The 59,369-nt window shown below is 37.4% G+C and overlaps 1 protein-coding gene and 1 long non-coding RNA gene across 5 annotated transcripts; one reads left to right on the forward strand and one right to left on the reverse strand.

Annotated features, from left to right (window-relative positions):
• Positions 1-1,526: 1,526 nt before the first annotated feature.
• TMEM41B (transmembrane protein 41B) lies at positions 1,527-38,556 on the reverse strand. Of its 4 annotated transcripts, none has more exons than XM_019728857.3 (8): positions 26,228-26,373; positions 25,984-26,106; positions 16,644-16,761; positions 13,652-13,780; positions 7,029-7,122; positions 6,280-6,384; positions 4,841-4,979; positions 1,527-3,378 (listed from the first exon to the last, which is right to left on the reverse strand). In XM_019728857.3, exons 2-8 carry the CDS (start codon positions 26,102-26,104, stop codon positions 3,209-3,211), a joined length of 876 nt encoding a protein of 291 aa, XP_019584416.2. In that variant the 5' UTR covers positions 26,105-26,106; positions 26,228-26,373; the 3' UTR covers positions 1,527-3,208. The 4 variants fall into 4 exon arrangements, with proteins under 4 accessions (XP_019584416.2, XP_019584396.2, XP_019584407.2 ...); XM_019728837.3 differs by having other exon boundaries at positions 25,984-26,109; XM_019728848.3 differs by lacking the exon at positions 26,228-26,373 and having other exon boundaries at positions 25,984-26,221.
• A 1,987-nt stretch (positions 38,557-40,543) lies between these two features.
• On the forward strand, positions 40,544-57,185 carry LOC148755865 (uncharacterized). Its single transcript, XR_016018490.1, has 3 exons — positions 40,544-40,792; positions 54,824-54,974; positions 56,053-57,185. It is a non-coding gene; the product is annotated as an uncharacterized LOC148755865 (long non-coding RNA).
• Positions 57,186-59,369: the final 2,184 nt, after the last annotated feature.

Below are 59,369 nucleotides of genomic sequence, written 5' to 3' on the forward strand. Positions count from 1 at the left end.
ATATTCATGTGGGTCTCTTTCTAATGTTTCTATCCTATTTCATTGATCTATATATTGATCCGTCTGCCAATACCACTGTCTTGATTACTGTATCTATATAACAAGTTTTGAAATCTAGAAGTGATTCCTCTCACTGTATTCTACTTTTTTGAGATTATTTTAGCTATCCCAGTTCCTTTGCATTTCCATATAAACATAATCTTGTCTTTATCTACAAAAATATCTTGCTGGGATATTGATGGGAATTGCATTAAACCTATAGATCTAATTGCATAAACCTATAAACCTACAAAGTATTTGGTAAGGTGGATAATTGACAGAATTTCTATGTATAGCTTCTGGCTAGACAAAAATAGGGGGGAAAATTTCAACCTATATGTAAGGCTTAAGAGATTTTGTATCCCAGGTAAGAAAGGAAAAAAAAATCAGAATATTGAAACTGCCATAAAGTCTACCTTCTATACAACTACAATCAGTGAATGATAACTTACACACCAGAAAAGCTTTGGCCCTTTTGATTGAGTTTACCCATCTTCAAAAAGCCAAAGAGAATTTTAAAGATTCCTTTATAGAGAAATTACTATATATTAAAAACTTAGGTGTTTATCAGTACTTACTTACCTCTACAATTTAAATTGCTTTAAGGTTCTCAAAAGCCAACTATATAAATTAAAGGTTTTAAAATTTTTCTTTGTTCTTAGAGGTGAAAATGTACATCAGAATTTCAAGAGAATATATTTTTATTCAATGAAAGGTTTTAGTATTAGTACAAATACTATATACCATGAAATAAATCCCAAGGACTACATTTAAGTTTTTTTATTCTTATTACATTTTAGTTTGTATTTATTGTCTTAGAAATATTACATTCAAGGTAACAGAGCTCCAGAGAGGGTCCATTAACTGAGAAGTGAACAGTCCCACTTAGTGTGTGACCTTCCTAGCCTACAAGCGTCCCCACTCACTACACATACTTCCTCTCTTGTGGTTATTATAATATTATGTAACTGTCTTAAAGATGTGGCTAAACCTTGACTCTATATCTGGCATCAGGCCAAGTCTGTGAATCCATGAATATAGATAGGCTACCAATTGCATTTAGGGTACAGCCCACTGAACGGTTCTTTCTTGACAGTCGATGATGAATTTGGAAAGATTGGCCATCCTCTTGGGAAAAGAAAATATAACCCACCTTGACTGACAGTTACAGTTTTCTAACAGAAAAAAATAACCAGTAAAGGGAAAGAATCAATGATAAGGATAGGGAAAATACCTGAGAATAGAGTTAAGTACAATATATACACACTGGAGTAAATAGTGAGGCTTCTCGGGGCGGCCAGTTAGCTCAGTTGGTTAGAGCAAGGTGTTCATAACACCAAGGTTTGTCGGTTCAATCCCCGTATGGGCCACTGTGAGCTGCGCCCTCCACAATTAGACTGAAACAACTACTTGACTTGGAGCTGATGGGTCCTGGAAAAACACTCTTAAAATAAAGTTAAAAAAAAAAAAAATAGTGAGGCTTCTCCTGAGTCCAAACTCTTACTTTTATTTTTAAAAGTCTGGTAAAAATTTATTCAATTACATTTTATACAGTAATAGTTAGTGAACTTTGTCCAAAAGGTTATGTTTTAAGTTCATTTGTAAAAATAACAAAAGCTTTATCACTCAGTCTCTGGTCAATAAGAAAGGAAGGAAACCCTGCTAGAAATAACAATAAATAATTTCACACAAAAGGCCAGATGACATAAGAATAGTATATTACTCAATATATTTTCTTTGTATTTACAGTAAATCCATTTGTTAATACTGTGATAGAAAAAATAATAAATCAGTCCACATTATGTAGTAGAAACAGGCTTTGAGGATGATCATACCTCTCACAATAAAAACATACAAGGATTTTCCCCACAGCTGAAGTACTTTTCAACATAACAGTCTTGGGTAAAGGTAAAACTGACAGAGTACTTTACGTGTAAGTTATGTCCAAGAATCAAGCATATACCATTAAGTAGCAGCAAAATGCTGTTTCGTTTTTCCAGGACTATTTAAATAGAGTAGTTATCATGTGAGAAGTTAATTATACTTTGAGTTATAAAAAGTGAAAACACTAAATTGGGAAACTGCATTAATCAAAAACAGCTCCAAACAAAAAAGCCATCAACAGAAATGAAACAAGGCATTCTTGTAAGTGTATCATGCAAAGGATAATTACATAATACATACTTTAATGACCAGACTAATAAATAAATGAGGTAAATTTTACAGTCATTGAACAAATAAACTATACCTTAAATGTTGCGCTGTCACTATTTCTGTTTCAAAATATAAAGTAATATTAAATCTAACATCTAAAAACTACATACTTTGAATGTTTGCTTTTTTGATCCCCTTTTAAGATAGTAGAGGGGAACTGTGTAACAAAATATTTCTGAATATAAATTATCACCAATATGATACAATTATCATGTAATCACCATTTTGTATATGCACAGTGGAAATACTGTGAAAACTAGAAAAAAAGATGAAAATAGACTGGTCAGAATTTTAAATTTCAGACTAATCCATGATATAATCTAGAACAGCAAAAAACAATTAACAAAATTCACTAAATAAATATAACTTGATATCCTTCCCAAAGTCAGTAGTCCACTAAGATGCAACTTCTGAACAAATCTATTACCGCAAAGAGAAAAAGAGGAAAAAGATGTAAATATCTTTTGAGCTTTAGTTTTAAGTTTATGCTCTGAAAGAAGGCTAGTATTAGCCAGAACTACAATATTATTTATAAAAATCTAGAATCTTTCCTTTTATATATCTATTTTAGTTATTAGTAAGAGATGAGAGAGAAAACTATTAAAATATCAAGTCAAGGGTAAGTATCTATAGCCAGTTCATGAATATATTAAATTGAATGAATCAACTAGGTCAAGAATTTCTTACCATGCCATTACTAATTATCTATAGCTACCCTTGGAATAGTAATTTACAAGATGGCTACCATAACTACTGACAGCATTTTCCATAGTATATCAATTTTCATTCTCATTTTCTTCTGTCCCTTGACACTTAAATGCGTTATTTTAACTGTCTTATAGGAAATTTTATTTTACAAATCCCTTGTTTCAGTTACTAAAGAGGTGATTTTAACACATAAACCTGCCAATCCTGAGATGATGATGATAGGAAAACTAAAAGCCAGATGATTTTTTCACACAAATTTCTGCTTTAGTTTTTTTTGGAAGATGGCTGGGAGGATAGAGAGAAGAGCCAAAATCATTAGAACAAATACTGAGTTCCAGGAAACAGCTTCCCCTGCTGTTGTAAGCTGGTACAGTGTTGTTCCTGCCTTGATCGCTACAAAAGAGGGAGGTGCGACACCTAAAAACAAAAACAGTAAGAATCATCAATTGTTTTTTATAATTAAAATTTTCTGCATGTAAAAAATTTATTTTAAGAATACAGTAATCTCCATTTTGGAAATTTTTAATTTCATTTAAAGCCCCCCAAGTTAATATTTCCATATAAAGAATTACATATTTCATAATCACGTCTTAAGGATAATAGATTTAAAAACCCAAGAAAAGTTCCCAGGAAATTATTTTATTTGTTGGTGCAAAAGTAATTGCGGTTTAAAAGGTTAAACGTAATTGCAAAAACCGCAATTATTTTTGCACCAACTTAATATAACATTTATCAAGAGCCTTTAAAAAAAAAAAGAATATGCTCTGATCCAGAAATTTCAACTTTAGGAAATAACAGTACGTATGAGCAAAGATCTAGTCTCAAGAACGTTCATCAAATCATTATAGTAATAAAAATCTGGAAATAATCCAAATGTGCAAAAATAAGACTGAGTAAATTGTCTTCATCCCTGGTAGAATATACTTAAAAATGAAGTGGTAGGTGATACTCAGAAATGGAAAGATACTCCAAATATGAGTAAAAGAATATTTTAAACAAGAGCACATGCAAAATGATCACATTTCATTAAAAACCAGAACAAACTGAAAAAAAATGCTTTACCCCAAACTGAAATTAACTAAATCTCTAGGTATTTCATCTGTAAAATTTGGACAAAAAATCTCTTCTCATTCCATGAATGCTAACATTATTTTATAAAATCCAAAATTACCCCAATGAGATTTTTAAGTTTGTCAATGAATTTTTCAAAAAGTAACAATAAAAAAATTGATTTTGATTCTTTTCAAAAAGATCTATTCTCATAAGTATTAAATTTTAATTTAACACTCACTGTATGAAAAATCTGCTAAACAATTCAACTTAAATCTGAAAGAGCAGAATACTCTTACTTAAGAACCATCAGAATTAATAAAATATATAAATGAATCTTTATGTCCACTGATTAATTTCAAAATTAAATGTCAGCTCCTTGAAAGCAAGAACATTTGTTAATCCTTGTTTCCCCCATACTTTTGGTACTGCCCATAATAAATAATGGTTTTAATAAAGTGAAAAATAGGATCAACTCTCTACTGAAAATTAAAGTTCAATATTTCAGTACTTGATTAGAAAACAAAGGAGAAAATTATTCAAAAACAGCACCTTGATTTTTCCCCCCCTCTCCACTGAAGGAGAGAATGGAGTTTTAAAATGCTGCTTAATACTTCATGATTGAAAAAATATCCAGTAGAGTGCTCTTCTTTAAAAGAAGTATCACAAAAATCAACATAGTCCAACAAACATATCTGAGCATCTATTTATGAAGGCCAGGCTGTGTCATGGTCCTGGCACGTCTGTGAAGAGGTGAATTCTAGCCTAGCTGGACATTGGTAGTTATGTACACAATGAGTTCTAACACAGCATAAACTAGGGGCCTTACCTAGAAAAGTGCCAATAAAAAAAACTTTCAAAGGTACATTTATTACAGGAGATGTAATGTTAATAAACCAATTAGGCAGAAATGGTGTTATTCTCAAAAATATAATGTAGTTAATAAGATGTTCTCTATGACGTTCAACCTGTCATAAGAAAGAAAAGAATTAGGATCAAGATGTAGTCAATCTTGAAAATAAATGCTTAATATAAAATACTTTATTTCAAATTCTCCTCTTTGATAGTTCAGAGTTTATCCATTAGAAATGATCAAAAGAGGAGTTTGAAATTATAATGAACTACTTATCAAATGCTCATTACCAGAACTAAATAATATGGAATGAGAGGTTTTTTTAAATTGTGCTTCTAGCTTAACATTACACTACTAAAGATGGTTCTCCATCAGCCTATGAGTACATAATGATGGCTCAACAATGACATTTTAAACATAAAATGGCAAATTTAAACTTATGACTAGATATAAAATATACATCAAGTAACCAACATTTTAAGGCCTTTAACTTCCTACAATGTAAAGGACTAGGATAACACATCAATATACCTAGCCTCCAATTTTTTAAAAATTCAGATAATCTTTATTTCATGTTATTATAATATCACATGAGTGAATTCATTCATTATTGATAAATGAGATTAAACAAGTATATGGAAATATTTAATCAATTAAATATAAGCAGTGGTTACAGTTAACATTTCTTTGAATAACTAATAAGTTCAATTACAGAAAACAGCAATTCAAAAGAAAACTTACATGTAAAATGATTTTAATATTCATTACATATGTGGTAAAGGAGAAGAGCATTAACCTACAAGTCTAGATCTTGCTTTACATGGAAATGTGATTTGGGGCCAAATGTTTAATTTCCGTTAAAGTCCTAGTCAGTAAAACAAAGGGGTAAGGCTAAGATCTCTAAAATTCCCCCAAGATTTAACAGTGTTTCTTTTGATTCTTTATTAAAATAGGATTTTCTAAGCAATATATGTTGGACTTTTCTGTGTAACAGTGCTTATTTTTATTATTGCTAGTCTTTACAGTAATCCTAAATGAAGATAACGTTGTTCCCTCTGATGAAATGCTTTATTAAAGGAGCGGGCTGATACAAGTTCTTCAGTGACCCGCTGACAGCATAACTGCATCAACACAGAACAGGTGAGGCATCTACATATGTGGATTCCTTTACATCGACATTTTGACTTCTGCTCTAATTGAACTTACTAGGAATGAAGATTTATAATTACTGTTATAGGTACAAAAACTTTGTATTTGAAATTATTAACCTTCATTATTTACCTACCGCTTGATTTTGTTTTGGCCAAAAGATCATTTTTATTAAAGCCCTGAGTCTGTTAATTTATGTAGAACTATACATTAACCTCCCAATTAGCCAAAGAATTACATTAAATAATTAAAAACTACATGTTTACCTGCTGTGACCATTTTACTGCTTTCTCTGTTAGGTATTTGTACACAACTGGCCTCCCAACTAAATACGAGAGCATGTAGCAGAATGAGGCACCGAGTCCAGAACACTAGAAAATAATAAGAAACCATAAGCATTTTGTATTTTTCCATCTTATTCACATGAATGTATTCATTGAAGGAAAAGCTCGACTAGTTTACTTCTCTTGGGGCGTGGGAAGAACACTCTGCATGGCATCCCTTGCAGAGAACAGGAACCCATTGGATCTAGTCCTTTCTCAAACCAAATTATAACTAAAATGAGACCAGCTACAACAAACTGGCATTTGTGATTAAATTTAGTGACTATATCCAAATAGTTAATGTTAGCCTTTAGCCTAAGAATAAAACTTCAAGAGCCGATTTTGTTTTCAATTGCAATGCTTGAAAATACCACCCCCAGCCCTGGGCCTTAACTCATTTTGCCCACCGACACTCTTGGACTATTTTTATAAAACACATAAGAAAAGGTAAAAACAGAGCCTATGAATGCAATTAAGGCTGATACCCCAGTCCGAGGGAAAAAAAACCAAACCAAACTATAACACCTCCTTATGAAGGGTCTTAGATATTACTTTAACATTAAACACCTCTTAAAACTAATGAGTTTATGCTTATATTAACTAGCGGGATTAGTAATGCCATCCTCCTCCTCATTCTATTTAAAGTATGATTTTTTTTTTTCTAGTCTCCCAATTTTACTTTATATACTTACCAAACAAACAAGAAATAAGGCCAGTGGAAAGGGATAAAGAAACCCTGAGAGTATACTGAGGAATATGGAGCCTGGAATAGCAAATGTTTGCAAGCTGTTAACTTTTAAGTTAAGGATTAAAACATAATTAAGTGGAATTTTTAAAAGACAAATCCAACATTTCAGGAAAAAAGTATCAGTACATAAATTAGCATGTTAAGATTATATCCATATTGCAGTATTAAAAAATAAAATTATAGTCAAAAATTTAAAAATATGACTCCTTGGTTGTAATGCCTTTAACTCGAAATTGAACATTTACTAACACGTACCAGATACAGAGGAATTCGGCCAAAAAAACAGGAATTAGGAATTGGAAGGAAATAAAAAAAGACACAGAAGAAAAAGTTCTTCAGTAACCTGTTAAATAATATGCTTCTCAAATGCATTGCATTTACTCCCCAATGTTTTCAGGAAACATGATTTCCGTGGAAATCTAGGTACATATAAAGTATAATAATTACTTATTTCTAATTTAACTTATTGATATTTGCCTCAATTCACTAATTTAAAGAATGGGTGAAAATTATAGTAAAAATCACAAATCTTATTTTGAAAACAATTGTTTTCAACTTTCCTCTAGTTGCTAGTTTTGTCTTGGAGCCAAAACTAAGCCACATGATTTACTTACAAGGCAGACTGAGTGAACTCCTTCAACATCTCTCCTTCCTACTTTAAAATTTCTATCTTCATCCATTAAATCTCCTTTTTTCTCTAGTTTCCATTTTACTCATGTTTTCATTTCAGTTTTCTTCCTTCTGGGTTCTTTCTCAAATTCTTGCTCTTTCATGGGATCTGTCCTGTATAAAACCACTCAGATGTCCATAAACCAAAGAATATCTAGGCTTTCCCTGACAGAGGTGTATCTGTCTCCTTGCTACCCACTTACCGGTCCACCTCCTTACTGAAATATCCTCGCAGCCTAAGTTAACGACTTTTTCTCAGGTCATTTTTTAGTGACCCCTGCATAGGATTAAACATCCTCTCTCATGAAACTTCCTTTTCTTCCACATTACAGATCATTCCTTCTCTAGTTTTTTCCTTCTCCTCATCCTCAAATCTGGGGCCTCTCTAATGCTGTTAGCCACACTCTCCCTTTCCTTTAACAAAGACAGCAATTTCCATGGCTTCAAGTATATGGCCATATATACCGATAACTGAATTCTCTATCTCCCATTCAACCTTTCCAGTCAAATAACCATCTCAAATAACCGTCTTTCCAGTCTTAAATTTTCCGTCTACTGCATATCTCCATTAAAAAATAATTAAAAATAAGCTTTATTACTTTATTACAGAGCTCTTCAGAACTTGATGGAAAGTTTGAAACACATATGAAAGTAGAAAAACTAGTATTATAATGTCCTATAAAGCCATACACAGCTTCAACAATTAACACACAATCTTGGTTTGTCTGTATCTCTTACATTGGATTATTTTGAAGAAAACCCCACATATATCATTAAAAATACGCAACTACTTTAATACCTTTAAAAGAATTCCTTTTCTTTTTAACATAAGTATAATACCACAGTCAGAATTCAAGAAATTAACTATAATACCTTACTATCCTAAATATCTACTGGGGATGCCAGAAAAATGTATCCACATGACTTGTATTCATCTTTTGTTATTGGTATATATTTTTACAATTTTAATAGTTTTTCCTTTTTCTTTTATCAGTATATATTTTTACAATTTTAAAAGTTTTTCCTTTTCAAAAATGTGCACACATTTTTTTGATACCCTCTGTATTTAGTCTGTGTTCAGATTTCCCAAAATTTTTCTTTTACAGCTAGTTTGTTCAAATCAGGATTAAAAAAAAAAGCCCACACATGGCATTTGCTCACTGTAGCACTTAAGTGTAGTTTCCTTTTTTTTTTTCCTTTCAATTTATTTGTTGAAGAAACCAGGTCATTTGTGGAATTTACCACTGTTTGAATTCTGCCTATTGTATCCCTTAGAACGGTTTAATACATTCCTCTTTTATTTTTTAGTATTAACAAAGCCATTTTTCTCTCTGCATGAAAATGTAACTTGAGCTTAACTTTCTAGTTTTATTTAGATCTGTATTTCTTTTCTCTTACATGAAAAAAACTTCGTTCTTAATGTCACAAATACCTATTTGCTTTACATACTATTAAATATGTCTTATATAAAATATATACAGTAGTATAGTTCTGAGACTTTTTATATATTTAAGAATTTCAGAACAATATTACCAACAATATAATAACTGAGAATAGTTTGATTTCTTTTGTATTTATCCCAGAAGGGATATACAGTCACATTATTGTTTTCAAGGTTATTTGAAATAATTCCTCTAGATAGTCACATCCCCAACAACTGAATATACTGTTAAATTCATCATTTAATTTTGCTTTAGATTTTAAAAAATTTTGGTAAAATTTACCATCTGAACCATTTTCAAGGGTACAGTTTGGTATTAGTTAAGTACTATCACATTGTTGTGCAACCCATCTCCAGAACTCTTTCCATTGTGCAAAACTGAAACTCTATACTCTTAAACAACACTCCCCATTTCCTCCTCATCATAGCCCCTGATAACTATTCATTGACTTTCAGTCTCTATGAATTGGACTACTCTAGGTACCTCATACACACAGAATTATATGGCATGTCTTTTTGCAACTGGCTTATTTCACTTAACATGATGTCCTTAAGGTTCATCCATGTTGTAGCATGCATTAGAATTTCCTTTTTTTTTAAGGCTGAATAACATTCCATGGTATGTACATACCACATTTTATTTATTCATCCATTAAAAAACACTTGGGTTGCTTCCACCTTTTGGGTATTGTAACACTGCTATGAACATGGGTATCTCTTCAAGACGCTGCTTTCAATTCTTTTGGTTATATACCCAGAAATGGGATTGCCGAATCATATGGGAATTCTGTTTTTCATTTTTTGCAAAGACATTATCTGTTTTCCACAGTCGCCGCACCATTTTACATTTCCATCAAGCATGCATAGGGGTTTCAATTTCTCCATATCCTCACCAAAACTCGTTATTTTCTAGTTTTTTATAGTACCCATCATAATGGGTATGAGGTTGCTTTAGTTTTCAGATTCCTGTTTCTCTTTTCATTTTAATTGGTTTTATAATGATGTGAAATATAAAGTCAAACTTTAAAATAATTTTGACACAATAAAATAATTTAGAGAAGTTTCACTTTGATCCCTGTTTCATCTCTATCACTTAATAATATATCCTCGATATAACGCCTTAAGAGCACATATACTTCTCACCCTTTTTAACAGCTACATAGTACTCGTGTTTACATTTACCATGGTTTCTTCAACCAGTCCCCTACTGACTGACATTTGGGTATAGATACTTCTATTTGAATATTTAAAACTCAGTATATCTTTTTTTTTTCTTTTTTTTTGCTCAAGGTGCCGTGTTCAATCTTAGTTGCAGGGCGCTGCCTACCATTACTTGCGTGACTCCAGAAATTGAACTGGCAACCTTGTGGTTGAGAGTCCACTGGCCCATGTGGGAATCAAACCGGCAGCCTTTGGAGTTAGGAGCACGGAGCTCTAACCGCCTGAGCCACCGGGCCGGCCCCAAAACTCAGTATATCTTAAATCAAAGTAAATGTTAATCTCCTTTCCCAACCACAAACAGGGCCCTTTACCTATTTCACTTTTTTCTAATAGGTCAAAAATACAAATTCAAAGAACTTCCAAAAATAAGACCGGCATAATATTAATAATTGCTGAAAATGGGTGATGGACACATAGGAGTTCATTATATGATTTTCTTCACTTTTGTGTATGTTTTAAACTTCCCATAAGAAATTTTTAAGTTACTCTTTTAGCCTCAGGGAAACAAACAGGAATGAGATGTTGGTGACACTTTTACTGTCAAAAGTTCTCAATGACTACTCAATACCAAATGGATATTCTAAATTCCTTAGCGTGGTACTCGAAGATCTCCATAATCTGAGTACAGTGCCTAGACAATCTTCCTAAAATTAATTCTAAATAAATAAATAAATAATAAAATTAATTCTTAACCCTCCCCTGCCCGCACCTTATACCCTACCTAAACTGGATTACTGATCACTTCCTAATCATGCCTGGTGCTCGTAAGCGCTGCTCTAGACTTGCTCTGTCTAGAATGCGCCATATCTCTACCCATAACTACCTATTATTCCAGATGGAAATAGTTCTGCTTTTGAATGCTCAAAACTAGATTTGTACTTAGCATATAATTAGTATTTTTAAAAGCTGGTTAAATGAATACGTGCTAGGGATGAAGTAATTGTAATGTAAAAAGTGATTTCTATACAAGAGTTTGAAGCTAGGTATTATAAATGAAGGTCCTAGGACTGCACTGTTGAGTAGAGCCCACTAGCCACATGCACCTGTGGAGACGATGAAATGTGTCTAGTCTGAACTGAGATGTGCTGTAAGTATAAAATACACACATTTCAAAGACTTACTATCAAAAAATAATGTAAATTACCTCAGTAATAATTTTTATGTTGATTACATGTTGAAGCAATATTTTTGATATATTGGTTCAAGTAAAATGTATCATTAAAATGCATTTCAGGTGTTTTCTTTTTACTTTTTCAAATGTGCCAGCTAGAAAATTTTTAAATTACATGTGGTTCATATTAAATTTCTATTAACCAGTGCTGTACTAGTTATATGCCCTAAGATAAAGTTTTTCTCATTCTAAAAAAGTATCTTTTTAATACTCAACTTAAGATTCAAAAGTGTAAATAAAAAAAAATTCATAAAACATTAACAAATTATCTTATAAAAACTCTAAAACGTGATGCAAAATCATTACAATTATTTAATTATTAAACAAACAGTAATATGCAATAAAACCTTATAAATGGACATTAACCAATAATTTAAAATTTACAACCAAGTGTATTTTGTAATAATAAACCCATTCCTACACTTCTAACTCACTTTCTACAGGGCACTTTATTCTCTTCTACTAATTTGCATGCAGATATTAAGACAATCAGGCTACAACATTACCTGATAGGTGGTCAATATTCATTTATACTATCTGGCTGATTGACCCAATGGGTGGGCATTGCCTTTATTCCTCAGCCATATATCCCTCCCTAAATGGGGCAAAAATGATGATTTTCTAAAGTAAATAGAAACTATATGCCATGTTCATAAAATGTTCATAAAAACTTTACAAAGCCAAATAAAAGAGATAAACCAAGTTTTTTTCTTATTTGGGGAAAATATTTTAATTTATGGTTAAAGAATATAGACGGAAAATAACCTGTGAGCCTAATACTAAAGATTTCAGATGGGTGACAAAATGGAATAGGAAAAGGCAGCAGTTATGGATTTCTTAAACCAGTTTATATACAATTAAAACAGTTTATATACAAATAACTGCCCCAAGTGACCTGTCAAAAGACAGGTGTGTAATAATTATTCTCCAAATTTTCCCCAAATTCGAATTTTTCTAATAATACATAGGGAAGATAATGACAAAGCATATATCTACATAAAGTATGCTACCTAAGTAAAACTGTATGTCACCAGCTGAGTAAAAGAGCAATGTTTGTATTAACAGCAAAAGCTTTCATAAATGTATTTGTCACTAAGATATATATATATATATATATATATATATATATATATATATATTCCAAAAGAAATCCAAGAAAAGAAAATGCTATTGAATTTTATGAGAAAAGGTTTTAGTTGAAAAGTCCAACAAACCAAAAGAAATTCTGGACACAAAAAAGAGAAGCAAGCATAAAAATAGTATGAGAGAATAACAAAGCAACTTGCCTTTTTAAAACAAAAGCTGGTTTTAAAAGGACAATGATTACTGTTACAACATCAAAGATGTTTTTCATTAACTGAGATTTGGAAAATAGAATAAAAGATACAAAAAATCAGAAATTAAAGTCCACAAATTGCAAGATTTAATCACTAGTAGCATAAGCAGCTTGAAAATATTTAGAAAGAATAAAGTTATTTTCCTGACTAGTTAAAATACAACACATACATTTATAAAACAAAGAAATAAGTACTTACATACTATGAAAAAAAAAAATCCTTACTCTTTAAATGACTAAGTATCCTCTTAGGATTTTTTTTTTTACAGAAAAAACGATTAAATGGAAGAAAAAAAATCATGAGGAAAAATGCATAATATAACATGTAGAAAAGCAAAAATATTAAATACAAATTATATCGTCAAACCTAAGGAAATTTTTAAAAATTATGGTATGATGACTATTAATTCAAAATAATTATTTAAATTAAGACAATCAATTAACTAATAATAGTAAATAAAATAATTATCTCAAATACAAAGGAAAGGAAAATGTTTATAAGTAGAATGAGCAGAATACAACAAAACTGGTAATAAATATCCAGAAATAATAACTGAGTTGAAGATATAGGATTAAAGAATTTTTTACAATTTTTCAATATTCTATTTAATATCACTATACTGCATTAACAATTTGTTAAAGGAAAAAGTTACGCATAACTGAACAAATCTTTTACAAAAATCTTTTTCTTGAACAAAAGTAGAAAACATTTTTCAATTAAAAGGATACAAAATATATGTAGCAAAATATGCTACAAGTACTTGTACATAAAAGGTGTCCTTATATTTGGATAAAACTTTTCCTAGAGCCTTGGCATCATCCATATCTCTGGGAACCTTCATATTCACTCTTTCTTCTCTACAGAAATAAAAGTGAAAAATTTTAGATCAGAAATTTGCCAAGATAATTAACATTACAGTCAGTCAACTTCAAAACATGAAGTTTTATCCAAAATGATGGTGCCTTGATCTGTAACATGTTAAGTATAAATTCACAATTTTTAAGTTCAAAAGTCTAAAATTATTTGTTTTTCAGTGCTTTAATATAATTAATATAGTGAAACATGTACTCTATATATGAAAGCTCAGGATGACCCAAATTAAGAAGATTAAAAGCATCTGCTTCAAAGTTAGTGTAAATTTTGAATTAAGAAATGAACCACTGATGTTAGCAATATTTAAAACATTTTTAACATTATTTTGGGTAATTCTCATGATAAGCTTAAGTCAATAATCAATTACAACTGAAATTAAGTAAAAATTTTATTGAATTTATAATTTACACCTTTTCTGCAATATTCCACTCGAAGTTCAGATAAAAACTTAAACATTGTCTATGTTGTACATCTGAAACTAATATAATATTATATGTCAACTATAATTGAATAATAAATTTAAAAAAAACTTAAAACATTTCCCTTTCTATTAATTTTACTTTATATTTGGTTTCTTGTTTGGAATGGAATGATTTCTTGCTCATAAAAACCTCAAATAATTATCTTTGCATTTAATGTATATTGTGCCAATTTATTTACATGATAAAATTTAACTGACCTTGGACAATAATGACAGAATGCTGTTTAAGTCCTATAAAAATAGCAGGTAAATGGGTTTTCCCATCACAAATTTAAAAACTGAGAAAACTCTTTATAGGGGTGTACATGCACACACATACAACACAAACACAGAAAGAAATAAGAATAAAAGGTTTATAATAGCATATTATACATGTGATGTTATTTTCAGAACAGACTGGGAACAAAGACAATCTTAATCTACACTCTACATTCTTTCCCTCTTTCAAGTCAGCTTTTTATTTCTTACTGTTTGATCAAAACCAGAAAGGATCTAAAATTCAATCATACTAATATTAACACAATACAACATGCCATCCTCCCAAAGGCATTTACATTGATGCAGAAATCAAAGTATTAAAATATAAACAGGTTTAACTATAAATTTTCAAGCATAAGAAATTGTTAATGAAAGGAATTTAGAGGAACAGGAACTTCCTGATACCTTGAAATGACATTTCAGTTATACATTACCCCACCAGGCTGGCCCTGGTTGAAAGTCTAACTACATTTTAGTAGTCCCATACGTAATCCATGATTACACAAGGGTCGTATTATTGTGGTTAAATAGCCATGGGATATTTTGCCCTATTAAAGTATGTTTCAGGTCCATAATCTCTTCCCTAAAATTCAAGAAACTCTGAAAACCAACAGTTCTTTATAATTTGTCAGCAAAACTTAACCCACACTTACATGAAGTTCTTTATAGTCTTTTATGATGCAGGTTTCTCTGCAAAACTATTAATGTATTTGATTATGGGTTGCTGCCCCAGATTCCTGCTGGAGGTACTACATAAAGTTATTTTTCAAAAATGAAAAAACTGTAATTCTGAAACTCATGTCACCCCGAACGTTTTCGCTAATTGGGGATGTGTATTAGATATGCAAGTCTTTTATAAGGTCCATTTTACTGTGAAAAGTACCTATTCAACACTATATCATTTCCATAAAACATGGAAGAGAAAAAGAGCTAAGTGACACAGATGTGGTAAGTGAGGAAATGAATAGAAGCAAGACAAAAATTGGTCACAAGGAAAAGCAGGAAGAGTGAACACAGGTATAGAAAAGGCGGAAAGCAGAGACCATCAGTGTTTTTCAAACTGCAGGTCAATACCTTTATGGACTGTAAAATAAATTTACTTGGTCACTACTAGCATTAAAAAATAAAATGAGCTCTTCCCTTAAGCAGCCTGAGGTAACTCAGAAAATGGTTCGTTATTCGCTTGACCCAGAGAACCCCACAAAAGCATGTAAATCAAGAGGCTCAAATCTTCATGTTCATTTTAAGAACACTCGTGAAACTGCCATCAAGGGTATACATATCTGACAAGCCACCAAGTATCTAAAGGATGTCACGTCACAAAAGCAACGTGTGCCGTTCCGTCATTACAATGGTGGAGTTGGGAGACATGCCCAGGCCAAACAGTAGGATTGGACACAGGGTCAGTGGCCCAAAAAGCGCGCAGAATTTTTACTGCACATGCTTAAAAATGCAGCAAGTAATGCTGAACTTAAGGGTTTAGATGTGGACTCTCTGGTCATTGAGCACATCCAGGTGAGAAAAGCTCCCAAGATGCAGCACAGAATTTACAGAGTTCATGGGTGGAAGAGGAGGTTGCACAGAAGAAAAAGGTCACCCAGAAAAAAATTGAAGAAATAAAAACGTATGGCCCAGGAGTAAATTTAACATCAAATAAATGCTAATAAAACTATAAATAAATAAATTAATAAAATAAGATAAAATAAAAGATATAATAAAAGTAAAAATAAAATAATAGTTTAGAAAATATCAGAAACCACCATCCATTTCACAAAACTTGAACTTAGTTTTGTATGTATATATACATGCAAGTGAAGGGGGAAGAGGAGGAAGGCATAGGCACATGTATGTAGGATCATCAGAAAGATGAGGCCTTAACTAGGGGAGCAGAGCTAGGAAAACCCTGCATAGAAAATCAAGAGGCAGACCTGGAGAAAAGTATTTAAATAACAGTGTCAACATGGACTCCTACAAGCCATAAGAGCTGATATACTACAATCAGCTCTGTTGCTTACAACAGTTCTATTGCTTAAAATTTAGTTTAAGTTTTAATCCACTTTCAGCTCTATAGATGTCTAGACTTTTGCAGTTTCTTTCAGTATACTTACTCACTAAGCTGAGGAAAATTTTTATATACCAAAAACATAACAAAAGCTGCAGATAAGAAAATGGACACCAATATAAGAAGCGACATTCTTGCTGACCCAGCTTCTACACAGGCTTTTTCTGAAAAGGAAAAACAAAAAAAGCTATAATTAAGATAAATATAAAGGACGACAGTATTCCAAGCCAGCAAATAATTTCCTTAAAGGCTTTCCTCCCAAAAAAGTGTTCACACTCTGGCCAAAACACTGTGTCATTAAATTTTAAGTACAACTGTATTTGATGTTTATTAACTGGGCATAGTACTTTTCAGGGCTCTGTCCATTTTAGAAGCACGAAAAAGCAGAACACCAGAATCTATAGCTTTGGTTTGTTGAGAAGCCAAATGGGGGGAAAAGGCATTACTCTAACTGTTGCTATCACTGACTTGCAGTTGTATATATCTATGTTGGGAGCTGACAGCACAAACAGAATGGTCTCTTAGGAAAAATGAGGCATCTGGCATGACTTCAACTGTCATAAGAACCCAAAGATTCGCTAATGCAACTGGTGAATGTTATACTTTCTCTTTACACCAAAGGCTTCAGCATATAGTTGAACCTCAAATGTTCTGGGTGGCTCTGTCTGTAATTCCAGGAATGGGAGAATTTGTTTGCCTTCCCTCACAAGGTAATTCTTAGTGTCATCTCAAAAATTACATGCGAAATAAAAGAAATGAGATCCAGGAAACAGCAAGCAGAAGAATGAGCAGGGCTGTTTCTCCCAGAAGCAAGTCAATAGTGGGGAGGCCAGGACACCTTAATACCTAGTACTGATTGCGAAAGAGGAAGAAGTGGGCGGTTCAATTTGTGTTGCCTACATTTACCATTACCCCATGTATATAATACTGATAACACTCAGGGAATTTTAAAAATATATGTATACTATAATTAGGATTTATCATTTTTAGTTCTCTGAGAATGTTCTCTACCACTGTGCCCCAAACTACTGCCTATGTAACTTTTATATATGCTTTTATGAAGTATCCTAAACAAAACTATAGGGCTGTTCGTACTCTACTAATTTAGCAAATCATTCTTCATAAACATTCATAAAGGTGTATTAGACAGGTGTCCTTGCCTGCTCTACTTACCGCTCCCCTTCTCTGGAAACTAGCACCTTTTCCATGCCCACACATCACCCTCCCCCAAAAAGGCACCAATCTCACTGGCCCTATTCTTACCATGAGATTCCAACACTACCTCCCAAACATAGTAGGCTGACTCGCCCAAGGTTGGACATCTGATCCAAGTAGAAACATTCATTATTGGCTGACCAAATTTTCTCTTCAGAATTTAAAGAAAAAGAGATACTGTTTTCAAAGAATAGTAAATCTCGAGGCTGAGGGTCAAGCAGTGAAGGTCACAGTCAATAACATGGCAAGCCAAAGACACGTGCCAGAAAATGTAAGAGGGGAGGTTGGAACAGGAACCCAGAGAGCAGAAATGGGAGAGATAGCTAACTTGCTCAATTTTTTAAATTTTCCACTTCCCTTGAAGCCTAGTTAGATTTCATTTCTTGTTCATGGATACCAGCGAAACAGTCTCTTATGTTCCTAGAACTTCCCTTCTTTCTTTGTGCTGGTTTAAACTGATTTCTGTTCCTTTTCAACCAAAAAGCCTTAACTTTCATTTTATCCCTTCTCTCACTATGGCAGTTTTATATACGTTACAACTGAATTAGTAAGATTTTGCTAAATTTTATGTTGAACATAGAGCAGCAGCAACCATCCAGCCCCTTCCTACTCAAAGTGTGTTCTGCGAACTACGTGAATCAGCAAGCATCACCAGTGAGCTTGTTAGAAATGCAGACACTAAGCCAGCATCCCAGACTTACTAAATCAGAACCTGCATTTTAATAAGATACCCAGGTGATTTACATGCACAGTAAAGCATAAGAAACAACAATCTGGTTCACCCTACCTATTTTACCCGATGAAAATTTACATCCGCTGACGGCGGTGTTCAAGTTTACCCTATGGGCTCAAAAAAATTTTTCCCTCTACTGTGGAGTTCAAGTACACAGGCATAAAATAGTCAAAATATCAACTTTTTTGTGTGTGGATTTTGGACACATTTAAAAAAAAAACAACACAAAACTTGAAATCAATTAAAGCAGCGAAAGGGTTAAAGTAAACAGAGGCCCAAAGGAGGTTGCACTATCTGTTAAAAAACAAACCCTAAGCAACTGAATAGTGTTAAGTATATCTCCAAAGCATTTTACTATCCATTTATAACACATTCAATTTCTGCTGAAACACCAACTGCTAAATATATTAAATATAAATTATTCTTATCTGTTCATTGAAGCAGGTTTCTGAGACACAATATTAGGTTTATCGAGTTCTAGTGTATGAACAGTAAGGTTAAAAAATAGTCTTTTCCAATTTTCTGTAACCTAAACATATTAGTTAATCAGCCTGCTCTCCCAACTAGTCCCTATCATTTTATCTTTATGTTTCATCTTAATCTCAAAAACGACTTTTACTTCAAAAACCAAGTCACAAATAGAAACTTATTTGCTGATATCATAGTTCTAAAATTTACTGCAGGAAGAAATGGGATCATAAAATAATACAAAAGATGCCTTCAATGGAATAATAAGCCAGGCATCCCTGCCTCCTAATACTCTAGTTCATTAATTCACTAATGTATTTATATTCATGCTTTTTTGCAGAACAGAGAATTAAACAGAGACTTTAAACATCTGAGGTGGGTCAAATATGAAAAGATCTCTGCAGAATCTTATGACAAATGTCGAATTGTCCACTACATTTTGCCCTGATTATATCTAATTCAATGCCTGTCTTGAAGACTGTTATCTACTCACCCTAAAAAGAAAAAGAGTAATCAGCCAAAAGTTAACAAAAATTACAAGTGTGCACCAAAACCAATTCAACCAAAAAACTCCTATTTAAACACAAACTGTTCTCACAAGGCTAAATGGTTATTTTCCTACTTTACTAAATAAAGAGGCACTCTACTAGAAAAGGAATTAAGAGTAATACATAAATAGTGAGTATTTAGCACAGGTGTCTATGGGTTGACATCAAAGCAAAGACATGTTAACACTGTGTGATTTTTCTGGAGGCCTATTAATTCTTAAAGGTATGCTTTTTTAAAATCTATCTGGAATTAATTAGCCCAGCCCTCACTTTTCATTTGCCTGTTAGAATCAGGTTGAGCACAAAAAGTACTGATACAAATAATTTAATATTATGGATATCTTTCAAACTCTTCAAAACCATTAACAACTTTGTTTTTTGTTTGTTTTTCAGCCTGTAAATATTTATAGACACTGAATTTACCTGTAAGAATAAATGGCTGATTTTTTCTCCCTTTCTTGGAACTTCTCTTTAGGGTTTCTACTACGCAAGGTATGCACTCAAATGTAGAGTTGCTTAGGACTATCTGCTGAGCAACTGTTATGTACAAAATATTTTGCTTAATGTCGTTCCCAAGAAGCTATATCCTCAAGACATGGTACAAAGGGGCTTCAAGTTGATAGGAAAGCAAGATTATTGGTCTAGAGTGACCAAAGCAAGATTCAGGGGACGGGGAAATTTAGTTGAAGACGACAAGACGAGAAAAGAGTTTACATCCTTCTAACCTGTATTGCAGCTAAACATATTTTTGACACTTCAACAGGTAACACAGTTCTCAAATTAAAAATTAAATAAGACATTTAGCATGCTGGCTCCAAAATTAAACGATAATATTTTTCTTCCCACTATGAATTCACCAGTCCTAAATAAGGGATCAGAGGGGAGAATGGTATCAAACATTTAACTGGACTATATAGAACACTGTCTACCCTGAGAATTCTCTGAGTACACAATCACTCTGAGTGCTACTTGTCGTCTCACAGTCAGATGATGGAATATATATACACTTAAACAAAATTAATCCAGGTTAATTTTCTTCACTTTCTAAAATAAGGCAAACTTTTGTAAGCACTGTGTAACACAAAAAAAACAACTGATAAGAATGCAATAAAACTACGTGACGTTCAATTATGAAGCTCTCTCACACAAACTGGTAAATAGGGAGTGTTGGCTATTATGATTCAAAAATCCTTCTTGAGTATAATTCTAATAAACCCAGCGGCTAGCATGTAATTCATTTAGTTCTAAACAGAGAGAAAAGGTAAAGATCTTGTTCTAACTATAACTCTACATCTAAGTGTGTAGCATACAAATTTATAATATGCCCTTTTCCAGCTGCATTAGACACGTGTGTTATTTAGCATTTAGAGCTACCTACACCAGTACTTAATACATTCATTAACCTCTAAATCTTCCATCATACTAACTCCCAATCTGAATTATCCCATTATCTACTTTTCCAACCCCCTCCCAGGCCAAAGGTACTATTAGAGAAAGTCAGATCATCATGCTCCCTTGGCCTACAACTAGTTCACATGTTTTTCCATCTTCAATTAAGGTTATCACTGGCAAACAATAATCCTTTTACAACACTCTCCAAAAGGGCTATTTCAAGCCTCTTCAAGCTTTTAATTCTACCTTTCCCTACTTTCAACCAATGATACTGCCTCCATACTTTATGAGCTCCCCAATCTATAACTCAAGGTCTGCTCACAAAATTATCTTCCGTTGTCCCTTTCCCTTATCTTTGCATTAAATGCAAGCGCACTTCTGTCCAGATCTTGCTCTCAAAATTCTCCATTCACCCTGTATCTTCAATTCTTTCCTCTTACAAGCGCCTTTTCTCTAACTTCTATCCTGAAAAATCATAACCTTAATGCCCCTGCAGTAGTTCCGTTTCTCTTATTACTTTCATATCAAAATTTTTTGAAAAGCAAAATCTTCCTCTGCCTGCAAGATCTTAGGAATGACTTTTAATGGTCGTCTAGTCCACTAGTTTTCAACATTCAGTATTTCCTAAACCTATACTTGATCCCACCATGAAGGAAGCAAAGACCCATTTCTCCTGAGGACATAACTTCACAGGGACTCACAAGTTTCTTAAGGTCTCAAAAATCGATTGCTGTACTGCTGGAAGTAAATTTTATTTCAAGGGCTTTCAAATTTTTAAATTATTTCAATAAAAAGTGGCCGTATCGAGTATAAATTTAAACAGCTAAAAATAACTATAAAATACAAAGAATTAACCATTACACACACACACAGAGCATGTTTGTAGGTAGCAGAAGAAATAGCACTACCAATTTGATATAAAAGCTCATTCATTTTCTAAGGTTTATGCCCTGCAACTCTGTTACCATTCAACCCACACACCCTCACTCATTATCATCTGACCACTTTCAGGCACCTCCCCCAGTTTGCTGAAGACAGTCCAAGCTTACAGTAAACTTCTTAATAATCTTAAAAGATTCATCATCCATTTAGATGATCCACCCAGCCTCAAAGTTCTTATTGCTATTTCTATTCAACTTTAGCCACCCCCTTCCAGGGGTATCCTAAGTTCTCTCATCACCAGAGACTGCTCTACCGTGGACATTTTAAATCCCAATATGCCATTCCTTGATCACCTGTATTCTTTGATGAGCTTATTCCTTCCATTTCCTCCCCTCTGTTGGACTCCTCATTTCTCTTCCTTCCATGCCCTGCCTGGACTCCACGGTGTATCATCTGAAGCAGCACCTTTGTTTGGAATCCTTATTCTTTCCTTATATCTAATCTAACCCAAAATCGGTGCTTACAAGTTCACTTTCTTCAGTCCTACACCAAGATGGTTAAACACAAATAGAGAAACATCATGAGAGATCCATCACAGAGATCCATGTCTTTGGGAAAACTGACTTAGCCTAATTCCTACTCCCTTTTCTAGGTGTAGGACACGAATCAGGCTGAGCCAATCAGGTTACTCACACCCTCTGACAACAGTGATAGGTTCAGGGACAAGCATTTGATCTGAGGCAGTATCATCAGAGTGACTAGACTTTTATTGGTAATGCTAGGAAAAAGCTTCTCAAAATTAACAAGGAAGCATTTACCTGGACCTTCAGGAGGAAACAACTTTAAGGTAAAGCCGACATCAAGTAAGCAAACCAAACAAAGAAATATGATCCTGATGAGATCACTGAGCCCCTGGTTCCAGACTAAAGCCAGTGAGTCCCACTTAAGCTCTCGACTATTTAGTTCTACGAACCAATAAACTTCCTTTCAGCAAGGGTTTCAATTGTGTTTTCTATTGATTATAAGCAAAAGAATCCTGACACCTAATATTTGGGTTGAGACTGGCATCAACCAATAGGCTGATACCTTGATGTCCAGTTGCCAATTTTAACCTTAGTTCCCAGTTATCAGTAATCAGAGCTTCTTTCTTCTTCTTAGCCAGTGTCTTGCTCATAGCAGATCTTCAAAGAGTATTTGTTGAACCTAATTAGCAAGGCAGGATCTAGAATAGGCATCTGAGAGGGATTAATTATCCAAGTTCGAACAATATTGTATTCTAAAAATAATAAAACCAACTTCAAGACAGTGTTTCTCACACTTTTTTTTTTTTTTTTTAACTGCATTCCACAAGAAGCAATATATCATGATCTGGTACACACAAAATCTATATAACTGGGAAAAAAAAATTCAAAGAACAATACCCCCTACTACATGCAAAGCTATTTTCTCTTCCATTTAAAAAAAGGGGGGGGGGGGCTCATCATTACTAACCAAATTCATTTCACATTGCTCACAAGGGTAATGACATATATGTTGAAAAATATAGTCCTAGGAGTTCTCTTAAATCAAAATGGGGAATTTCTATGACTTGCCAGGAAACATATCAGCCAGGGCAAACAACACAAAAGAAAATAAAATACCCTGGTTCAGGCACCCTTGCACACAGATTAGGGGAAGAGCCTTTTAGGTGGTTCTACCTGTTGTCTGGTCTCACCCTTCCTTGTCATGCAAGAATTAGACTTTCAGTGTTATGTTATTGCCTTGCTCAAGTCTTCAAAGTGGTCCTCAGTCTATAAGGCTCAGTCAGACGTTAGACTAGAGATCAAAGTAATGGCAAAGAACCCAGTAAATGTACCAAACACTGCATCAAGCACGGAAAATACTTCAAACATACACAGAATTATTTGTCAAAGTTTGTAGATATCTCAGTGAACAAAAATACAAATTCATTTAAAGTGTCATTACTATGTATTTCTCAATCAAGAGTTACTTAAATTTTTACCTAGTCTCCAAAATCTTTCCTTTTTGAATGCCAAGTTAACATCTGCAATTATCGAAAACTGTTTTTCATAACCTGAAAAAAAGGTGGCTAAGTAGTTACTAATGACATCACATCCCCAGCTAACTAATACCAGCAAGCAAATCAAACCCTCTTATGTAAAAGGTCCACAAAATCTTTTGTCTAAAGAGAGAATTTCTAACACTAATTAGAGAGAGAGAGGGAAAGGAAGAGAAGAAAAAGAATAAACTGGGAATTACTAATAAAAAGGAAGGATCAAAAAACTTCCTTTGCTTAGCACTTTAAAGCCCTCTATACTACGTAGCACACCATTTTGACCAACTTTATCTCTTACTACGCACCACCCAACAAAAATCCTTCACTCCTGACGAGTTACTCTTTATTCACACATAAAAGATTCATTCTAACCCTCAAGCCTACTGATTACCCTGCCCGGAATCCCATTCCCTTCTCTTATTTAAAACCTATTTATCCAAACCCTGCTTGTCTATGAAGGCATGCCTTCACATCTACTCCCCTCTACCTTCCTATAGATTTGTTGTCCACAGAAGTCATTTGACAACATCATAAAAATAATTGTTGAATGTGTTGTGCATATGATAAAATAAGATAAACAGTTTAAAAGCACTTTGGAGATTTCAAGGTTTTATTTTCTGAACAGCATTAGATTTAAAAAACAAAAACAAGTAATAAGTCAACTGACTGTTATCACAAATCAAATGACAATCTTTAGGGATACCCTACCTGGTAAACACTTTTTCAGGAAACCCCTGGATTATTGTTACTCTCATCAGTACCATCTTTAAAACAACGTTCCTTTAATTTAGAGTGCATTTATATACATTGAGAACAATTCATTTCTGAGCTATTGAAGTTATTTGGCTCTACTGTCTATACGGTGGGAAAATACCCACATACATAAAGCTTAAAAAACCAAGTAAACTGAGACATTTTAAATTAATTGAAAATTAAATATCATTTTCAGTTAGACATTCTTTTTGCATTTAATGTTTTAAATGATTTGAAAAGTACTTCAGCTGAATGTTAAACATATTATGTTTATACATATAAATGTTAAGTGCACAGTATTTTATTGTTGAATGTAGTGACAATGTTGCTTGACATTCTTAAAAGACCTTCTCTTTACCCGTCACTAGTGGTGGATCATACTAGTGTCAGTAAGCTGCAAACAACATAACGGCCATTTGTTAGGATCTCCTCAAGTTAATGGGCTTTAACAGCATCTACAGAGCTTGATCATTTCAACTGCTGAAAAGCAATGAAAACTCTATGCCAAGATGGAATCAAAGTATTTAATTTCTAGATACACTTTTTTTCTTAAAATAATACTTAAAGCCCTGAGAAATGCCAGGATGATGTAGTGTGGAAAACGCTTTTAGAATAAGAGATCTTAGCTATAATAGTAATTGCTAACATTTATTTAGTTTTCGCTTCATGTAAGCCAAGCATTACACTAAAACCTTTACATGAATTATTTCACGTAATCCACGCACCAAACTAAGTTGATACTATTACTATCATCATCCCCACTATACAGTTTAGACATTGAGCTTTAAAAGATAACAAGTCCAAAGTCATAAGTAAATGGTAAAGCAGGGACTCAAACCCAAGTGTTCCTGCCTCCTGGAAGTTGCACTTGGACGTAATTAAGTCTCTGCTCTTTACCTACTACTCGATTAATGTGGTTTTGTCACTTTGTGCAAGTCACATATCCATTCTGGGCCTCAGTTTCCTCATCCACAAAAATAAAGCGAATGCTAAAGTTCCTCACAGCTCTGCCTAGCCTCGATATTATCAACTTTACAATCTCCCTGGGTGTCCACATGCCAGTGTCATTCCTTTTAACTGAATTCAACTGAAAAAACATTTACGACGCACTTACTTGGTGTCCGGCCTTGCGGTGGGCAGCGGCCCAAGCCCAGGTGCTCCACTCTCTCTGCTCCCTCCGCTGGGTGCCAACGGACGCCTTCCACCCTCCCCACTCTCCCCCACCCACCCCCACCCCCGCAAACCCCGGGACCTGCTGGGGTCCTTCCCCCTCCGGAGCCCCTACCGACACACTCCCGCCTCTGGGCCAGGCCCAGGTCTGGTCCCTAAATCCACTCACCCTTCAGGTGGTCTCCGCTGCCTGGCGCCGTGGGACTCTGCGTCCCCACTGCCCGGTCCCCCGCTGGGGTCGTACGGAGTGCCCCAGTCTGCGATCGTTCGGTAAGTCTACTTTTCGCCATGGCTGCTGGGGGGAATGGACAGGGAGAAAGGGGTGATGCTGCGCCACCTTAACAATTCCGCCCCAGTTCCTTATAACACACTGGGGGCCACAGCTACAGCCACTTCCGGAGTGACCACCTCACCTGAGACGACCTCAGCCCCGCGATAACACCGACGCTCGACTGAGCCCTGCTGTGCCCACTAGCACTAGGCGCCGCCCCGCACCGCCCCGCACCGCCCCGGAGCCTCGCGCGCTCGCGCCTGCGGAGTAAACAGCAGACAAGTCAGGGTGCTGGCCCTCCCCATTCAGTGCCCTGCCCCGCCTCGCGACTGAGAGGAGCATGCGCAGTCGCCGCTCTGGAGTCACCTGGTGTGACTCGCGGACCCAGACGTCTAATGCGCAGCTTTAATTATCCGGAAGTGAAGTTTCAGCGACTCAAACCCTCTCTCCCGGTCGCCGGAAGTGCTCGCGAGTGATTAGTGGCGTTTGTCGGTGGGTGCTGATTCAGTCGACTCGTTTCTCCACCAATTCCACAAGCTACTGTCCTGAAATTGGAGGGGCTAGAGAATGCTGGGTCTGAAGATGTTGGAAAACCTAAAACCTGAGCCGAGTCTCCACCGAGTTTTCGGAAACAAAAGCTCAAGAAGGCGCTATAACCCGTCAAGGTCATAGGGTGGCAGAAATGGGTTTAGAATCTGGTTTTCTTGTTCCCAAGCAAAAGCTTTCCTTTGTCATCACCCTGCAGCCCCTCACGAGTAAACCCAGATCTGCTCATTAGATTTGTCTTTGCTTTTTGCTAAGCCCAAACCTGCCCTTTTTTGACAATTAACTTTTTCCATTCCTATCTCAGAGCAGTATTCCGTCTACATCATTGGAGAGTTTACTGGAATTCCCTCTTGAAAGCAACTTGGCAGTGTGTGTGAAAATACTGTTCCTGTCCAGTAATTACATTCCTTGGAAACTATTCCTTGGAAATAACAGAGAGAGTTGCTCTGCATTAATAAATATAATGGTAAATGTGGAAGCAATCTATAAACCCAACACTAAAGAAAAATGTTTAAGTAAGTTATGGGAGATCCACTTAATGGAACTGTATTATGTGTGCGTCCTCTGCCTACTTCTAGTGGCCTTTGGGTGACCAGTGTAAGAGGTAGTTCTGTTGTGGGAAGCTCGGTTCTTGCCAATGCAGTGAAGAATCAAAAGTCAGCAAGCTGATGAGTTTGCAAGCAGGGTTTATTAATGATTATCTTCTCAGGAAAGAGAACCAGCCTAGACACAAGGTAGGGGAGAGAGGCCTAGGCCTCTGGTCCCCTAGTACCAACAACTTACAGTTTGCTGGGTGGGGTGAGGGAGTTACATATTGATTTGACAGGAAACAGTGATGCGACCTCCTAAGATTTGTGGAGGTCTGTTGACTCATCCTTACCTTGCCCCAGACCACCTCTTCTCATGTGCTGTAAAAACATATGCTGGGGCTGGAGGCAGTTAAAGCTATTTATGAGCTTATTCTTTAGGACCCCCTCACTCTTCCTCCTCCTCCATTTTCTGACTTCTACCTAACAGTTCTTCATTTTATTTCCTTCATAGTGGTTATTAAAAGCAATAATTATTTGGGCCGGCCCGGTGGATCAGGCGGTTGGAGCTCCATGCTCCTAACTCCAAAGGCTGCTGGTTCGATTCCCACGAGTCAGTGGGCTCTCAACCACAAGGTTGCCAGTTCAATTCCTCCAGTCCCGCAAGGGATGGTGGGCTGCGCCCCTCTGCAACTCGCAACGGCAACTGGACCTGGAGCTGTGCTGCGCCCTCCACAACTAAGACTGAAAGGACAACAACTTAAAGCTGAATGGCACCCTCCACAACTAAGATTGAAAAGACAACAACTTGACTTGGTAAAAAGTCCTGAAAGTACACACTGTTCCTCAATAAAGTCCTGTTCCCCTTCCCCAATAAAAAATCTTAAAAAAAAAAAAAAAAAAAAAAAATTTGTCATGGTAGAATAAAGATAGTTTAGATATAAAAAAAGGAAAAAAAATAAAAGCAATAATTATTTGGATTATTTACTTGTTTATTCTCTACCTCTACCTCTAGAATGTAGGCTCTATTAAGGTAAGCGCCTTGTCTCTGTGTTCATCATTGTATCTGCCAGCAGTTAAGTGGGCATTCTATAAATTAGTTGAATAAATTTTCAACCATAGAAAATGATGTTTATGGGGATACAAACATTGTGGACAATGCATATTCAAAAACAATTCCAAGAGATAATTATAAAAAACAAAAATATTGGAAGAAATAGACTCATATAAGCAAATAAATTTATATATTTAGTGTAGAGGTGTTCCAGAGCAAGATATTACAATTTTACTACACAGAAAAATTAAAAATGAAGTATGACAAAAACACCAGAAAATAAACTCTAACACTAAGAACAGACTGAGAAAAAATATTAAAAATATTTGCTACACAAATAAGAATTATGACAAATCAATAAGAAAAGCAAAACGCGAAACAAAAGTGGACAAAAACTATTAATAGTCAATTCACAGAAGAAAAAAATTAAATAGTCAACAAATTTTACCGCATTAATACAGTGTGATAACACTGAGAGGTGTGTGGATTGCAATGGCAAAAGAGAGGGGTATCTAAATTAGAATGGGGATGCAGTGAAGTTCTCCTAGGAAGAATGATTTTTAAACGGATTTAAAGGATGAGTGAGAATTAACAAAGAAAGGAAGAAAGCTTTTCTAAGGCTGGAAGCTACTGTTTATTTTTGAACAAGCTGCAAGCAAAGAGAAGGACAATGGAAAGAAATGAGATGAAACAGATAAAACAAAGACCTTATGACAAAGTGCTAGAAGTTTGAACTTAACCCTCAAAGATACCCGAAACCATTGAAGAACTTTTAACTAGAGAGGGACATATTAAGATTTGTATTTACAAAGCTTATTCTGACTGCCCACTGACAGAATTGGAGGAGTGCCACACTAACAGCAGAAAGAGAAGCTAAGAGGTTATTGTAATAATCCTGGCTTGAGCCAGGGTAGTAGACTGGAAGCAAAGAGATGACATCAGATACAAGATAATGTATGAGAAAAACTATTTAAACATTTATTACTTTAATTACATAAGTACATACATTGTCATTCCAGAAAAGTATTGAAAAAGCAAATTATAAGACAGAAAAACGTAAAAATCATCTTTAATACCACCATCCATAGATAATCATCATATTTGGGATTTACCCTTCTGGAATATTTGAAATGTTAAGGAAGTAGAATCTAGAGGACTAATACCCTAATTAGACAAAGATACTAGTGAAAGCGAAGAGGCTAGGTGCTTAGAGAGTTCCTGGTTTAGGAGGCTGAAGGGAATACTTGCTGTGAGGACAGAGCCAGGAGAGCAGTTTCCAGGCTCTAGACCTCATGTGGAAAGGTGCTGGCTCGGGTAGTAGATGGCCATCAGCTGTAACCATTTAGCCATTAGCCACTAATATAACTGCCATGGCTACGCTAGGGGATGGGTTGGTTGGCAGAGAAGTGGTTGGTGGATTGCACATCGTGTGGAGCCTACTTCCTGTATCTCCAACCCAGCCACCAGAGAAACTATAGTGGCATGAACCCCCCCATCCATGGCTCTGTTGGTGTTCCTCTTTGGCCTCACCATATCCTGCGTTCTTATGCGGGGAGTGGGACCAGAGATCCCGCATGATACTTGCATTTAAGAGATTACAGGAAGAGGAGTTAGATTGGAGGGAAAGACACTGAATTTCATTTTGGATATTCTCTAACTATATGTACTTAATTCCTGACTACCACCTTTTCTCAGCTGAAACTGCTCTCATTAAGATTACCAGTGAACTTCTTTTCATTGGATTTAGTGGTCAGTTTTTAATCATTGCTACCTCTCTGCATTGCTTAATACATTAACTATTCCCTCCTTCATGGTTTCTGTGCTAATTCTGACCAGTTAATAAACCCTTTTGAAGAACACTCTTCTTTTCCCCACCCCTTAAATGCTGGTATTCCTTCCAGAGATCCACTCTCTTCTCAGACAAACTTTTTCTAGGCAATCTTGGCCATGACTTCAATAATCACTTACACATACATAGATGACAAATGTTTACCTCAAATACCAGAACGACACATAAAACTCAGTAGATGTTTCCTCCAGGGTGTACCACAAGCACCTTTTTAAACTAAAAATCTTTAATTCCCATAACTGAAGTCTTTTTTAAGTAAGGTTTTATTGAGCCAAAAATGCTAACCAAAAAGAAGACCGGTCTTGGGGCATGGATTTAAACCACCAGCATCATGACTAGGTAGAAAAGACAACATGTCCACTATCCCAGTTTTGCAAGCATTTTTATACATCCAGTAGGGGGAAGGGGGAAAAGGTACTCTGAAAGAATTTACATGAGCTATAGGCAAAGGGGTGGGAGAAGGTGAAGCTGGGCCAGCTCTGGGATAGCAGAATCCCATCAAGAAATGTCCTCTTCTGTGGATTGGCTATGGGCAGTAGTTCGGAATGTCCACGTGTAATCTATAAGTGGTGGCTCCTGGAGTTACGTGGTGCCTGGATACAGTAATATTTGGGAATAGCCACCTGGACATTAATCTGATGTTCCAACAGGCAAGACAGGGATGTGAGAAGCCTTTTGTTAGCTGGTCAGCAGCTATTAACTGAGCTATTAAAAGAGTAGCAGTTCTGCCTCTTTCTGTCACTCTCCACCACTCTAATTTAGAACATCTCAGGATTATTTTTCTTATCAACCTCAAACTCAGGACATCCAAATCTGAAAGCAATATCTTACCTCCTAAATTTTATCCACTCCTTGTATTCCCAATCTTGGGAGATGGCACCATCAGCTCCTCTCTTGCTCAAGCCATAAACCTAAGAATTCTCATTTAACATTCATTAAATTCAACTTGTTGAATAAATGAATGAATGAATTCCTTCTTGTCTTCACACCCATATCCAAACACTGGGTCTAGTCAGATCGCAATCTCCTTACCCTCCTCATTCAGATTTTATGATCTCTCTTCTCACTCACCTCTAAGCGGTTTTTCACATTACCACTAGAGTGGTTTCCGGGAGACAATCTTGAAGCCCTTCATGATTTGACACAGGCTCAAATGCTCTAGCTCACTCTGAAGCCAACATAAATAAACAAATAAATAAAAGAAACCATTCTGACAACACGTAGTACCCTTAGCGTGCCATACATACTCATTTGTGCTGCTGTGCCTTTGTAATAGTTATCCCTGTGCCTTAAATGTCTTCTCCCTGGTGTTTTTGTATAATCAATTATTGCTTACCTTTGAAAAGTTTCCTTAAGGGTACCAGTCTTAATAGGTACTTCCTCGCCTCTATTTTAGAAATTATCTTGTTATGTTTGAATTGTATACTTATCTGCCCCCAGACTATAAGCACCCTTTAGTGATCTGGCACACTGTCTTTTCTCAATATGTTTTTGTACAATGAATGCCTTTTAGAATGCCTCTAAATGCATATGATCACTGGTTAAATATACAAGTCTGTCGCTCAGCAGAGACTGAAACAATCTGATGTTAAAAATACTGATACTTTTTGAAAAAAGAAGACTGAGGATGGTAGACCTGTACTAGCAGACATAAAAAATTTATAAAGCTATAATCATTGAAACGGGGATGTACTGAGGCAGGAAAAAAAGTAGGCAAATAAATGAGATCAAATAGACCCCTGTAATTATGGCGGTTAGTATATGATAAAGGTAGCATTTTAAATCAGAAAAAAAAGATAATAAATGCTACTGAGAAAATTGTCTAATTTTTTCAGTCAGATTCCTGTCATATACTATATACAAAATTAATTATTAGATGATAGTAAAACTTTAAAATTAACAAGCAAAACTATGGAAGTACTAGAAGATAAAATAGAAAAAAAACGTTTTTATTATCTTGAAGTAAAAAGACTTTTCTTAGCATAATGTATAGGGGAGCCTCTTGTTTCACCCTTGTGCAACCTTAAATCAGAGTTTAGCATTTTATCACACTCAAAAACAAATCCACTCCCCTAAACAATAATGAGCAATGTAGAGTTTATGAATTGTTTGAAGAGAGACAGGGAGACAACTAATAAATTCCTTTAGATGTTTCTGTTCTTCCCTCTTATTGTTAGCTCCTTTTTTTTTTTCTCCTTCTAATCCCTAGAGCAAACACAGTTTTTTTCTACTTTTAATTCTGACTCACAGGCCCTGGAAGCATAGCCTTTGGGCAATCATAGCAAAATATTTATCTAATAAAAGCTGAGAAGCCTTTTTGAGAATCTAAAATCAATATTGGAATAGGGAAGACATATTCACAGCTCAACCGTGGGAGTCCCCAAATCAAGAAATAGAACATTACCAAAACCCAGAAGACCCCATCCTTCCTTCCAATACACTATTCACCCTCCCCAAGAGAAACCACTGGGAAAGCCTCCTAAACTGTAATACAAAACCCAAAGCCAATTTGAGACTTCCCTGTCTAGCCATGACAAAGTAATTGGTACCAGACCAGCCTTCCCACTGCAAACAATTAGAAAACTGGACAAACTATCTGAAACAACTGTTTTCAGGTGTTGAATAGTCAGTCAAGGACTGTCATCCTTGAGAGAAAGGATTAATAAATAAGGGGAGCCTCAGGAGCCTCATTGCTTTCTGCGTAGAGTCACTTTCTGGACCACAGCAAAGGGAGGGGTAGCCCAAAGAGAGCACAAAGGTGTTACTCAGCCAAGGAGAAAGGGGTTGGAGTTCAAGGCTATCAATTTGGCTGGAATTTGCAGGACAGTTTACCAGAGAAGAACAAAAAAGACACTCTAGATAGTTGTATAGGAGTCTCTTTGGGTCTTTGGTTGAAAATCTGCACAAGCCAGGGTAAGACTATTTGAAGTGGAGCAAAGAATAAATGCTAGGGAAATACCAAGTACTGGAAAGTTATAAACTGAATGGAGATTCCAGCATTTACAGGGGCCTGGAAGACATTAAATTTCCAATCAACCAGATTGGAGAAAACTTGCTGGCCACGTTGGGCATTCAGAAAATACCCCAGAAAGACACATCCTTAGTATTAGAGCTAATCTAACCCTAGAGGAAAAGCTGCTTTAGACACACACTAATAAAATAAAAAACAAGATTCAAAAGGATTAATTTGATGCATAAATAAATTAACTGTGTGCCAGAACAAAGCTCAACATTGATCAGAGCTCAATTTTTTAAAAGAGAAAATAAAATCAAGATGTTCTGTAGCATGAATCCACAATGTTCAACATGCACTCTAAACTACTAGGCATTCAAAGAAGCCATAATCAGAAGAAAAAAAATCAATCAATAGAGGGAGACCTAGAAATGACTTAAAAAAAAAAAAAGTGTGGGGGCTAAAAAATAATGCTTTTCCTTCCACTTTCTAAGTTCTTCTAGCTGGGCTAATAATCAAATTAACAGAGACAGATCAACAGGAGAAAATAAAAATTTTAATATGTGTGCATGGGGAATTCACATAAGCATGAAAATTCCAAAAACAGTAAGGTAAAATTGGTTATATATGTTATTTTGGACAAAGGAGAAGTGGGGAGGGACAGGATCTTAGATTTCAAAAGTGAGAAAAAGCGATTTACAGGTAATCGAGGAAGAGCAGAACACACGTGAGAAGTTAAATTTGGGGGTGGGAGATGTTTAGTAAACAAACTCCTCAGAATCTTGTCAGATGCTAAGGTGATTTTGCTAAGGTTTCCTTCGTGAAGCAGTTTTTTTTTCCCTCTGAATCTTTTAGGCAGGAAACGAGAGGGAGGGTCAAACTGTCTTTCTGAGTCTTTTTTAAACAACCAGCTTAAAAATCAGTATCCCAAAAGGCAAAACTTTTGGTCTCCTTCAAAAGCTATTATGAATAAAGGAAACGATGAACATAATAAGGTGGCAAATAAGAAATAGCAATAAAAAAAATTTAACCCATAAAACAGAACAAAATAGAAATTCTGGAACTGAAAAATACAATGTCTGAAATGAAAATTTTACTAGATGGGCTTAACAATAGATTAGACACTACAGAGAGGAAAAGGAAGAGTTTAACACATGTCTACTTAATTTCAGAAAGAAAGAAGAGAAAAAATTAGGTTATTTGAAGTATATGAAGAAATAATGGCAAAATTTTAAAATAGTATTGAGCCCCAAGCAGGATAAACATAAACACACTTAGGCATATCATAATGATACTGACAGCCAAAAATAAACAGAAAAGTTTTGGAACAGCCATAGGGAGTTTAGGGGAAAAGATACATTTCATTCAGGGGAAGAACAATAACAACAAATATATATATATATAATATATATATATATATATATATATTATATATATATACACATATATATATGTATATATATATGTATATGCAAATAAGCAAAAATGGAACTTTTTTAAAGGCTTAAAGAAAAAAACTGTGAACTGAGAGTTTTAAATTCAGCAGAAATATCTTCAGATATAAATGTGAAATAAAGGCATTTCAGATAAACAAAAGTGGAGAGATTTGTTATCAGCAGATATGGAATATACTCGTAAGATTATTGAAGGAAATGTAGATCTACAGAGGAATGAAGAGCACCCAAAATGGTAAATGTGGGTAACTATAAAACACTTTTTTCCTCATTATATAATTTTTAGAGGATAATTGATAATCATACATTATTGGTGGGAGTATTAATGGTATGACCGCTCTGGGAAAAGGTTTGGCAGTTTCTTATAAAACTAAACAAACACCTACTTAATGACCCAGTAGTGCCATTGAATTTACCTACAAGGATTGAAAATACATGTTCTCAAATATGTAGTGATGGAAAGAGAACTGACTCTGGGTGGTGAACACACAATGTGATATATAGATGATGTATTACAGAATTGTACACCTGAAATCTATGTAACTTTCCTAACAATTGTCACCCCAATAAACTTTAATTAAAAAACCATAGCTGAACATTACCAATAAAGTGCTGGACCTAAAAAAAAAAAAAAAAGGAAATACATGTTCACAAAAATGACTTATACACATATATTCATAGCAGCTTTAGTCACAATAGCTAAAAACGAAATAAGTGGTGGGAGGACAGCATCCCTGAAGTGGGGAGACCTGCCTGATGTAGAGTGTCAGAGCCCAGGCAGAATGAGGCGACTAGCTCAGCAGAGGGGCTTAAAACTCAAGCAGAGTGGGGAGAGAGAAGACACAGCCCAATGTGGGGTTTCAGAGCCCAAGCAAGGTATGTCAGAGGTCCACAAGACCACCCCCAGGTTCAATGATTAACTAGCAGGACTCAGTAAATAGTTATATGCTCATGGCTATGATTTATTACAGCAAAATGATAGAAACCAAAATCAGCAAAGGGAAAGGCACATGGGGCAAAGTCCAAAGGAAACCAGATAGAAGTTTCTAAGAGTTTTCTCCTGGAGGAATCACACAGAACATACTGAATTCCTCCAGCAACAAATTGTGACAACATATGTGAAATGCTATCTACCAAGGAAGCTCAATTAGAGACTCAGTGCCCAAAGTTTTATTGGCAGCTGGTCACATAAGCACTGTATGCCTAACATGTACCAAAATTTCAGATTCCCACAAGGAAAGCAGTTGTTCAACATAAATCATATGATTTATACAAACGGTTTGGGCAAAGTGGGCCATTCTTATCCGAATGGGAATGGTGGGAACCCTCCTGAAATCCAAGTTACAAGATGCCAGCCAAGGGCCAACATTGCAAGCAAGCTCTTCTAAGAAGAGGAGTCTCAGACCTGCTATATTAACACTTTTCTGCACACCAGGTAACAAGGATATCCCTTCGGATGTGTTGATAGCTTGGCTGGTAAAGGAACACGCATGGTCAGGCAAGCTAAGAAAGTTTTTATTGTAAGAGACAAAAGTCTTATCAGGCAGAGCAAAAGATGGCTACAGCCCAGGCTGCATGTCTAAAGGAGACTTGCAGCCTGGAAGGAGGGGGTGAGGAGGGTTTTATGGGGGCTGTGCTGACAGGGTAGCATTGTTTCAACAGAAAATGCTGACTGCCTGTATGCCAGTAGCTGTTTTGTGGCGTTTTCTGTTATCCCAAGTTTGGCTCTGTCTGCAGGTGCAGGCCTACAGACATTTTGTTGTTTTCTTGCAGACATGGCACTGTCTGTAAGTCAAGGTCTCTGAGACCTAACATTCAGAGACCTAACATTAAGTCAAGGTATCTAACATTCAGAGACCTAACAGGGGTAGCTCAAAGCAGGTTTCAAATCCAGAGGAGGGTGAAGAGAGTCCACACAGGGGGCAATGATGGCATTAGCCCAGAGTCAAAACTAGGTAAAAAGGACATCTGTATAATGCAACTTGGTGCAAGGTATTGGAGTTCAAGTGGGATAAGGTGGGCATCTGCCTTCGAGAAAGGGTGCAGCAATAAGGGATTGGTTACAAACTGGTAGATTGACTAAAAAATAAGTAGTGGGGCAGACAAGTGGCTCAGTTGGTTAGAGAGGGAACTCTGGGCAACGGGGCTGCCAGTTTGATTTCCACATGGGCCAGCGAGCTGCGCCCTCCACAACTAGAATGAAGTCAATGAGCTGCAGCTGAGCTCCTGGCTCAGTTGGTTGCGGTGTGTGCTCTCAACCACAAGTTAGCCAGTTCGACTCGCTCAAGGGATGGTGGGCTGCGCCCCCTGCAACTAACAACGGTGACTGGACCTGGAGCTGAGCTGCGCCATCCACAACTAAGATTGAAAGGACAGCACCATGACTTGGATGGAGCTGATGAGTCCTGGGAAAAACACACTACTGTTATCCAATAAAAAAAAAAGTCCTGGAAATACACACTGTTCCCCAATAAAGTCCTCTTAAAAAAAAAGTAGTAATATTAGGGATAATGTAAACCCAGATTTTATTACCCTCATTAGAGTTAGAAACTTGAAAGAGAGAAAAGTAGAATGAAACTTGTGATATTGGATTGAAATTAAAAGTGTCACTGTGAAATCATGGTTTTCAATAGATGATTGATAGATAGATAGATAGATAGATAGATAGATAGATAGATAGATAGATGTTGGAAGGAATATAAATGTAAATGAGTACCCACTAAAAGGGCCCGGGGTCAGTAACACCCCAAGAACAATGAATATGTTTAGTGTCAAGATCTTGGTTCTAAATAATATTCTCCATTTCTTAGAGAAATGACTGATCACAGGGTTGGTTGGAACATGGAAAAATACAAGATGAGTCTGGATTATCTAATGCAAGAAACAAGTAAGTGCTCAAAGAATGACATGGACATATCGAAAGGACTCAAGAGACAGATTGAAGAGGCTTCAATGGCCAAATCAGGTATAATTTGAGCTGCAAAATATATAATAATATTAAAGACTATAACCCCTTGAATAAAATAATAAAATCATGAATCTGTATTTTTAAATCGATGAATAAAGTTTGATGAAAACAGAATATTTACATAGTTTCAAAATATCTATCATAAAATATTAATCAATTACACAAGGAAAAAGAGTAATTATACATATATCAACAATTCACTCTCAAGTGGTTCAAGAAAACATTTCTCTGTACTACTGGCAACAATTCTAAAAGAAATAAATACACAAGTCATTATAATTAGAGATTCCACTACTTATCTCAGTAATTAATAGAATAAGTAGTTGTTATCTATCCAGCTGATTATGTATATTTGTTAAAACTCACAGAACAGTACTGCAAAAAGTAAATTATTCTGCATGATTTTAAAAATAAAATAATAAAACTTACATAAGTAATAATGGGAGTAGCAAAGTAAATCAATAACCTAACTTTACACCTTAAGTAACTAGAAAAAGAACAAAACTAAACCCATAGCTAGCAGTAGGAAGGGAATAATAAAGAATAGATTGGAGACAAACACAATAGAGAATAGGAAAACAATAGAGAAAATCAACAAAACCAAAAGCCAATTCTTTATAAAGATCAACAAAATTGACAAATCTTTAGCTACATTGACTAAGATATAAAGTGAGAAAAATCAAGTAACTAAAATCAGAAAATAAAGTAGGACATAACTATAAAAATAAAAAGGAGCACAAGAGAATACTATGAACAATGTGCTTCAAGGAAAGCAACTGGATGGCAGGGGAACAGTGAGATGTTACATTTTGAATTTTGTCTTCTATACATGGATAATATATTTAACCAATAACAGCAAACTTGTGAGCATGAGAACAGATCAAAAGAAAAATAATAAAGTGCATATTATTTGAGCTGCACTTTCTAACATTTTTGTAATAAGCTTGTGTTAACTTCATAAGAGGGACAAAAGATTTTTGTTTTCAAATTTAACATCATATCAAGTTTTACCTCTTCTTTGACCAGAGTAATTCAGTGAAAACAGCATCTTCTCCTTGGCTGTGGGCAGGAACTGGAATTCCTAAGCTTTGCATTCCCAGGTGAGGAGACCAGTCTGAATTGGGAATGGAAAAGTTTAGAAACAGAAAAAGAGTACCAGTTTCTCAGGAAGCCAAAGAAGGAGGATGTTGTCCTAAAAATAGATTGGAATGTGATGGCTGGACTCAGGCATTCAGAACTAATTTTTAAGTCCCAGTGTTCAGGCAGCTGTCAGACAAGACAGGCCGGAAGCCAGTGGGATCAGGTCCCTGGAAGCCAGCTGGGGAAGCTGGAAAAAAGCAGGCTATGGATGTGGGGTTGGCAGGATCAGCACCTTTAAATACTGACTGGCACAGCAGTGAGTTCTGTCCCCATACTAGGTGGGGAAAGGCCTGGGCTCTGGACAAAGTTATGAGCCAGGTCAAACTCTCTGGATTGACATCAGTCTTGGGCCAAAAGAACGCAGGGAGCTCAGGCTGCCTTTTCATTTGTGCTGGGTGGAGAGAGTGCTGGACAAAAATCCAAATAGTTCAAAGCTTTGCGGCTTGGCCCTCTGGCCCGTTTCACTCAGTCCTGTTATTTATTTGCCCCGGCCAATACAAAGCCCTGGTCTCTAAAGAGTCAAGAGTAGCTGAACAAATCAGAATATCATAACTCGTTTTGTTTTTTAATTTTTATAAAAGTTTATTTGAGGGCGGCCGGATGGCTCAGTTGGTTAGAGCCGGAGCTCTGAACAACAGGGTTACCAGTTGGATTCTCACATGGGCCAGTGAGCTGTGCCCTCCACAACTAGATTGAAGACAAAGAGCTGCCACTGAGCTGTGGGTGGGGCGGCCAGATGGCTCAGTTGGTCAGAGTGCTTGAGCTCACAACAACAAGGCTGCCAGTTCAATTCCCACATGGGATGGTGGGCTGCACCCCCTGCAACTAAAGATTGAAAACGGAGGCTGGACTTGGAGCTGAGCTGTGCTCTCCACGACTAGATTGAAGGACATTGACTGATGGGTCCTGGAAAAATACACTATTCCCCAATAAAAATTCTTTTTAAAAAAATTGAAGAATATACTTCAAGCAATTGTGTTTTAAAAAAAATGTTTATTTGAGCCAAAATGACAACATATGTCAGGGAGCAAGATCTCAAATGCCCTGGAGAATAACAGTTTTGCAGCTTCTTTAATGCATTTGAAATTAAGGAGGAAACTTAAGGAAGATTACATGGAAGTGGGAGAAGCAAGGCAGGGATTGAATTATAGGACAGTTAACAACAGAATATCATAACTCTTTTAAGTAAACCCTTTTATTTAAAAAAATTATTTTTCCATAGGATACTTCATCAATCATCATTATATTATATGGAATATTTGTTTGGATTTTTTTGGTTTTGTGTTGCCTCCGCAGTTGAAATGAGAGCTCTGTGAGGACAGGGGACTCTTTCTGCTTCATTCAAAGCTCAGAAGACTGCCTGGCACAAACAATTGCTTGGAACATTTTTGTTGAGTTACAAAAAAATAATGTTGCCAAAAAATTGTTTAAAAAGTTCAAATAGTAAAGATAAAAAAGTATAAATTGAGTCCTTGTCCCTATCTCCATCTAATTGTACGCCCCCAAGATAACCATAACATTTTTATGTGTACAATATGAATCCTAGCACAATCTGTCTCCTTTATTTCTGTAGATGTTAAGCAGAACACAGTGCCTGGCATAGAAGAGGTACTTGATAAAAACTAGTTGAAAATTCATTGAATGAGTTATCAGAAGTCTTGGGGTTGGGGTGGGAGGGCGGCTATAAAACAGTTCGCAGCTATAGGTTATTTCCTCAAACAAGTTAGAGTGAGTCCCTTGAGTTAGGCATTCATCTATACATCACAAGTATACATCACTACCAATTATTTATTAAGCACTTACTCAATGACCCAACCATATAATGAGGAGAGAAAATTGATTCTCCAGTCTGCTACACAACTTCTGGCTTCCTTAAATAAGACTTCTTGCCCTAGTAAGCCAGCCCAATGCCTTCCTACCAAAGCGTGCTGGCCCCAAGGCAGACCTCCCAGAGGACATTCCCACAGGCCAACAGACACAGACACCCATGCTCGTGCCCAGCATGTCTGGATGGAACGCTGCCAAGTTAGAACCTCTGAGAGACAGAGATCTGTCAGCATCTGTCTGAGGGTGTTGCAGGGGATTTTTCTGAGTGCCAGCTTCTCTGTGGAAAAGGCATCCAAAGCCAGAAAAGTCAGCGACTCCATCACACTGAAAATACAATCTTGAAGCATTAAGCTGGAATGTGGCAACTTACAGCTGTCATACCACACTCGGTAAGTGAAATCACATTTTGTGCCAGACTTCCAAAGACATAATCACATGAAAACTATTTTTATTGCCTTGATGCATGGTTAAAAGTAGTTTACCACAAATGTAAGAAAGTCTATTACAGGACTTCTGTTGAGAAGCATAAATACAGAAAGCAAAGTGGTTGTTTTCTATTTTACTTTAGGAAACATTTAGTTATAAATGAAGTGATGCACAAGCATAGAAATGTGACAGGGTGGATTCCCTGTTAGTTAATAACTTTATTGAATCAATAAAATTAAATCAACTTTCCTAGAATTCACCTTTATGATAGAAAAACTTCTCAGTAGGCTGGGTACACTTTTAGGCTCCAATTTACCTTTATTTTCTTCTTGGCTTTTGCTTGTTTCCATACCAGGTATTTTACCTTCCAGAAGTTAACCAAAATTCTTCCAATCTTGCATTGTACTTACTGCTGAGTTCTCTCGCTAAGTGTGGGGAATGGAGCGAAGGCCTCAATCTCAGTATTCAAACCATTAAAAGTTGCCAAATAAGTCTTCAGGCCCTTGCACCTGCTAGCCCTCTGGTTTGAGAGGCTCTTTTCCCGAATCTTTGAGTGGCTGCCTCCTCATCATTCACATTTTAGTCAAAAAATTACTCCTTCCTGACTATCCTATTTAATATTGCTCTCCTCCTAGCACTCTGTTTCATGATACTTAGTCTTATTTTCCTCCCATCACATCCTCTGAAATTATATTATTATTTTGGTTATGGTCTGTCTCCTTAGGTAAGACCTAAGCAGCATGAAAGCAAGCACCTTGCCGCCTTGGTTACTACAGTATCCCAGCACCTTGAACACAGCGCCTGATACACGGCAGGCTTTATATACACATTTATTTATAACTGAATAGGCAAGTGATTAAGTGCTAGAGCTTTGGAGGAGTGATTTGTTTGAGGATTTAAAAAAGGATTTTTAATTTTCAGTGAATTACCTTCTTGCCAACAAGAAAAATGAATGGGAGTTATCATGTCCATTGCCAACTTCAAGTTGTGCCAAAAAGACACTTTGTGGCCCTTATACTAGTGGTGAATTGATATAAAGTAAAAATATACGCTTGCATCAGAAAAAAAAATAACATTAGCAAGCACAGCTATATCCTAAATGTCCAAACTATGACTTTGTTAATATTGCCTCTCTGAAGTCTTAACTAGATTTTTTTTTTGGTCACTGTGGAAATTAGTATGTAAGAAACAGCACCCTCTGAAACAATGGCAATTGATTTAGTTCCTCTTACCTTCACAATCTTCCTCCGTAAAATGGAGTTAATAATCCTTATTACATAGAAGAGATAATGTATACTAAGAACCAAGCTTTAGTAGATATTCAAAAAATATTATTTTGGGTTGCTGCTCTTTTTAAAGTACCTGAAATTCAGAAGTCCTTTGAGTAACATCTGACCCATTCTCTGATCTCTGTCACCCACACTGCACTCTATTACACATCCTTCCCTAGGAGGTTATTCAGCAAGCAGGTGGGAAACAAGAGTGTTCTGATTGTATCTTGTCAGAACAACAACAAAATCAAGCATCATTTTCAGTCTCCTGTCCAGCATCAATTGTGCCTCAGTAATTAACGCTAGCAAGGTATCTAAACCGTGCACATAAGGAGCTGGTGCACCCACCTGGGTGGAGGCTACCACTTCATTAGAGGCTGTAGTAGAGCAAAATGAACAAGAGTAGCAAATTTCAGAGACGTCTCCCCAATAAGAGGCAACTATCTACATAAGAAGAGCCCTATCTCATTCCTCTCCCTGAGCTCTTACTCAAAAACAGGGAAGGGGACAAGGTGTCCCAGGGCATGGTCACCATGGTCTAGGGAAGGGGACAAGGTGTACCAGGGCATGGTCACCATGGTCTAGAGTGGGTGGAAGATTGAAAGTCATCCTGTCTCTTCCTGCTGTAAGGCTAGCTTGCATTGGAGAAAGCAGAGAGCTTTGAACCAATCATGAGATTGCCATTTTAAACCAGACTGAACTGAGTTAGTAGTCAAATCATAGAATCTGCCCAGGGTGTCGTTTAAGTACCTAAGAGGGGGATTTACCATGTCACAGCTTAAAGTGGTAATCAAAAAAATAATAATAACACCTAATAATTACTGAGTGCTTACTATGTGCTTAGCCTGTCAAGAACTTTGCATATATTATCTTATCTAATCCTCATAATAACCGTGTGAGGCAGGTCCATTACAACCTCCACTGCACACAAGAGGGAACTAAGTTCATTTGCCCAATTCAGACTCCGGCAGTCCTTCTCCAGGAGCTTCCTGACCCATAGGCTCTAACGCTTCTTATAACCCGATAGGTTGAGATTTCTTTATAAGCCTGTTACTCACATATTTGGGACCCACCACCTGTCAAGACCATATAATGCGTCAGTTTAGAGTTCTCTCTTCCACTTTTTAAGAAGAGATTTTAAGAAAATCTCTCAGGATATGAATTTCAAGAAATCTTAGCTTATTCAAAGCAGGCATTTTAAAGATAAGGCCCACTCGGGTTGTAGGATAAAGGCCAAATTCAGTCACCTACCAGGAAAAGTTAAGAATAGCAGAGAGGGCGTCTTCCCTATCTTCTATTGTCGATCTCTCACTCCATTTTGAATAGCAAAGAATTCATATCTTTCAATTTATATCTGAAAGTATATAATATTTTTCTTAAGCTATGTGAACTCTTGTCAAAGATCTCTGCACTTCTTCCAGTTAGTTTTTTCTATGATTCAATTTAACAAATATCATTGAGCCTGTGAACTATGCAGTGAGCACTGTTATGAAAGGTCCTTTTCTCAAGAATAATCACACTCTAACAGGAGAGAAAGGAAAACACATAACAAGCAATAACTCAACAGAGACTGTAGTATTACTCTAGTGGCTCTATGCGAGCCACAAGAAGTGCATACTTGGTCCTGACAGGAGGCTTCATGGAGGAATTAAGAATTGAGTTGGATTTTGATAGGTAAATAGGATTTAGATAGGACAAAAAAAGGGGAAACAGCACTCCAGGGAGAAGAAAGCCATAAGCAAATCATGGAGGTATAAAAATGCATGACATGTCCTGGGAAAGCGATATTTAGCAAGGCTGAAAGGAGGAGGATGACTGTAGGGTCAAGGCAGGATTTAGACAAGAAAGTGAGAATGGGAGCAAGGCTGAGGTAGGAATGGGGTACCAAGAAAGGGAGCCTAGGGGAGAGGAGAAGAGATATTGGGAGAGGAAGGCTACAAGACTGAGCTGATGACTACAAGAGAGTATGGTTTACAAGAGAGGTTCAGTGTGGGAGTTACTGGTGGTTGAGGCTAAAAAATTTGAGACTATTTTAGGGAAAGGAGAAATTCAGTTTGGGACATTTTGCAGTATTTGCAGATTATCTAGAGGGGATATTTACCAAGAGACTATAAATTAGGACCTAAACCTCAGCAAAGGTTATGGTTATGAATAGTAAATGAGGAAGTCATCGGCCTATGAGTGAGAGAGCAAATTGTGGTATTCAGCAAAAGAGTTATTCAGCAAAGAGGGTAGAGCAAGATGAGATGGCCAAGAACAAAATCTTAAAGGGAAAATGGAGAAAACAATAAAGGATACTGAAAAACATCTGTCAGAGAAGGAAAAGGAGAACTCATGGAAGGGAGAGCAAAGAGATTCAAGAAGGCAATGAGAGCCAACATGGCAAAAAAAAAAAAAAAAAAAAGAAAGAAAGAAAATTCAGTAAAAGTCACTGGGTTTGGCAATTAAAAATCAGTGACCTTTGTGAGGGAAGGTTCGGTATAGGAGAGATGTTTTCTCTACAGAAAGTACACAGCAAAGATTATCACTAATTTTCTTTCCTAGTTGTCTTAGGCATTGTCTTAGTCAGCTAGGGCTGCTGTAACAAAATACCCGCAGACTGAGGGGCTGAAACAACAGATATTTACTGCCCACAGTTCGGGAGTCTGGGAAGTCCAAGATTAGGTGCCTGCTGACTCTCTTGGTGAGAAAGTTCTCCCTGGCTTTCAGACAGCTGCCTTCTTGCTGTGTCCTCATGGCAGAGAAAAAGAGCTCTGATATCTCTTCTTCTCCTTCTTCTTCTTCTTCTTCTTCTTCTTCTTCTTCTTCTTCTTCTTCTTCTTCTTCTCCTCCTCCTCCTCCTCCTCCTCCTCCTCCTCCTCCTTCTCCTCCTCCTTCTCCTTCTCCTCCTCCTTCCTCTTCCTCTTCCTCTTCTTCTTCTTTCTCTCCCTCTCCCTCTCCCTCTTCTTCTTTTTCTTCTTCTTCTTCATCAATTAACCTCATCATGGGGGCCCCACCTTCATCACTTCATTTAAATCTAATGACCTCCCAAAGACCCCACCTCCAAATACCATCACATTAGGGATTGGGGCTTCACCATAAGTATTTGGGGGCTTGGAGGACACAAACATTTAGTCCATAACAGTCATGATTCTTTTGGTTACAAACAAGAGAAATTCACTCCAAATTAGTGCAAAGAGAATTTATTTCACCCAAAGTACTCGGGATACAAAGGGAAAGGAAACCGGACCTGGAAAACCATTAGGAACCATGATCCTGATTGTTACCATCTCTTATCTTGATTTCTCTCTGCACAGTTGTTTTGGTATCCTCTGTCTTTGATGACTAGCTTTTTTTTTTTTTTTTCATTTTATTGGGGAATATTGGGGAACAGTGGGTTTCTCCAGGGCCCATCAGCTCCAAGTCATTGTCCTTCAATCTAGCTGTGGAGGGCACAGCTCATGTGGGGACAGAGCCCCAGAAAGTAGTTTACAGGCTCTCGGCCTCACGTGGAGGGGTGCTGGCTCGGGTGGTGAATGGCCGTCGGCTGTGGCTGATTGGCCGTCGGCTGTGGCCCGTTAGCCAATTGGCCGCTGGTATAACTGCTGCGGCTACAAAGGATTGCCGAGGAGCCGAGGAGCCGAGCAGAGCCGAAGAGAGTGGAAGAGGAGGTCCGAGGAGAGCGGGAGAGGAGAGCCGAGAGAGAGGAACAGAGTCGAGAGAGTGGAGGAGAGTCGTCGGCCGGTCGGTTGGCGGAAAGGGAACGGCAGGTCACGCGTCTGGTGGGCCCAGCCTCCAGTGAGACCATAGAGGTATGACTCCCCTACCTATGGCTCCGTGGGTGTTCCTTTTCGGCCTCACCATATCCTGCGTTCTTGTGTGGGGAGCAGGAGCAGAGACCCCGCAGGCCGCCCAGCCTGAAAGATGGCGCGGCGAGAAGGCCTCCGCGCACGACAAATGGCACAGCGAGCAGGGTCTCCCGCACGACAGCTCAGTTCCAAGTCCAGTTGCCATTTTTAATCTTTAGTTGGGGGGGGGGGGCGCAGCCCACCATCCCATGTGGGAATTGAACCGGCAACCTTGTTGAAAGCACGCGCTGTAACCAACTGAGCCATCTGGCTGCCCCAATGACTAGCTTTTGATATTTTGATATGCATGTGGCCAAATATAGCCACTCGATAGCTTCCTGGAATTCACCTCCTCACTCATGCCGCATACAGGTGCTGAAGTAAAATTGCACAAGTCCAGTTATAGTTCCTGATAGAGCCTGTATCCCTGAATTCAACTCCACTTTTGTCAGGCTTTAGATAGGTGGAAAAATAGCCTTTCCTTTTTCACTTCAGGTTGTCTGAGTTGAGTTTCTGTTACTATATGCAATTGAAAGAGTTCAGAATTTTTTATGGTAAAAGTTGTTAAACCCCAGAATGAGTTCCAAGAAAGGCTTTATTTCTAAACAAACTCTCCAAGAATTGCCCAGAAAGGATAATTCTTTCCTTTAAAAGACCTCAAGTCTAGATTTTTTTCCCTATGATTTCAAAAGCAAGCGACCAAAAAGAAACCATTCAATTGCTTCATCATCTCCCTGGGTAGGCAAACAGGTATTATTATCCCAATCTGATAAGTACAAATGGAAACAAAAACCACTGAATTATTTTCTGTTGTTTTCTACCATGTCAAGAGGCCTGCTAGGAATGGAAAACCTTTTCTATCCACAGGAGAATACTTTTCTGTTGAAAAGTGCAACTTACGAACAGTTAATCAAGAAGGAAGGTAAACTTCTAGAGCTCATTTATTCCACTCAAGTAAACACTAGCCACCCACTTAGTCAAGCACCCTGGATAGCTTCAGGCAAATGAACTGCTGAGCAGAAAATACGATTGGGAGTTAATCAGCTCCTTTAGCATTTAATCTTTTTCACCCAGTTATTTCTATATACCTTTCCTCCTCTGAATAATCTTTCATCATTTACTCTTCAGGAAATCTGAGCATTGCTTTGCCTTTTGAGATCTGGTTGTGAGGCATTTCAAGTCCTTTGGTAAGAGTAGGATTTCTCACTGTGATGAAAGTATCTTAGTATCAAGAGCTATTACCTCTGGGAGGTGGGATTGTGCAACACTTTTACTTTATAAATTAAATATTTCTGAATTGTTTGAAATTTTCCGATGACTATGGATTGCTTTTGTAATCAGAAAAAAAAAGGCAACCCCACAGAAAAGAAAGCTATTTTACCTATGGAGCTCTCTAAGGAGGTAGTATTTTCTCTAGCCTCCAGGGCATTTTTTCCTCTTTTTCTCTTCTAGTAATGAAGTCCTATGCTTTTCTAGAAATTTTAATGTCGTAACCAAACTGTTATAATAATCTCAGGTCTCTGCCTCCAGGCTTGCCCTTTTTAAATTATTCTCCACACTGTTACCAGACCGATTTTTCTAAAACATAGATCTGAGCATGTTATATCCTGCTGCAAATTATGGGACACTCCTCCTCCCCTGCAAGCTCCAGGGACTCCATGAGCCAATCCCTACCTACCTGCTTCTCTGGCCCCGTTGCCCTTTACCTCTCCTCTTACTCTTTAAGCTTCCACAAGACCAGATTGAGTTTTAAGGATGGCATCTCAAGGCCCCGTCTAAACCATTTCCATCTCTGCCTAGATGAGGATGTACAGGACTTCTCCAAAAAGCTTGACTTTGCTAGGGCTGGACTCAGGTGTGCTGCTGTCAGTAGGATTGAGGACACAGGAACTGAGACACAGGAGTTGGCATTAAGGCAGGTGGTGTGTCATCACCTTTCTGATTGTGTACATCTCATATCCTGTCTTAATAACAGAATCCCCAGCACACCTCCACATTCCCTTGACATTGATTTTCTCTGTGATTTTAGGGGCTTGACATAACTCTCTGGTGGCTGCTGTGATGTCTGCTAAATGGGTCATCTGGTATTTCTAACCCAGAAGCAACCTCAAAATGAATATTATGTAGATCAGAGGCTGCTGTGGCTTAGCTCTACTGGGCCTCTTGAGTTCCTGTTGTTGCTGAAGGATCAGGAAGTAAGGGTGGGGAGGGGAGAAGGAGGAAGAGAGGTCACACCAGAGTAGCTCTGTGCCCCAAAAGGCTGTATTATCAAAGGCCAGCTGTTCCTTGCCTGCAATTATTGTGCAATAATTGGAAGCACCCCAAGCTTTCAATCTTCTTGGTCATGCACAGTTTATTGAGCTGGTGTGCTGTAAGAACATAAAGTGTGTGCTAGTGATTGCAACTGGGGTAAAGTCGCAGATAGGCTATCAAAGTCTGAATAGGAATACACCAAAATATAATTAGTAATGTGTTCAGTTAGTGGTATTAGAGGTGACTTTTTCTTTTCAATTTTTTTGATTAGTTCATCTTTTAAATACTCGTTACGAGAAGAGGGAGTAGGGAAAGGGAGAATGCTGTACCCTTGAGACCTGAATTTCTAGGGTCTACTGTAATGTGTATATATATATATATATATATATACACACACACACACACACACACATATATATGCACATATATATTTATATATATGCGTATATTTTCAAACGTATACACACGGTGTGGCAATTAAGTTCGTTGCAATGATGTTGCTAAACTTTTTTGATATCAGAGGGATTATTCATTATGAATTTGTACCAACTGTACAGACAATTAACCGAGTTTATTATTTGGAAGTGCTGAAAAGGCTGCGTGAAAAAGTTAGATGACCTGAACTTTTTGCCAACAATTCGTGGCTCTTGCATCATGACAATGCACCAGCTCACACAGCACGGTCTATGAGGGAGTTTTTAGCCAGTGAACAAATAACTGTATTGGAACACCCTCCCTACTCACCTGATCTGGCCCCCAATGACTTCTTTCTTTACCTAAAGATAAAGGAAATATTGAAAGGAAGACATTTTGATGACATTCAGAACATCAAAAGTAATACAGTGAGAGCACTGATGGCCATTCCAGAAAGAGTTCCAAAATTGTTTTGAAGGGTGGACTAGGGGCTGGCATCAGTGCATAGCTTCCCAAGGGGAGTACTTCGAAGGTGACCATAGTGATATTCAGCAATGAGATATGTAGCACTTTTTCTAGGATGAGTTCGTGAACTTAATTGTCTGACCTTGTATATATCTCATAATAATCCATCCCAGTCTATGAATCAAAGCTCATCCGAAAACATCCATGGAATTACAAAGTCGTAGAACATCCCTTCAAGGTACCCTAAAGACGATCTAGTACAATTCTTCCTTTGATAGAAGAAAATACTGAGATCCAGAGAGATCAAGCTGTTTTCTACACCAGCACAGCTAATTTGTAGGAGAGCTGAAAGGAGCTCAGGCTTCTTACCATTTATCCAAAGGAAGGAACAATTTTTATTCTTACGATTGCCTTTCAAAATCACTCTGTTAACTCTCCCTTTCCAGCCCCTTAACCTACCATGTTTGGTCCCCCTCCCAGCCTCTCACCTAGCTCTCAGGTGAGATAAGACATCAGACTCTATACCCCACCACACAGGGAACACAGGTCAGATTGTCCCAAGAACTCTCTCACCATACTCTGCTCTAGTTCCCAGCTACCTTACAGCTTTTTTTTCCATTCAGCACACATCCACCTTGATATGTTATTAATAGTTTGTCTCCCATCCTGACAGGTCCCTACTATTTACCTTCCCTTGACCTAAGAATGAGAAAACCACAGTCCTCTAATAGTTCTTTTCAAAGAAATCCTTACTTTCAAACCTCCTCTCCTTGATTCTCTTTTCTCAGGCCAGTGGGTGATAGGCTACATGTTTCAGAACCAATTTGGGGGCCATTCCTTGAGCAAGTCATGCATAATTGACCTGACATATCTCTTTATAATATGGGGTACTTACCACCTATTATTCTAAGCTCTGAAACTAAGGAAACAGGGAAATCTCATCTAACATCCTGTTACAATTACATCTATTTCTTTCCCAGTTCTCTTTGTTTCTTAATACAGTCCAGCTGAAACTTTTTTCAATTTAATTTTTTATTATGCATTCCAATGAGAAAACACATACCACTTAAATTTCTTAGTGTGTTAGATCCTGTTGTGGGACCAACCTCTATCTCCCTTCTTCCCCTTATCTGAGGCCATTCGATAGCACCTGTAGGCTCAGTCTTGACTTAGTCACTGGACATAATCCTGCACAGAGGCAGGAGGAATTTATGGTGCTTTAGTCCTTCACTCTAGAGTTTCCTATCAAGGCTGATGCTCGTCTGGACTTATGACCCATTTCTATCAGATAACTGACCCTCAGTCGCATTCTTGAGACTCAGCCCTGCTTTGGACTCTAGACTCAGTCCGTGGATTTTAAATGTCTTAGATCTGATTCTAATACTCTGCCCAGTGTCCTGATCCTCCTGCAACTGGGGCACGCCTGCTCCTTTCAATTCCCCACTCCTTGGGGCTGGAATGCCCCTAAACTTTAGTCTCTTATCTATTCCTGGCCCTAGATACCAACTGCTTGCCTATGCTACTGCTTGTTATTTGTCATTGTGCCCTCTGAATGGTAGCGTTGGCCTGCCCAGTGCTGCTACAACTGACAATATGTCCCCCTGTGGTATCAGATCCCTGTCTCTTCCTCTCACTTGGCCCTAGGACATGATGCTAGGACTCAAGCCTGGCATGAACCATTTCCCATGAGTAGAATATTTTATTATATAACTGCTCTGAAGAACAGTGCAATATTTGGGACCAAACCGGGAAAAGCACAGCCCTGTGTAGCGAGCCCTTGGAGGACAGACAGATCATGGAGTCACCTGCAGTCTCTACTCAGGCACAGTTAACCTGGATGAGATTGTGAATATGTGTGTAATAAATATCAATTTTGCCTGCCCAGTATTTCTTCTGGTCTGATACCATAAATTTTCCTTTCTTTCCTAAATCCATAGAGTTGTGGTAGGGTTGACCCAAACCCCAGCTTTAGCCCTGTCCAATGAGAGCAACACAATGCTCCTTGGACACAGTGAATGTTTCAGGGACGTGCATGTAACCCAAGCTAGGCCAATGATAGTCTTACCTGGGAATGTTACTGTAGCTATCAGAAAAGAGGCACTCTCTGCTGGGGTTAATAAGTTGGTAGAATGTAACCTGGAGCTGCTGGTGGCCATGTTTGTCCAGCTGGTGACAAATAGGGAGAGCCTACCCTATTTGGGAATGAAGCCAATTCAGGAAAGCAAAATTGAAGGAGAGGCAAATTTGTCACAACATTGATCCAGTCCTAAAGTCAGCAATCCACCAATGGACTCCTCGGTTTATTAACCAACATATTTACTTTTATTGTGTAAGTCAGTGTGGGTTGGATTTCTATTCCTTGAAACTAATACACCTGGCAAAGAAAGACTGACTAGTATTTCCTTCTGCTCTAACAGCTGGGTAAACCTCCAGGGCAGAAATATACCACAGAAAAGCAAGTTGAAGAAAACGTGCTCAAAAATGCATTCTTTCAACTGCTTCAGAAAGTGGCAAGAACGATGGGATAAGTATGCTCGAAGAAGGGGAGAATTTTGAGAGGGATTAATAGCACTGTGTCTTTTACTGCAATAAGTTGTTTTTCTTTAATTTAAACATTCACTGTAGTTTTTTATCACACCTCGTATATCTATATACATATAAATATATAATATCACAAAGATAAAAAAGGTATTCTTTCATTCATTCAACAATTACATAAGAGCAGCAGCATAATATAGTGAAAACAACACAAGCTTTGTAGCCTATCAGAGCCCTGTTCAAATGTTAAATCATCTCTTTTCTAGCAAAGCACATGTACTGGGCATGTTAATTAATATCTCTGATCCTCTGTTTCTTCTTTTGTAAAATGGGAATTACATTGCCTATGTCCTAGGGTTATAAGAAATATATATAATGAGTATGATGTCTGGTACTAAAAGGCATTCAAAAAATGGTAGTTGTTTTCATTATTGAACACCTTGACCTGCAAGGACTTTGGGCTAGTGTATTCTAAAGGAATTAAAAAAAGAAAAAAAGAAAAGAAAAAAACATTGTTCACTACCTCCAGAGATTCAAAATCTAAGTAGTGGAAGAGGCATAATGTTAAAGAGATAAAAAGAGAGAGAGAGAGAGAGAGAGAGAGAGAGAGAGAGAGAGAGAGAGAGAGAGCTGTCATGTGACTAGCAGAAAACCTTGATAACTGAGAGAAAGGAGATAATTTCCCCTGGGGTGATCAAAAAAGTCTTCATGGGGAAAAAAATGGAAACTGGTTCCTAGAATCAACAGAATTTTTAATGAGCAGAGATTTGGAGGAAGAGCATCCCAGAAAAAAAAAAAATGGAGGGGGCGGGGAAGAAATTCCATGGCTATGTTTATGGGATTCCAAAGCTCTACACTCATCAAGGCTGGAGTGTAGAACTCATAGAGCAGAAGGAGCCAATGCAGGAGAAGTTAGCTGCTGCCAGACCTGGGCTGGAGAATGTGCTGAAGAATGTGGCCTCCATTCTATTCTCAGAGAACAGAATCTTTGAATAGAACCAGGCATTGGGAAACTTTGAACGATTTTGGACAGTGTTTGTACAGGATGAAAGTTATGATTGATGAGAAAATCACTTGGATCCTCTTTCAAAATGTGTACTTTGACCAGTTGTCCCTGTTATAGTGAACCTCTGTAATTGAGCAGAGCGTGTTATTACTCTCAGCTGTGTGTAGGAATGTGAATAATTGTTGGGAAAAATCAGCCTGGAGGCAGAAACACTATCTCAGAGGCTACCGTCTCCGTGTGGTCAAAAGGGCTCCAGGATCAGTAAGTTGCTTGAAAAAAAAAAAAAAAAAAATGATGGGGAAGGACCTATATTCATCCCTCCTCTGGAGGCTTTCTTTCTCTGCCTCCAGTTTTTCTCTATTCCAAGCTATTTTATATTTTATTTCCAGATTAATCTTCCTGTCCTGATCCTGTCATCCCAACTCCAAAAACCCTCATGACCAGCCTCTATCTACAGAACAAATTCTTTGTGTTCTCATAGGAGGCTCCTTTTGGATGAGGCTGCAACCACCTTTCAGATCTCACTTCCTGCTATTTCATCAGGTATCTCCTGGGCCAGCCAAGCTGAACTACTCAATTGCTTTCCTGTCTCCACGCCTCTTTCATGCTGCACACTCTGCCTGGAACACCACTCCATATTCCCCTTCTCATCTAGCTTCATCTCCTCCATCCTTGAAGGCTCACTTCAAATGCCTTTGCTGACCCCTCTCCCTCCCACCCTGCCTTTGATAATGTCTCTCCATTCTGAACTCCCATAGAACAATACCTATATCTCTCTTTACGCATGCATCGTTTGCTTTACTCTGTAGTTGTTTATTTTTTAGAAATCATAATTTAAGACACAGTGTAATAAATAAAATAAAAATCACACATATCCCCACCACCAGAACTACCAATTTTTAAGTTTCATATTTGCTTCTATATGTTTAAAAGAAGTGAAACATTATAGATAACTTTAAGTCTCCTTTAACACACTCTCCCACTAAGTCCCATTGCCTCTCTCAAGGTCCAGTGGTGATGTAGGTGATGTTGGATCTGCTGGCACTTTCTGGGTGTGGGCCAGGATCGTGTCTCGGGAAGCCGAAGAATGGAAACATGGACCAGAGAGAAGCAAAAAGTTTTAAAAATAGGATAGTTTATTAGAGGCAGGAGAAGAGGTTGCATCTTCTGAGCGGGAGGGGGTCCCGAATGGGGGGTGCCCCATGACAGAGGCAAAAGCTCTTACTTTTATACCTTCCCTTGCCTGCTTGGGGAAGAGGAGCTGATTGAAGAAGGGAACTTGTTTGAAGAAGAGAACTGGCGCCTTCTAATGAAATTTGTCTACCATGTTGGTTATGCTTGCCCATCACAAAGGAATTAGTAAACCCACTCTTTATCTATCAGATCTGCTCCATTTGTCAGACCAAAATGAATTTTATGATTAACCTCAAGGCCTTGTTACATTATGTCCTGGAGCAAAGGAGTGATTTCAAAATCTGAAGTTTTAGGATATGACTGTCTTTGTTTATTCCACTGGAGACCTCCCTGTCTACCTAGGGACATGCTAACTCTCCTGTATCAGTGGCAACTGCCACCATGAGTTTGGTGTGGATGCTTCCATTCCATTCCCTATAATTTTATTTATATACATACACAAGTATGTACCCATTACCAATGGATTGTGATGTTGTCTGTGTTCTTAAGTTTATATTGTTTATATCATGAATGTATGTATCATTTTCATGTTGCTTTTACCACCCAAAATTGTTTTTGAGACCAATTCAGGTTAATATATAAATATACTACATTTTATTTATAAAAATTTAGGTTGCTTCTACCTTTTTGTTATAATAAATAATGCTTGTTAAGGCATAGGGTATGTACTTTTTTTTTTTAAAGATTTTATTGGGGAAGGGGAACAGGACTTTATTGGGGGACTTTATTGGGGAACAGTGTGTACTTCCAGGACTTTTTTCCAAGTCAAGTTGTTGTCCTTTCAATCTTAGTTGTGGAGGGTGCCATTCAGCTTCAAGTTGTTGCCCTTTCGGTCTTAGTTGTGGAGGGCACAGCTCAGCTCCTGGTCCAGTTGCCGTTGCTAGTTGCAGGGGACGCAGCCCACCATCCCTTGTGGGATTCGAACCGTCAATCTTGTGGTTGAAAGGATGTGCTCCAACCAACTGAGCCATCCAGGAGCTCAGGGGCAGCTCAGCTCAAGGTGCCATGTTCAATCTTTATTTGCAGGAGGTGGAGCCCACCATGCCTTGCGGGACTCAAGGGGTTGAACCGGCAACCTTGTGATTGAGAGCCCACTGGCCCATGTGGGAATCGAACTGGCAGCCTTCAGAGTTAGGAGCACGGAGCTCCAACCACCTGAGCCACCAAGCCAGCCCGGGTATGTACATTTTTAAAATTTTTAAATTATGGTTAAACACACATAACATAAAATTTACCATCTTAATCATTTTTAAGTGTAAAGTTCAGTAGTGTTAAATGCATTCACATTTTTGTGCAACCAATCTCCAGAATTCTTTTCATCTTGCAAAACTGAAACTCTAAGGGTATGTACATTTTTAATATATTATTAAGTGCATGACTTATTCATCTGCTAAACTGTGCGCTTTATAAGTGTGTGATTGTGGCCAAGCAGCAGCCTATCCATCTTTCCCCTCGTACCTGCCCCCAAAGAAAGGAGAGTCTGTGAGAAGGATCCTTTCAGGGACTTTGCTTTACCTTTGTGTTTGCACCTTATGTCTCCCTGTTTGACCCCAAAAAGATGGCTGGTCAGCGAATGACGAGTAAGATTCCCCACGGGGGTGGGGGGACAACTCAAGCCAGGCACAGTCAAGTGGGGACCAACAGGAGAACCCACGGGGTTCATAGAGGTGGGCACAGCCCCCCATCTTCCCCAGGCTAAGGAAAGCCTCTGCCTCTGTGGCTGCATTCCTTCCCAAAACCTGCAGGGGAAGAGATTCAATGATGTGTTCTCCGTTTGTTCATATGCTTATAGGTTGTGTCCCTTGGGGAAGTACAAACATCTTGAGACCTAACGGTCCTGCTGCCTTCAGGCAATGGTGATTGGCTTGAATCAGTTTCCTATTATAACGTATGGGATTCACAGATCTCGAGATTGACAAGCTTTATCCCCACTTAACTAATAAAAGCTAATGCGTAGTCCGATTAGGCATCCCAGCCCAGACCTTCAGGCTGCAGGTCTCTTGGCCCAGCACTTAAACTCTATTCATGGCTACAGTCTTTTCTTAACCCTGCGCCGCCCTCCTCGCTCCCCACAACCCTTGTCCGCGGGTCGCGACATGTGATTAATATCTTATTAATTTCTACATTCAGCCTTGGAGAGTAGTAGTTTAACAGATAGATTCATAACAGCATTGAGTGAATGAAAGAACCAGTCAATCAAGTGGAATAATATAATTTTCACAAGTATAGTAACTTATGTTTTCCTCATTACACAGATGAGGTACTGGAACTCAGCTCTGGCAACCTCACCTATTTGGAATATAGCCTACAAGTGAAAAAGGACAGCAATGACCTCTGAACGGATAAAATAGCTAACCAAAACCAAAACCAAAAATCAATGCTCTGAAGCATATGCACTTTAAGTAATCCCATCTGTGCTTTTATTTATTTGGTGTCTACTTATTATTTCAAAATGTTATTATAAACTATGGCATATTTGGTGTAAAAATTAGGAGATTACAAAAAAGATATTTTAAAAATCACCCTTCGCTGCAGATAGAGAGATGTATCGGTCAGATTCCCACTCAAGAACAGACTTACTGCTCAGCTGCAGCGAGTGTGGTCAGCTGACAGCTTTCAGCTGTTAACCTCTTGGTCATCCCCAGCTTTCTAGCCAAGGTCACTCTGTTCTCAGAGTGGCCCAAAGCAGTGACTGTGGCAGGTGGTACAAAGGCCTGGCTATTTGCACCCACTACAGAACACCTCCGATAGGCAGTCTTTGCTTCAAAGTTCTCTGTTGAGCTTGCAGAGATTTTGTATCATGTCTGCCCAGTCCTGCTTCCTCCCCTTTTTTTTCCATAGGTATAACTCCCCAACAAACTTTTTTCTCTCCTAACTGCAACTCAGCATTTGCTTCCTAGAGAACCCAACTGGCATACTCTTAACTCTATCATCCTAATTCCCAGTGATAAACACCACAGACATTCTGAAGTACTTCTTTACAGTATGTTTACTATGAATATATGCACTTTTGCATTCTGGTTTTATTTTCACTCATTTTAAAATTGGCATTTTACTATGAAATTAAATAATTTCTGGAAAGTGTGATTTAAAAAATTATCTTATGGATGCACCATAATTTTAAAAAAGTATTTCGTTATGTTAGACATAGTGCATCATTGCCAGTTTTTGCTTCTAAATAAATAATCCTGCAATTACTACTGTATATAAATCTTTGCCCGTGTCTGTAATTATCACCTTAGAATTTATACATAAAAATGAAATTACTGGGACAATGGGTTTGTATGCTTTTGTTTTTACCCATTTTTAAAAACTTGATGAAGTTTTAAAATATTCCATTGAAAATATTTATTGAAATATTGAAAAATATTTCCATACTTCAATATCATTAAAAAACATATAGTGAAAAACAGTAGTCTTCTGCCTCACTCATTTTCATAGCACAAAGACAACCGTTTTCCACTTTTCATTGTTGCTTCAGTTATTTGCCTTCATATTTCAAAATAATGTGTTTATGCTATTATTTCTTGATGTATCTGTGTTAAACATGCTCTATTACCTTCCTGTTGTGGTAAATGAGGATGTAGCACTCTAATAAATATACCACGTATCCAAACCCACTTCTCCTTGCCCATCCATCCTCCCAAAGTAGTTAAATCATAATCAATAATTGATATAAACCAAAATTATGATCAATATGAATAATTTTCACAGGTGAGTCAAAAAGTGTACTAGACTCCTTTCTTGAAAAACTAGGCTCATTTTACTTTATCTGCACCAACACTGGGTAATGACTTTAAAAATGTATTTCCTTTTTTTTAAAACTTTTATTTATTTAAGTGTGTTTTTCCAGGACCTATCTGTTCCAAGTCAAGTAGTTGTTTCAATTTGGTTGTGGAGGGCGCAGCTCACAGTGGCCCATGTGGGGATCAAACCAGCAACCTTGTTGTTAAGAGCACCGCACTCTAACCAACTGAAATAACCGGCTATCCCCTGTATTTCCTTTTATGACATTAAAAGTAAAACACGCTCACAATGAAAAATCTATTTAATTCAGAAACATAAAAAGAAATTTACATCTGCTGTAATCACAGTCCCTGTTTGAACTGCTGCTTGTCACCTCTTTGATCCCTTGTCTTCTCCAAGTGCCCATGTCAATGCTACCTGGGCCCCTTGGAGCATCTGCTCTCTCTGCTGCTGCCATCTTGAATCTGTCCCTGCCAATTTACAGACCTCTACTACCTGTCTCTCTAGTTAATACGCAAATGCTTGTCCCTTTCTTATGTGTAGCTCTTCCTAGTAGGGACCCAACAGCAGTGTGTGCTGGGTTCATAATAATTCAATTCTTTCAGAATGCCGCCCAGAAGAGTACCTGGCCCCTGGTGAGTCAGAGTTTCCATTTTAGTATACAGCCTTCTCTTTCCCAGGACTAAGTTGAGCAGGTTCAAATGCAGCTTTACAGAATTCTCACAAACACTGTCCTCTCTAACACTCAGACCCTGTGGCTGATTCTACCCTCCATGGGAACTTCTTCCTCAATATAGGCCTTTTCCCTTAAGTAGTCCATTATTCCTTCCTACAATCTGTGTTTCATCAGGTGATGTTCATTTTTATTACTTAAATGTATTGGGGTGACATGGGTTAATAACATCATATAGGTTTCAAGTATACAATTCTATAATACATTATCTATATATTGCATTGTGTGTTCACCACCCAAAGTCAAATCTCCTTCTGTCACCATATATTTGACCCCCTTAACCCTCTTCCCCCTCCCGCCTTACTCTGTGGTAACCACTAAACTGTTGTCTATAAGTTTCTATTTGTCTTCATTTGTTTCAGATTTATATCCCACATATGAGTGAAATCATATGGTTCTCAACTTTTTCTTTTTTCTTTTTTTTTAATTTATTGGGGCCACAATTGTTAGTAAAATTACCTAGATTTCAGGTGTACAATTCTGCATTACATCATCTGTAAATCCCATTGTGTTTACCACCCAGAGTCAGTTCTCCTTCCATCACCATATATTTGATTTTTTTAATAACTTTTTCTGACTTATTTTGTTTAGTGATCATTTTTAAACCCAAATGTTATTTCCCATAATACTTCTGGACCCAAGAAAATCAAGGGAAAGGGCTAGATGTTTCATGCCTTCCGTAACAGCAGCAGTCCAGAGCACACACTGCCTCCAGGTTCTACAACAAGGAGGACACTGAGCTATACACCACCTATCACAATGCTGGTTAACGCCTACTCATCCATCAAACCACCCAACCCCTTTTCCTCTTCCACCTCTATTCATTTAGTTGCTCCCTCTCCTGTTCATACTTGGATCAGAGCACATATTACACAGTATTATAATTATGTGCTTATGAGTTCATCTACACCCCTCTACTCCCTTCCCCAGCTCTCAGATGGCAGAAATCTATGTACCACACTGTAAGATGAAGAGTAGGCATACAATATTTATGGGAGGGATGGGGGTTTGGATAAGCTAGACTATACTGTGGTGCTTTAAATACTAGGTAATGAACTCAAACCAAAAAAACAACAGGGAGGTGTTACATTT

The sequence above is a fragment of the Rhinolophus sinicus genome, chromosome 14 (assembly GCF_057876585.1).
Source record: "Rhinolophus sinicus isolate RSI-liver-muscle chromosome 14, RSI-T2T, whole genome shotgun sequence".
In the NCBI taxonomy this organism is placed as follows: Eukaryota; Metazoa; Chordata; class Mammalia; order Chiroptera; family Rhinolophidae; genus Rhinolophus; species Rhinolophus sinicus.

Excerpts from the sequence above, each read along its gene's own strand:
- TMEM41B (XM_019728857.3), bottom strand. The coding sequence starts at position 26,104 with ATGGCGAAAAGTAGACTTACCGAACGATCGCAGACTGGGGCACTCCGT. Across the intron at positions 16,762-25,983 it reads CAGCGGAGACCACCTGAAGG|AAAAAGCCTGTGTAGAAGCT; the intron begins GTGAGTGGATTT and ends TTTCCTTTTCAG. Across the intron at positions 6,385-7,028 it reads CCTTATTTCTTGTTTGTTTG|TGTTCTGGACTCGGTGCCTC; the intron begins GTAAGTATATAA and ends ATTATTTTCTAG.